We start from the raw sequence: 72,089 nt of genomic DNA, 5'->3' as shown, positions 1-72,089 counted from the left end.
GTTGCTTTTTAAGAAGGTGAGCTTGGAGCTTGTTTATGGCTGTTACTGGGCACTTAACAGTTTCTTCTGAGGCACCCATCTCTCCTCCCAGCAACCCTGCAGGAGAACCATTAAACACATTGAAGGTGCACTGATTGATTTTAGGGATAAATCCTCCTAGGCCCAAGAGGGAACCCCATTTTTTTCTAAGGAGGCCGAGATGATGGATTAGAATGAGGTAAGTTCTTTTGAAAGAAAAAGAATTTTAATTGAACTATAGTTGTTTACAATGTTGAGTTAGTTTCAGATGTACAGCAAAGTGATTCAGCTACATATATAAAGTTTGTGTGTATATATATATATATAGTTTTTCAGATTCTTTTCCATTATAGGTTATTACAAGATATTTAATATAGTTTTCTGTGCTATACAGTAGGTTCTTGTTGTTAATTTTATATATAGTAGTTTGTGTCTGTAAATCTCAAGCTTGTAATATATCCCTCCCCTGCTTTCCCCTTTGGTAATCATAAGATTGTTTTCTATGTGAGTCTATTTCAGTTTTGTAAATAAATTCATTTGTATCATTTTCTTTAGGTTCCACAAATAAGTGATATCATATATTTATCTTTATCTGTTTGACTTACTTCACTTAGTTTGATCATCCTTAGTTCCATCCATGTTGCAGCAAATGGCATTACTTCATTCTTTTTAATGGCTGAGTAATATTCCACTGTGTGTATCTGTATGTGTGTGTGTGTGTGTGTGTGTGTGTGTGTATTACAACTTCTTTATCCATTCCTCCATCAATGGACACTTAGGTTGTTTCCGTGTCTTGGCTGCTGTAATTAATGCTGCTATGAACATTGGGGTGCATGTATCTTTTCTAATTAGAGTTTTCATCTTTTCTGGATATATGCCCAGGAGTAGTATTGCTGATCATATGGTAAGCTTATTTTTAGTTTTTTAAGGAACCTCCATACTGTTCTCTAAAGTGGCTGCACCAAATTACATTCCCTCTAACATTGTAGGAGGGTTCCCTTTTCTCCACACCTCTTCATCAATGCCATGCCAGAGACATGATGGTGATGAGGCTGGGGTGGAGGCAGACTACTTCCCAGTACAGGGATTTTTCATGATACCCCTTTTATTTTGGATGAAAAGTTTGTAAGTCAGAAACAACAGAGAACATAACAAACACCCCCCACCTACCAGCCAGATGGAACATACGTATACAGTTTATCATTTGTAATAGAATCTTTAGAGAAAGCCAAAGTCCTTTCTGTTCCCCTTACCAATCCCTCCTTCCTTAGATGTCAGTTGCCACCACCATGAATTTAGTGTCTCTTTTCTTTCCCTATATAACATAATATTATATTTTCAGAACATTTGCAGAGACGGAAGCATGTTATATTCATCATCCTATGACTTTCCTTGTTCACTTTATGTTATGTTTTTAAGCTGTTACCATGTTGATTTATGTAAATCCAGTTCATTCATTTCATTTTCTGCGTAATGTCCCAGAGTGTGAATATACTGCAAAATCTATTAATTCCCCTATGTTGGCGATCATACAGAATGTTCTAGCCAAACTTCTTATGCAAAGCTCCTTCTGCACATAAGGGGCATTTCTTCTAGGGGTATTCACTGAGAACGGTACAGCTGCATCACAGGCTGTGTGAACTTCCTGTGCTACCAAATGTTCTCCAATGTCTGAATTGAATTCCACTCCTCCCAGCCATGTATGAGAATTCTCATTCCCCCCACATCTTTGATAACGTTTAATATTGTCAAACTTTCCAAATTTTGTAAATCTGATGGCTGGGAAATGGTTAAGCCTTAATTTACTGGTGATATTTTATTTTGACAAGCATTAAGGCTCACTGGAATGGCCTGTGCCCACAGCACCACAAGTCTCCGCCTCCAGAAGTTGCAACACGCCATCCACCCTCTATCCTCACCTGAGTGTGGGAAGCAGAGAAGAAGTGGGCGGGCCAGGGTGTGGCCAGCGGTGTGTGTGTAGGAGATGTGTCATGTTCTGAGGCTGATGACTGCCTCTGTTCCCACTTCCTGTTAGTCTGCGGGACTGCAAGTCAATAATAAATATTGACCCCAATTTTCTTAAGTGTAGGTTTCTCTCTGTTTATTGGTTGGGGACATTAAGAGCTGATGAGCTTGCGGAGTAGAAAATGCCTCTGGCCAGAGGCCCCTGGCAGAATATGTCCTGCTTCAGGATGAGCAATGTTTCTTAAGAAACTATGCCAAGTAGACACAATGGTAATAACTTGTTGGTTAAGATGCTCCCCTGGCCTCTAACCCTGAACTCTTCAGGTCCACCTGAGCATTAGACCTAGTGCAGGGTTAAGGAAACTGGGATTTGGAGTCCATGTGAGCTGATCTCAGCTCTACCTCTTAACAAATAGATAATTTTGGGAAAGTGACCTCTAAGCCACATTTTTCTCATCTGCCAAATGGTGAACTTAACACCTACCCTATAGGATTGTTAAGATGGGATGAGGTAACGCCAGTACACAGTAAGGGCTCATTAGATGCCAGTTGTTTGTGGTAATAACTATCTGATTTAGGTCTGAGCTTACAGGTCACAGTACATGATAGGAGAGTCCCAGGATATGCATTGGTCTCCAGGTTCAATGCACCGCAGGATATACTGTGCCATTTGCATTTTTACCTTGTGTAGAGATTGCAGACTGATGGCCCGTGGGAATGTATTTTAGCTGACGTGCAAAATATTATTTTTTATTTTAATTTGACTCAACTTTCAAAAACTGGGAACTCTCAAATAAATATCTTGATTTCTGGCTTCTCTTAAAAAAAATTAAATCTCTGGTAATATAAGCCAGGTGCCCATATATTTAAGATAATCCCAAGAGGCTCTCCCAGTGGGCATGCTTTCTTCTGTTTGTCACAGTCCCCCGGCCCACACACTGGGTGTCCGTATTTACGTCTTCTGCCTGGCCCTGGTAGGAATCTGAATCTGCAGCTCCTGCTTCTGTGGTTGCCGGTTTTCACAGCTCCTTCACGATGATTAAGCTATCATTCTCTCAGCAGGCCCTTATAATCTCTGTGTACAGCTTTCAAGGACAGAGGAGGAAGGAGGGGAGGTAAATGTTTGGTGACCGGCCAGTTCTGCACCAGAAATTTGTGCTCTCGACTTTACATCCCCGGTATCATTTAATCTTCACAGTAGCTGTGAGGTAAATACTATTATCCTCAAATACAAATTACAAAACATATGACAAATGGTGAAGCAAGCTTGCAAAGTTGAATAACTCGCTCCAGGTCACACCGCTACAAAAAGGCAGCGCTGGGATGCCATGCTGGCGCCGGAGAACGCCTAACCCACTTCTGCTCGCTGTGCGGCGCCGAAGGATGGAAAATTGGTTTATCAGAGATTTTTGGCTCTCATCACTGTTAAGGCTCCCCACGTAAATGTTGTGGTGGTTGTTTTTGGTTTATAGGTCTGTTCTTGGGGAGAGGTGGGTGGATGTGCTCATGTGTGAACCCGGGGGCATTATTTACTGTGCTCTGATTGGAGCCGCCTCCTCCTTCCGCAGTCCATCTCCCTCCAGCATCAAGGGACCTTCCCAGGTGAGGTGTGTGTCTGTCTTCAGAGAAGGCTTTAAGTTCGGCTGTGCCCCAACATGCTGTGAGGCAGGGATAACTTGACAAGTCAAGCCTCCTCTTTACCTGTCTGCCTGAGGCTTCCCAGCCCTGCTCTGGAAAGTCAGAAAATGTCAGTTTGAGCTGGTGGAAACCGGATGTGTGCCTTACTGAAGGTAATTACTGGGCCCAAGTAGTAAATGGTAATGAAGCAGTTGAAGTCACACAACAGAGATGCCTCTGATTGGCTGAGGAATGTTTCTTTTTAGTGGATAAATATTTTGCAGCAATTACCTGGGTGAAAACCAGCTTCTGGTAAAGGGTTGATTAAAACAAAACAAACCAAAACAAATACTCTTGGGAGCTGAGTGCTCTGTAATTATTTCCCAACTAATGATACCATCTCGACTTTATGTAAAGTCAAGTTCAAAAACGATCCTCATTGTCCAAGGACTCTTCCCAAAGGTCTATTGCTCCACAGCCTCAGAGAAGAGAACCACTTGTTCCCTTGTTTTTCAAACAGAATCCACAGTTACAGGAACCTCCTTAAATTAAACAAACAAACAAAAAAGCCATTTAATGTAACATTCACAATTTAGCAGAAAGTCCGGTGTGTGGCCTTACAGGCTGGAAGATCTAACACTGAGATTCCTGGTCAGGGAACTTAAAATTTCTTTAAGCCTGTGTTTTCATCTACATAAATGAGCTAATCATACGTCCATTTCTACTCGGTGTTGTGAAGTTTAAGTGAGATTATGTTCAACTTAGGCAATAAACATTTACTGAGTGTCGGTTATGGGCAAGGCACTATGCCAGATGCTGGGAACAAAAGATGAAAGGGTCCTTGAGCCTCAAGCGCTCCCAGTTTTGAGGGACAGACCCTTAAGGAGTGACCTGTCCCACGCAGTTGCACAAGTCTGTTCTGTGCGACAGGAGCCCGAGGAAGGCCATGGTCCCACTCTGAGATGACAATGAGTGGGAGGTGGCACCACACTGGGTCTTAAAGGTGTGTGGGGTCCCCCAGATACAGAGGGGGATGACAAGGAGGGAAATAGCACCTGCAAGGCCTCTGGTGTCCCTCAGAGTTACATGGGACACTGGACAAGGGTGGGGGCAGGGAGAGAAAGCTGGGGAGGTGGGCGTGTAGAGCCAGGCAGAGTCAGACCCCCGCTGCCGGTCAGTGGCTTGGGCTTCCTGCTGGAGGCGAAGGGCCAGCACTGGCGGAAGAGATACTGGCAAATGTTAGCAGGGAGAGGAAAGGGACAATAGAGGTTGTCACAGTTTGTCATCATCAGGTACTGTGGAGCCAGTCACTGTCTACCCAGCCAACTGTGTAGAGCAAACCTCCTCTGGACCTTGATCACCCTGAAGTCTGCTCTTTTATACAGTCAAGTATCTATTTTAAGTGGTTTCTTGCCACCGTCCATCTGTCCTTCACCTCACCTGTCCTCGCCCAGCCATGGACTTGTCCTCAGCCAGGATCCCTGCACGTGCTGGACGTCACGGTCCTCATTTCCAGGGTGCCGTGTGCAAGTTTCCCTCCGCCTCATTCCCGGAGAGTTTCCGGGCTCCAGCTAAGCCCTGCCCCTTGAATCCCAGGACCCAGCTGTCTTTGTCCCTGCAATTCTGGGACCTCCCAATCAGATGCTTGCCTGGTCTGCCTCTTCGGCACGACCGTGAGAGGAGAGGTCTTTGGTCTCCTTAAGGGGCTGGGAGCCAAGCTTCCCCAGCAACAAACTGCGGAAAGAGCCTACTGGTCCTGCTTTCTTTCCTTCAGGGCTAATACCGCATCACCATGTCCACCGCCTCGCCCCCTTGGACATCTGGACTGCTCAGGCAGGAGCGAGAGTTCCGGTGGAGAACCAGGCTCACACACTCGTGTACTGGAAACTCATCAATGGGCTAGTAAACTGCTCGATGAAATACATTAGGTTTGTCTACCAGGCGAAACAGCAGTAAAATTTAAAAATATGTGTAAGGGATATAGTTTTTACTTGACTAACAGTTGACAAAATATTAAAGAAGATTAAATTTAATTGTCATTGTACATGTCTGGATGATCTTTTCATGAGCTGACAATGAATAAATAATAAAGGCCTGAATAATAATAAATTATTATAGTAATTATTACATACATTTTATTTCTCTTGTCTTAATTACTAGTAATGTTATAATCAAGATTTCCACATCATCATTTATGCTGACTTGATAATAAGGATATCATGGATTAAAATTACATAGTAATTACTTGAAGGTAACAAAGTATAAATGTATTTTTATTTATAAAGTGAATTAAATGTGAATATTTATAATTATTTTATATACATTTCCAAATAGTTATTTTGCTCCTAAAATAGTCAAAATTACCTTTTAAACAGACAAATTACAGGTTAAATTAATAAATATAAAGCTTTTAAATCAAAATGATTTAGAGCTGCATTTTTAATTTTTTGAATATTTGTATATCATTAAATATTCTATAAAAATAAATCTGTTTGTATTTCTAGCATTAAATGTCTCTCTAGTTGCCAACATAATTGTGTGTCACGTGTATTAATATGAGTCATTGAATGTTGCAAAATGCTTCTGTGTCACCAGGGTTGTGATGCCTGGCTGTGAGGAAGTACCTCCAGAACCATGCACTGGGCCACAGATTAGTTATCCGGCACTACTGTGAAGCAATGTTTAATTTTGCAAGAGTCTACGTCCTCCATGCTATCTGAAAGGAAGGTCTTGGCAAGTTAATTAATTTGTCTTTTACTTTCATGCTTCTGTCACTCAAAAAATGGCCAGCACTTTAGTAGCAGTGTTTGCCTCTGACCCTGGCAATGGCCCAACCCACAAACCTTCACAGCATTTGAATGCAGTTGCCTATTGTTTCAAGGAGAGGAGACCAAGAGGAGTGGACAAGTGATTCCCTGGGGCCTGAATGGCGTTCGCTATGAGAATGGTTCAGTTATCAGAGAGAATGTTTATGGTTACAGGTTACACTGTGCCCCCAATGAACACCACGTCTGCTTAACTAGTGGCAGAGATGCCTGTGTGCTTCTTTACTCACACTGTTTTTCTTTGTTTGTGTTAAATGCTTTTATTATGTTACGTAAGGCCCTCCAAAGCCTGGGACAAATAAAATATAGGACCCACAAGTAAATTTGATTTCAGATAAACAAGTACACATACACCAGACTGCATACCATTGCCCAGACCCTTTCACTCAAATGCCACCTCCACTGTGAATATTTCCTTCATTTCATCAAATTCCCACACTCCTCTCAACGCACTTACTAGACACCTGAATCTGTCAGGAGAGGTGGATAACAATCACTCCCTAAATCTTACAAATCTAGAACAACAACGACAATGTATTTTTAGTTGATGCAAAGCTTGCTGTGGGCTTGGGGGGCCTCTCTTGGCTGGCTGACTTCACATGTTTGCTTGGAGTTGCCCTTAATGTCAACTCATATTTCCACAATCACCAAGATATGAGATGAAAACTCTGTCGAGTCTCCCACCGGCAGTTAAATACCTGGCACATAGCAGGTGCTGAATAAATGGTTTTTTCAACAAATATTATGGTCTCCATGGAAAGCTCAATTGTGTGGCTCAGAGAAACCGAGAGTGCTGTATTTTTGCCTTTTATTTTCTTTCTAGTAAAAAGCAGCCCAAATCCTCAAGTTTCCATTTGTTATCCTGTAAGTTGAAGGATGATCAGCTGCATTTCTCCCAACTTGGCTGAGTCAAATCATAAGGGACTTTTCTCACAACTTGGCTGGGTCAAATCATGTGGTTTACGATTTAAAAAAAATTATGGAAAAGGACCGTTAGTTTCTTTCTGTGGCTGGAATATTTACAACAGTATGATTTTTGCTCATACCTGCTCTCCAGGGAAGGAACACGATTTGGTTACAGGCATTACCTAATGCAGTCGGGTCTGGGGAGGGGAATGGAGATACAATAACCTCCGTTGTCTGCGATACAAGTCAGCAAGTTCCGGTGGTTTACTCAAGTACATGTGGGAGCCTGTAGACCTTGATTTCCTGACTTCAGTTCAGGCATCTCTCCCTTCCCTCTATTCTGTCTTAATTTTTCAAGTCCAAAAAGATGTATGAAGGTGGCCAGTTTTAATTGGCCTCTTTTAAGGGACTATTTTTCTTCTCCAGTGTCTTTTTCATGTTCAAAACAACTTAGGTTATAATCATTAATGTAGTAACAGATCCACCAAAATAGCAAACAATATTGTTCTGAAGCCAAGGTCACTTCTCAGGTTGGGCTGGAGGAACTCAGAGCATGAAAATTAAATGAGCTCACAAGCCCCATCCTCTTCTAAGATTCCATGACTCCACAGTTGAGAACATCTCCAAATGAAATCTCTCCTGATTTAAACAAATATGTCCAGCCCGCTTTCCAACAGCTGTCTCAGGCTGTTTGCCCAGCGCTCTAATGACCTTGGGTGGTCATTCAGCCACTCTGGCTCCTACTCTTTCGGGAAAAAGTGATTCAGAGGTTAAAAAAAAAAACCCATCATATAATGTTGTGAGTCATCTGGCTTTTATGGCTTTTTCCTTCCACTTCATTTGTTGGTTCATTCATTCATTTCTTCAATCACTTATCAAGCATGTACTGAGTACCTGCTCTGTGCTGGACACTGGGCTTACTGTAGGGCATGGAAAAGCACCCGGCCTCTGCTCTCTAGGATCTCATCATCCAGTGGATGTATGGATAATTGCGATCTAGATGGTAAATGCAATAACATGCACAAAATATTTTAAGAGCCCTGAAAAGAATCACCTCATCCAGCCTGGGGGTGGCTAGGGAAGAGATCAGGAGGACTTCCTGTAAGAGGTGTTGGCTCAAGGCCAGTGTTCAGGTATGAAGCATGCATCCAGGAGAACGAGAGAGTGAATGGAGGGGAATGTGATAGGATTGTGGGGGTAGATGGTGGTGGTGGGAGACTAGTCTGTCTATCACAGGAGAAATGTTAGACACTAGCAGTCATCTAAGCGCTAATATCTTCAAAGAGTGGGGACAGGCCCTGGATGTGTAGGTGACACCCGCCAGGAGCTCTGGTCTGCGAGTATGTGCGTCAGAGTCCCTGGCGGTTTGGAAGAAGAGGTTGGAGGAGGAAGTGAGGAGCCTGGCCTCGGGGCTACTGTAGGGGGAGGTGAGGGAGAGGGCGGCAGAGAGTCAACTTTCTTCCAGTGGAGCAGGTAGTGAGGGCCGGAGGGTGACAAGGACTCTCAGAGAAGAGGTTTAGGAGATTTCAGTGTTTCTTTCCACCATAAGATCAGAGGACACGAGGAAGGATACGGTAGGTTAGGGAGAGGGTGAGATCCAGTTGGCGTAGCGGGAGGCAGAGCTGTTCAGGGGACAGGCACGGTCGGGGGAGGCTTGGTTCCTCTTGGTGACTGAAGTAAACAGAGACACGAGGCATCTTAATTAGTACTCGAACCCCTCCCCCCACCCCACCATCTGCCAGAAGCCTTTCCCAAGGTTGCACTAATCTCATTCCTCTCAATTTCTTCACTGAAGCTATCATTTGGCTTTCTACTTAATTTTTCTTTGTCTGTCCTATTAGACAAGTGCATGGTTTGTCTCTGCAATTTGACTGTAGCCTCTTCTTGGGCAGGGGCCGCCTCTGATACCCCCAATAATGCCCGGGACCTTCCCAGGCAAGTAGTGCAATAAATAATTGATTAAGTTCCCTTTGCATTTTATTTTTAGAAGAGAGAATAGGCAGGGTGCCGCCACCACCTTCCACGCCTCCATTTTCTTTCTTGAATCTACCATTTACCGACTTTCCAGTGACTGGAGAATTTTGCTTGAAGTGTCAAGTGATCTTGTTTCCTTACAGATCCAGAATGACGGCTGACCCCGCCTGAGCACTTTCTTTTTTGGGCTGCTGTGCTCCAAGCATTATTTCATTGGATTTAATCCCCCAGCCGCCCAGTGAGGGAGATACGTTTACTCTCTTGCTTTCACAGAGGAGGAAACTATGGTCTGGGAGGTGAAGCAACTTCTCCTGCAGCCACACAGCAGGAAGGTGGTGGAGCCAGGAATCCAACTCAGCTCCATGTGAACCCAGGGCCAATTCTTTCTCACACTTTGATGGGCAGCCTTCCTTTCTTCTTCAACCGTGAAACAGCACATAGTGCTAAGAAAAGCGTTACTTGCACAAGTAACCGCTTTTAGACTTTACTGTAAAGCTTCATTTTTGTCGTGCAAAATTTAAACCTCCAGAGTCCGTGTTCTTACTATGACTTTAAGATGAGTGTGTGGCCAACGGGCTTCTGGAAGTGTGGAAGTGAAGTCGAGAGCAGGTCTTCTCTGATTTGCCAGGAGCTCCAGCATCCTTTCTTGTTTATAGAACTGTTTCCTGTGTTTTGTGAACATGTCAGTGAGGCTGAGAAATGCTTTTCCGGAGGACTTGAGCCCTGTGGCCAGTTTCTGCTCTGCGGGTCTTTCCAACTGCAGGAAGGATGGCCCATGTTTTCTAAGGGCTTCATTTAAAACCGTAGTTTAGTAAACCTTCTTTTCAAAGCAAAAAAAAAAAAATTTTTTTTTTATCAGTTTGCTCTTTGTGTTGGGGGTGGTAGGGGGAAGATTAACCTGGGAGCAGAAATTCTGTCGAGGTCCCAAGTGTTTTCTGCCTTCGTGGTCTTTCTCCACATTTTCTGTTTCTTTATGCTTGTGTCTGGAGAAGTTGCATTTCAGTTGTATCCAGTGCTCTAGATGGAGAAAATATTCTCAGCCGTTCCAGGAAGCAGCCTGATTCTCTCTGAAGATCATAGAATTTCAAGTCACATAGGGTGCAGCCAAATTCATGCTTTAAACTACTCCAGAGAGAGGGCTGTCCGAATTCCACAAGCCTCCAGGGAAGGAATGCCATGCAGCCCGTTTTGCAGTGGATTTCAATGTCTCACGGCCCCGCGGTTGCTGATTACGACCCAGACATCATCTCTGAGCCCGTCTGCGTGCATAGCACGCCAACACGGGAGCAGATGCAGATTCTAAGAGCCTGTCTGTGCATGGGTTCGCGGTTGTAATTAAGCAGTGGAGAAATCTCCTTAGCACACTCGTGAAAGGTCAGGCATTGATCTGATTTTGATTGGCCCCGGCAGGCGGACACCTAAGACCTGTGGGCTCTGGTTGTTCCACAGCAAGTGGATGTGATTCTCCAACACTGGTGCGTTAGGGAAGAAGAAAGAGCCTCCAACTCTTTGAAATAGGCGGAGGCTTGAACCTCTGCACTTTGAGAACCACTGTTGGAAGCACAACACTAATTATTACACATCTTCCAACCTAGTTGCCTGTTGATGAGATGCTCTGCTTGTAAATGAAGCCGTATTTGTTGTGGGTGACCTTTTACAAAATTGTTTCTCATCACACCTGGAAGGGAAGAACTAGAAGATACCGACGTTGCTCTCTTCTTACCGAGAGGTCAGGAGAAAACCTGCATCGCTGATAAGGAAGCTTACTGAGAAGCCGCTTGCGGCCAGGATGCTAAAGTGCTTTACATGAACGCTTCCAGGATGAAGAAGCGAGAGCTTTAGGCACCAGTCAGAGGACTGCTCTTCACTTTATTTGGTTTCTGTTCTTACTGCCGGTCAACACACCTGAGGGCAGAATCCTCATCGAATACTTAAAGAAATTCTAAATGATATTGCAGAAAAAAGCTACGTCATTTATAGAAGGGAAAAATAGAAGAGTTAAGTCAATGGTTCTGAATGAAGGGGAACTGAGTGAACTTTTGAGTTTAAAAATTGACTAATTGGTACTTGTGCATGAAGTTTTGCTAAAGGACCAGTTTCTCAAAGAAATGGGCAACAGTCTGGCCGTTAAGGTAACTGAACCTTGTAAGGGAGCCCTTTAGTCAGTCGAATGTCCCCAACAGCTAATCCTCATCCACACTGAGGGGGCTGAGCCCTGTCAGCCCTGCTGGGATTTGCACATTTGAACCTGGGTTTCTCAGAGTGTAGAGGGGTTTCCATGCTGCTACTTGGCTCAAAGATACCCTCACTGCCTCTCTTATTCCCATGACAGGTCCCAGCAGGCTGGTATGGGAATTAAAAAAACAAAATGAAACATCAGAACCATGGGGGAAACTGCTACTAAATGTTCCAAGAGACTAACTCTTTTGGAAAATTTCTCCAGGGACCCCGTCACTCCTGGCATTCCTGGGGACTGCATGTGTGTATTTTTAAAAAGGCCTGGGCTTAGCGCTCTGCAAAGAAAGTGACATCCATCCTTAATAAAGGCAAATGTTGGCTTCCTGTTAGAGCCTCAAGGACACACTATGAGGTTCTACAAGGCTCTTTTCAGGCCCCACTGTCAAAGCCAGGACTGACGGGGCCTTGTAACACAGAGGACCTATGTCTGCCCGGCCGCATTTTCTAAATTCAAATTTACAACCCAGGCAAATATTTGTTTGTGGGGCAACTGCATGGAATATTTGAAATCAGGACGGCTGTTAAAAACTGCAGGGCTAGAAATATTTCGTCCAGTTCCAGTGCTGGGGTTCAACCACCATGTTCTCAAACACAAGGCAAGTAGAGAAAAATTGTCTTGGACATAATTTTCTCTCCAGCCCTGTTCCACTTGGAAAGGATTTTGAGGGGCTTATTCAAGGTTTTATTTGCTGTATTTGCTAATGTTTAGACTTTAAACCTATAAATTAAATGTGAAAGGGAATGCCTTTTTTATTCTTCCTAAGATGCCCTGCTTTCTTTGCATTTAGAAGAGAATACATTTTCTGGATTACAAAAATAAATGTTTGTTTTGGTTTAAATTGTTAGAAATGCTGAAATGGGAAAAGTCTCTTGCCATTTCTTGCTTCTGTTTTTTGCTTTCGCACTGTCAGTTTCCCACGGTCAGCTCTACAGAGCCATGGACCTTGGATGAAGTCCCTTCAGCTTAGGTGCAGAGGCAGCCAGGGGCACGGTGTTTCCAGCAGGCCGCTGGGCTGTGTGTGTCTGGTTGTCACACAGTCCACCTGATTTGGCCCCAGATCTAAGCTCCCAGTCCTCCCCCGCTGCAGAGACACTGATGTGGGCTCAGTCTCCCTCCTGTCGTCGGACAAAGACGCCCACCCCCACCCCCGTGGAGAGGCTCACCGGGGTCCAGGCTGGAGATGTGATGGGTCAGGACACTCAGAACCCTGGGTGGAAGGAGGCAAGAAGGAAGAGAGCGTTTGTTGAATTCCTGCTCTGGGCCGTCTGTTTTATGTTCACACTTCCTTAACACTTCTTCAAACTACTTTGTGAGAGACAAAATGTTATCCCATTTAATGGATGAGAAAACTGAGGAACTAGGAGTCCAGCTCTGCAGAGTTGCAGGAAGCCCCCAGAAACCTGAGCATATCTCTCCCCTGCTGCTACCTCCACCCGGGACAGCGTGGTGGGGAGAATTTTCCCCAGAGAGGACAGTGTGCTGAGTGCCAGCTAGTCTCCTGGTGGCAAATGCCCCTGACAGAGGGAGGGGCTGTGAGGGACAGCCTCTGAATTTGAGAGGATGAGCTTCACTGAAAAAACGCTTTTCCCTTCTACCAGATCGGGTGAATTCGAATCTCCCAATTCTGGCATGAGGCAGGGGAGATGCTGTAGAATTTGAATGAGGCAGACTTGACCTCAAGTCTTGGCTTAGCCATTTAACTGGCTGCGAGACCTTAGACAAACGATTCAATAGTCAAGGCCTCAGTTTACCCATTCCCCTGCAGTTGTAAGCTGACAGGGTTGAGGTCCTCAGAGAAGGAGAACCAGGCATGGCTTTCTTAACATAAGAGAAGCCATTTTGTGATCTAAGCCTGGCCACAAGTCTTGCCCTTGAACAGATCTCAGTGATCAGTGATCTTAAGGGAAGTGAGGGAATGCAGGGCCAGAGGAAATGCAGTCAAGAAACAGTAGTTCAGCAATGACACAGTCCTAGTCCCTCCTCGAAGGATATATATACAAATCAATCTGATACTAACTGATATACATAAAATGGATAAACAACAAGTTCATACTGTAGAGCACAGGGAACTGCATTCCATATCGTATAGTAACTTATGGTGAAAAAGAATATGGAAACAAATATGTGTATGTTCATGTATGACTGAACTATTATGCTGTACACCAGAAATTGACACAACATTGTACACTGACTATACTTCAATAAAGAAAATATAGGTATAAAAAAACCCAAATCAATCTGACACTCATCTTGGAGTTCTGCAGGAACGCAGGCCCCCACCCGGGTAGAGGATGGAATGATCTGCCCTTTCCTGACCCTCGCGACTTCATTCATCTGAAGCTTGGACTCTGTCGACTTTGGCCCCAATTCTATGCTGAATTCTCTGCTCAAGCCCCCTCATGAATATGCATATTCCCTTAGCTTAAAACTTCTCCAGTTTTGCTGTTGCAGAAACACTGCTTTGGGAAAGATCCCCTGTATTCTCCTCACTTGCTGCAAATAATACATCCTTCCTTCTTTCAGTCTTTGGCTTGGTTGTGTCTTTTGGCTGGACAACCACCAAGAGGCGAATCCAGTTTTCAAGTAACACAGTGAGGTTGCCAGAGGAGGGCACGGACGGAGGTAACAGAGGCACGATGGCATCTCCTCCCTCGACGAGGCCACTTGATGAGACCCCAGCCTTGTTAAGGATGTTGGGGAAGACTCCAAAAGATTTCCCTTTAAGGCACTATCTTTCACCTGAGGATTTTAAGACTTCTGTTTCAGACTTCCTCTACACCCTGGTGGTGGAAAAGTGATGGAACCACTCTGAACTTCGGTTTCTTTTTCTGACAAACAGGCAAAATAATAACATCTACCTCAAAGATCTGTTTGACAGGGTTCTGTGAGATAATGATGCTCTGGGAAGCATTGAAAAGACAGTAAAGAACTGTTCCCATGCATCTTTCTAATGTGATAATATTTTAATGCTAAAACAAACGAGATGTTCTTTACGATAAGGGAGCTTCCTCTCTATCGCCTCTTTTGAGTGTGTCTACCTCTTTGTAGGTAGCTTTTTGTTTCTTCAGTTCTTCAGAGTGAAAACTGTACTTTTCATATCCTGCTGGGTCTCCTTTTGCCTTCCCCTTGGTGGCAAGAAAGGGGCTGTGCTGCCAGGGAATAAACAATTAGAGGCGAGTGCCCAGGGCTCATGCCTATGGAACTTCAAAAGGAATTTGAAGGGTGTCAGGGGAAGGATGCTGCCTTAAGAGATTTTTTTTAAACAGGATTTTTTGGGGTCACATACACTCCTGAGTTCCTTGTGGGATTGGCCAGGGTTTTGCTGTGCCTGTGTTGGTTTTGCTTGCTTCTCTCGGGCCAATTCTATCCCCTCCCCTTGTTCTTCATAGTCGCTGATCCCTAATAAGCATCCTGTATGCCAAACTCCACCTCGGAGTCTGCTTCTAGCAAACCTAGAATCACTACAACCTGCAACAGTTGATGCCAGGAGTGGTCCAAGAAAGCAGGCAATAAGATGGGATGCTGAAGCTTTATTGCCTGCCATCTGTCTGGCAAAGAGGACTCCATCATTAGTGGGAGGTGGCGTATAGAGAGCTCCTGACAGAATGTGGGGGTCCAGCTGCTTAAACTCTCATCCATGGTGAATTGGGGGAGTCTATCTGATGCAGGAAAATGGATGTGGGGCGTGAAGGAGGGCCGTGTCCCAGGTCTTAGTGGAGCCACTGGGAGCTGCCCTGCCAGGTGTGGGTCCTTGGCTTCGCGCAGGAAAGAATTCAAGTGCGAGCCACAGTTGAGTAAAGGTAGATTTATTTAGAGAGATGCATACTGCATAGAGTGTAAGGCAAGAGAAAGGCAAGGGAAGAGGTGGGGAATTGGGTGCTCAGGTTAAAGTAAAAGTAGGTACACACTCCAAAGACAGAAGTGCGGGCTGTCTCTGAAGAGGAGGGAGCGAAAAAGGGCAGCCAGGTGTTGTGTTGCCAGTGGGACTGTCATGGTGCCTGCAGGCATGTTATTGATCATGCTAATATGTTACAATGAGCATAAAATGAAGCTCAGGGTCTACTAGAAGTCAAACCTCCCACCATCTTAATCCTCAAAGGGGTTGAATCTTCCACCATTTTGGTGTTAATTGCTGTCATTCCTTGAATGGCTGTGCCCTGCCCTCTTCCCTCCTGTCTCATATTGGCTGAAGAAAATGCAACAACCAGGGCAATTATCAGCCTTTTGAGAAGAATGGAGGAAGCAAAATGACTTCGAGCAAAAATCCTCAGCATAATAGTTCAGAGGTATCTATCTCAAGTTAGAAATCATAATACAATCTTTACTGTCAAGTTCAAAAAAAATTCTTGGAGGCTAGAAGAACTTTGATCTGCCAGGAAAATGTCACTGTCATTGAAATGATGCAATGGAAAGTCAAGAACTTCAGTATCCAGGACTCTTCTGGACACCCAAGAAATATAAATTGAGTCACTTTGAATAAGGAATTGCAAAATTGGTGCTAGGGATCAAATTTTTAACTCCTGCAATGACTAGTCGACGCTTGGCTTATTCAAATTTAATTTTCATTGGTGGAGATGACCCATCCTCTCTTTGGTAAATACCAATGCTTGGGTATTAATAAGAGGCTTCATGCAGAAACCCTGATTCCTCATCACTGTCCTCCGTGCTTTGAGCTGGACAGACAACTGCCTTGTGAGGCCTGCATGCACCCACCTCCCCCAACCCAGGCTGGGTGGAGTGTTTTATGAGATGCAGACTATTTGGATCCCTTGATGCTAAAGAGCTTGCTATAGAAAATCCTGCCCATCTGCCTCAGTTTGAAGGCATTCCAGCTTAGATTTCAAGATGCATTCTGTCATCAGCTGCTTGCAAACAGTTCTGCGAAGCTTCAGCTTCGTGAATTGGCAGCTGTGTTTGATGTGGGCTGAGTTTTAGTGCAAAGAACCGAGAGGAGCCCTGAGTAAGCTTGTGTGTGCACATATTTACAGAGATAATGATGCAGCCAGGCAGGTAGGGTTCTGTTGCATGTATTGGAATCCCCAAGGAACACATCTCAGTTCTGACTCATTGCTCTTTACCCGTAAACATAGTCCTGCCAAGAGCCCTGAGTGTGAAGGCTGAGAGGTAGATACTGGGCAGCTGTTTTGTTTTTTGACTTGTGTCTGTTTTATAATAAACACTGTTTTATCTTCTTGATTTCATGTAGCATTTTATGCTTTCCAGATCTCCTCTGTTATCTCATTTCACCCTCTTAAATAGCTCTACAAAATAAACAATAATCATCTCTGTTTGATAAATGAAGAAATAAACCTCAAGTTCATTTAATGAACTTAAATGAACTTCATCGCACAATGAATATCTTTTTTCAAAATTGAAGTATAGTCTGTTTACAATGTTGTGTTAATTTCTGGTGTACGGCATAGTGATTTATTTATACGTGTGTGTGTGTGTGTGTGTATATATATATATATATATATATATTCCTTTTCATATTTTTTTCATTATAGGCTATTACAAGGTATTAAATATAGTTCCCTGTGCTGTACACTAGGACCTTGTTTTTTATTTTATATGCAGTAGTGTCTACATATCCTGAAATCCCAATTTATCTCTCCACCTTTTCTTCACCCCTGGTAACCATAAGTTTGTTTTCTATGTCTGTGAGACTGTTTCTGTTTTGTATATAAGTTCATTTGTGTCCTTTTTTTTTTTTAGATTCCACATATCAATGATATCATATGGTATTTTTCTTTTTCTGTCTGACTTTCTTCACTAAATATGATAACCTCCAGGTCCATCCATGTTGCTGCAAATGGCATTATTTCATTCTTTTTCACAGCTGAGCAGTATTCCATTGTATATATATGCCACATATTCTTTATCCATTCATCTGTCATGTAATGAATGTCTTTAAATAAAAAGATCTCATAGACTCTAAGTGTTAACAAATTATTTTTCTATAGAGCTACATAAAAATGTACAAATATTCTGTGTGTTTCTACATTACACAACCACTAAAAATCTAGTTAAATGTAAACAAGACAAAACTATTAATAGCTTTCAAGTCAATAATATTTGTTTCATATGTTAGGTGATTTGCTGAAACTAAACTGCTAATATTGGGCTTAATTGTAGACCCATGTATCCATATTTTTCATACTTGGCTTGTCAACATGATTCTTTTCATTAGTTTGAATCATTTGTATTTGAGTCATTGTATTTATCACAGTCACTATCCTCCCATTTTAACCTGACCTTATTTTAAACCCTGGATCCATGATTGTGAAGGACTAAACAATTGAAAGGTGGAAACGAAAATGCCACACTCAAAGTTTAAAGAGTCAGTATTTAATGAGAAAGTCCTCATTGCATATTTGCTGTAATATGTTGATGAACCATTGGAGAGAGGTACAAACGGAAACAGAATCCACTGAAAACATTTACTCACAAAGTGATGTTACTCTGAACTGTGTTTCTGGGATGAGGCCTCTGCTTTCCCACCGTATTTCTCCATTTCAGTTACCCTCTGTTCTAACACTCTTCACTGTATATTAAAATCTGTCCAATTCACAGGGCCAATTCAGATGCTTCCTCTTCCACTCAGCTAGCACCTCCTCTCCCCATGATTGCACAGTTTATCTCTCTGCTCTCACGCTGCCTTGGGTTACAGTTAGCCGTTGCATGTCTGGTTTCCACACTGGGTGGAAAACTTTTCAGCCAGGTACATTTTCATAATCATCATGGTCCCCAATAGGAATGAAATGGCCTAACCTAGGTGGAAACCAAAGTGAGGGACCTTCAGAGGATGTCAAGTTGAGCTCCAATGAGAAGCAGAACTCTCTCTAAATCGCTTGCTTTCTGACATAATGGAAACCTCTTCAGCATAGATTGGTTGACACTAAACTTGAAACATTCAAAACCTGAGCAGATTTAGGACTCATCTAACCCAATTTATCTCCTCCAAATCTCTTGCTTTATAGAAGGGGAAACCCAATCTTAGAGAAATTAAATGACTTGCCCAAGGAGAGCTAAATAATTGCAAAGCCAGTAATTAACTCCAGGCTCAATGTGCTCAGACAGCTCCCCTGTCTTCAACTCTTCACTGATCCCCAAGAAAGCCATTCAAAGCAGTCTGACCTCAAAGAAGGGGCTTGGTCCCCTTACTCAAAAGAAGTTCTTGAAAATTGATTTATACAGCCTGCTACTTTCCAGCTTTTTATTTTCTTAACCAATTCTACCTACATCACCAAAATAATGAAGTCATAAGTCATATTTAACAGAGACAAAGCTAATTAAGGGCAGACCCATCATGTATCCAGCATACGGTAAGCACCCCAAAATGTTCTATGTTAGAATGAATGAATCAACTCTCCACGACATTTATCCCATTGACATTATAAATCCAGACACTGATGAAATAAACATACGCACTTGCAAACACAAATTGCAGATGGCGAGAGTACAGAGCTGACAGTGAGGAGATCTTAAAATGTTACTATTCACACACTAGATCAGGAGTTGGCAAACTCTGGCCTTTGGGCCAAATCTAGTACTTCTTTTTACTAATAAAGTTTTATTGAAACATGGTCATGCCCATTTGTTTAAAAATTGTCTACAGCTGCTTTGGTGCTGGTAGAGTTTAATAGTTGTGACAAGGACCATATGCCCCACAAAGCCTAAAATCTTTACTATCTGGCATTTTACAAAAGACAGATTCTAGACCCTTAAACTCAATGTATTTCTTCGTCTGGGCTTTGTGACTCCAATAAGATCCCTTAGACATATTTCCGGAATTCTACCAGGGCTTTTAAATGTCGTGTTTCATGTCATGATAATCTGGAATTAGAAACGGACATAAGCACACTCTGTGTCTTCTGTCTGGCTTCTCTAGAACCTGGCCATAGTGCCTTGTGCTTTAGTGCCTGCATTTAGATTTGGGTTTATGGTTGTTAGAAACACGAGAAGGTGGAAAGACCTCACAGTAGGCTGGACAAAGTCCTTTTTGAAAACATCCAGGGCTGTGCTAACCACTTTGTCTGTGACTTAGTGGCATCTGCCCACAAGTCAGGTAAACTCCGAACTAGAGTAAAATACACAAGATTTCTCTACCCACAACAGACTCATCCTGGCATAGCCAACACGCTTCCCCTGCTCCAAGGGAAAAGGAGGGTGGCTACTTTTGCCATAGGGTTGAGTAAGCAGGGGTCTATGCTAAGCTTTGCATGGGATGCATTTTCTTAGTCACTTTAGCAGTTAATGTCCCAGGTGTTCATGTAGTGGTTGGGGGGTCTCCAAGGACTTGAGCTTCTGCCAGGGGAAACCAGAGTTACTCATCTGGATAGAGTGATTGTACCATTTTGCTCCCAGACTGGAAATGTGCCTCTTGCAGGAAGTATAAAGTTGGGCTTGATCATTCAATTAAAATGGTGTTCTTGAGTCGTTTACACATCCTTGGGGGTCTACGTCAATCCATCAGATTCATGATGAGAGACAGGGAGATGAAAGCAGACAGGCTTTTAAAAGTCCATAGCCTATGAAAGGTAAGACTGACTGGTCTGAGGGGGAGCTTTCAAAGCAAGAAAGCAAAACTTGGCTTTATAAAGCTTGAAACCCATGGCAAAGCAATCAAAATACTGATTTCCCTAAAGTAAAAGATTTTTGTGGTATTTCAAGCCAAGCAACTGTTTAGAGGAACTCAATTTCAGTCTTGACTTGTTAGGATAAAGTTTTCAATTGCAAATGGGAACACTCCTTTGGGAAAGAGTTGTACAGTAGGAGACAGAAAGATAATGCAAACTTCTAGACCAGTAATTCTACACCTAGGAAATTGTTTGAAGGACATAGTGCACAGAAACCAAAACTATATAAGCAAAAAGGTTCACTGTTACATCATGTTTAATATAAGAAATAAAGACAAATTTATGTAAAAAGTATCAATGCTACAAGAATTTTTAGTCAATATCAAGATTGTAAAACTATTAAAATGAATAATTATAAAGAACATGTAGAAATATGAAGGAATGTGCTAAGATTTAAGTAAAAATTAACAGTAGACAAAGTAGAATGTTCTCTGTAGTTTTGGCTATGCAAATAATACATGCAAGAGATAACAGCATGTAATAGTTTAATTAGGTAATGTGACAGTGAGGGTGACATTTACAATAGTTTGTTCAATGATGCTGTGTTTTTTTCAAAAAAGAGTGAGGACAGTGACCGGTTAAGAAGCCAAAAGCTCAGGTAAGGACGAACATGATAGAAACACCATATTTTAGTTTTGACATAGATTTGATACATCAGGAGAAAATGAGATCACTTTATTCAAAACATCATATGAATCCTGAAAAGAATCTAGGAGCTAGAAGTCCTGTGACTGTCTTGTGGGAGCTAAGGGAAACTGAGCACTTACGTGTAGGAATGCCCTTTAGTCCTCAAATAGCCTTTGTGGCCAGCGCTGTTACTATTCCCACTTTTCAGATGAGGTGGTGGGTGTAAAGAAGTGATTTGCCCGAGATCACACTCAGTGGCAGAGCTGGGATTTAACCCAAGTCCAAGTCCAGGGCCCCTGCAGCTGTTGAGGTGGAAACTCTCCCAGACTCTACACCCAGACAGCCTCTCAGACTAGAAAACTCTTGGAATGAGTACATGCTTGATCATCAGACAGCCCTGAGTTTGGATTCCACTTTTTGCATCCGCAGGGATGCTTTTGATGAAAGGGAGATAGACGCTGACTCATGCTGGTGAAGACACTTAGGAAATTTATTATCTCATGTAACGTGGAGTCCAGAGGTTGCGCTGGCTGTGGGGTTGGTGGGGTTGGCAGCTCCGTGCCGCCATCCAGGACCCCTGCTGTCTTCCCGCCTGGCCCCTCTGTCATCCTTGGGGTGATCTTTGCTGGGAAAAGGATGTATCATAGTCTTGTCAGAAAAAGAAGAGAGAGCTCCCCTATCTGGGATGCTGTCTCAGGAGAGGGAAGCTTTCCTCAGAAGAATTCCAGCTGAAGAGAGCCCCAGGATCATTCCAGAACTCGCTCCAGGCTGGGAATGGTGTTGCCTGATTGGTTTAGGCTAGTGCAGTGGCATGGACGTCACGGAGTCAACCCCGAGATTCATCGCACTCTTCTCTTGGTTACCTAACTTGTTTGCATGTCCATTTCTCTGCAAGAGGGCAGAGCTGAGGATTCAGTGGGATGAGGGTTGGATATGCCTGGTCAATGGGGCACTTGGAGTTGAGTTTGTTAGTTTGGGGAGGGAGGGGGGCTGTACTGGTTGTATAAGCTTGAGCTCCTGGAGATGGAGTCTTGGTGAGTGAGCTTAATTCTTTCTCTTTACCATCCTTCACTCCATCAATGGTAGAGTGATGGTCTGGTAAAGAATGAGGTGCTAACAGCCCTAAACGTTAACAAATTTTCATTTTTCCTTTTTTTTTTTAAAGTAGCTTTATTGAGACATCATTGACATGAAATTTAAGGCAATGTTTTGATATATATCATATACAATGGACAGTGATCACTACAATCAAGACAGTTAACATCTATCGCCTGTACATAGTTAACTGTGTGCGTGCGTGTGTGTGTGTGTACGCATGTGTTGAGAAGACTTAATTTAAAATGTATCCTCTTAGCAAATTTCAAGTATACGATACAGTACTGTAAGCTGTCACCACGTGCCGTAAATTAGGACTCCAGAACTTACTCGTCCTGCATAACTGAATTTTCTCCTCTCTTCTTGCTCTGAGCCTTCACCCCACTTTTTAATTGAATTTCTATGATTGATAAGAAACATGCACAAACCCAGAGTTTTAAGATGTTACGAAGTTCTGTTATTTAAAAAGTGGAAATTATATTTCATACAAAATTCACAATTTTCAAGATCCAAGCCAAACTGTATTTTCTGCTGTTCCCCACCCCTGTTGGTCCTTGTTATTAATGTTTCTCTTAGGCTGTTTCACTTTATCTCTTAACAACAGAATTTCTTTCTCTGCGTTATTACTCAGTTTTTATTTATACTAAATAAAAAGACGGTGAGTTTTACAAATTACAAAATTTATAGACCAAAACATTTGTGGCTCTTCCCTTCCTGATTCCCTCCTGCAAAAACAGAGCATCCATTTTCTCGGTTAAATGTTCCTTGATACCTGAATCCCCTGGAGGAACCATGGCCCTCGTTCTGACTGTCTCACATGTTAATGCACAGGCCAAGCTGCTCTCACCTGCCTTATCTGCTCCCCTAACTCTGGGGACATGCATGTGACAGATAGAATGATACCAGGGGGTCAACACAGAAGTCATAAAAAACAAAAAAAAGAGAACTGGTTTTCAAGGCTTGTTAGCGTGAATACATAATGATTCCTCTCCTTTTTCTGTCCTTCCTTCCTCCCTTCCTTCCTCCTTCTGTCTCAGTGTCACGTGGATTGAGTGTCCCTGGATGTAACTTGCAGTTCCTGTCAAATCCATCAGTGGGTTTCAGGAATCAGAGGCATGTTTCTCTATTTGAGTGTCTGAGTGTCAGCTCCGCTTTGAAGCCCAAGTCCTGGTATAGTTTAACAGTGTATGTGGATTGAAAGACAAACTGATTTTGGCATCTCTAGTTGAACGCCATCAGAAGTATGATATGGTTAGTTCTGTAGTCAGTTTCTGCTTAATCCTCTAGATCTTACCAATTTATTGCAATCCAAAAGCCCTGCAAACATATCAGCAATGATAAAATCAGTGGGCTGGGCTGAAGGCCACTGAGTTCAACCTACAAGAATGTGACTGTCGGGTCATAAATCATTTGTGTGAACTTTGTGTATCATAAAAGGATGTTACAGCACTCAATACATATTTTAGAAGGAAAATATTACTTAGAACTCTGCCACCCAAACACTACTGTCTTCATTTTGTATTTCTAGGTAGTGTTAGCCATATGTTTATATTTTCATGAAGTTGTAATCATAATGCACATGTAACATCATATATAATACATATGTTATATATATGTGATATAATCATATATTGTGAATAATAGTAGACCATTGGCATTCTTGAATTTGACATTCTCATTTTCAGTTATTTGCCTGGGATGTCAAAGATTCCAATAATTTGTGGTTTTGCCAGGGTTTGACTTTGAAATGGCTGGGTTTCAAAGCTGGTGCACAAGACAAAAAGCATCTGCAGTCGGTGAACAAGTCCGCCCACCACTCCTGGGAGTAGCATTTCAATACGGTTTTGTGCTTGCCTAGGGAGCTTGCAAGGAATCCTCATAAAGAGATAAAGATGTTGTTTCTTTGCAATTTAGGTAAATTTGGGTAAGTACACTAACAATGTGATATAATGCAATCTAGAATTTATTTTATGGGCAGAATTTATTTTTATAGCTTTATAAGCAAATCCTGAGCTCATAGATTCATTAAGAGTCTCATGGGGTGACTTAACGTTTTTAATGACTGCATTTAAAGGGGGTACTTGTGTGCTACAGTGGTTTTCACTTATCTGGGAATTTGCAAATAAATTAGGCTCTATTCCTCATGAAAGTCAATAGTGTAGTGTATTCTACCTTTCCACGTGACAGTGTACTTACTATAAATATTTCCCATGGTGTTATGTAATCCTCATAAAGATAACGGTAAATGACTATACAATATTCCACTGAGTTGTTTGTTGCATGACTGTTTACCGAATCATCGTCCTGTCAATCCACATTTGGTTTGTTCTCAGTTTCGCACTGTCAAAGATAATGTTGCAATGATAAACTTTGACTCTATTTTTGAAATATTTTCTTTGGATAAATTATTCCATTGTTTCCCAAAGATCTATATAAACTTACAATATGATTATCTGTGTGTCACTGAGTCCAAGCTTGTACTGCTCGTGGTACAACTGGCCAGTAAATTGAGAGACGAATTGTTGGGGCAAGGAATAGTGACTTTATTGGGAGTGCCAGCAGACCGAGAAAGATGGTGGGCTATTGTCCCAAAGAACCAACTCACACAAGTTAGAATTCAGGCTTTTCAGAAAGAGAAAGAAAAATACCATATGATATCACTTATATGTGGAATCTGAAAAAAAGACAAACGAATGTATTTACAAAACAGAAACAGACCCACAGACATAGAAAATAAACTTATGGTTATGAGGAGGAAGAGGGTGGGAAAGGATAAATTGGGAGTTCGAGATCTGCAGATACTAACTAATATATTAAAATAAACAAGTTCATACTGTAGAGCACAGGGAACTATATTCAATCTCTTGTAGTAGCTTATGGTGAAAAAGAATATGCAAATGAATATATGTATGTTCATGTATGACTGAAGCATTATGCTGTACACCAGAAATTGACACAGCGTTGTAAACTGACTATACTTCAATTAAAAATACATATATTTTAATATATATATTTAATATACATAATATATATGTGTATATATACACCAAAAAAAAAATAGAATTCAGGCTTTTTTTAATACAAAAGGGGAAGGGGATGTGGCTGGTTGTTGAAAACTTCTTGATGCTGGAATCCTTTCTTGTTGCATTTGTCCAAGTAAGTCTGGTCACAATGTTTCTATAATCCTCCAATGAGACAAATGTTATTCTCTGTTCTGCAATTTTTATCTCTATATGAAGGGAAAAGTGTTATACATTTATAAAGGTCAGAGCCTTAAGATTGACTATAGGCAACGTTCCTGTATATTTCAGGCTATAGGCAACGTTCTTTTACAAAAGGTGCAGAGCTAGCATGACTAAGCACAGGAAACAGAGCACAGGGTTAGAGCTAAAGGACTAGATTCAGTATGAGTCAGGTTTGTTCTTTGTTGTAATGTGCTAATGTCTGTTAAGTGATGCAAAATAGATGGCATTGGGCATGACAATAAATGTTTTCTACTAGTTAAATGGGTACAAAATGGCTTGATATTATTGTTTACCTTTCTGATGCTTTGATTTGCATCCAGGTTGAACATTGTAAGTATGTTTAGAATTCAAAGTTTCCTTTTAAGTGATATATTTGTTCATATCCTTTGTTGGGGATCCCTTTGGGCTTTGGAGTTAAGAGATGTGGAGAGAGAATGTCAATTCCAACCTGGTCACTTACTAGCTGTGTGATCTTGGGTAAGTTACGAAACCTCCCTGATCTTTGTTTCTTCATCTGTAAGGTGAGCACATCACTGTGTCTCTCACAGAGTTGTTAAGAGGATGACCATGTGAAGAAGTACTGAGCACACACATTAAAATCATTTCGTGAATTTTCAGTCACATGATAACGGTTTTGGTTTGCTGGTTGGTTTTTATCCCAGCTTGAGTCCACAGTGGCTTCTCATTGCTGTCCACATGAGCCTTCCTGGGGTTCGCAGTCCCCTGAGTGTCCCTCTCATTGCTGTGTTCCTCTTCCCAATTCTTTCACCGGAAGTGTCTGGAATTTGTCTTCCTGTTTTGCAATTCTACCCATGCCTCCCTACAAGCAGTTCCTCCCCTCGTGCCCTCACCAATCTTCTTCATCTAGCAAATTTCCCATCATCCTTCAAAACAGCCCCAGAAGTTTCTCTGACCCCCCAGTCTAACTTGCCTCCTCTCCCACCCACAGACCCCCTTTGCCTGTCTCCACTACAACATTTATCAACCTATTCTATGTTGCCAATTTACCTGTAATTTTTCTCCATTAGACTCTAAGCCCCATGTGAATAAAAATCAGTTTTATTTGATTTTACAGCCTCACTTGTAGTCTAACACTTGGCGTGTGGAAAGCACTCAACAAATATTTGTTGAATGAATGAATCAATACTTTCCATTGCTCATCAGGTGTGGATTCAAATGTCTCAAAAAGGAAAGGAAATCACTTTCACAGGACAAATATTTGCCATCACTGGGATTGGTTAAATTTAGAGCAGCCTTGTGGGAGAAAGGGTTTCTTCTTCCAAGGGACTGCTTTACATGTGTAAATTATGGAATTACAAACTGTATATGTACTCTCACTAAGCTGCCATCAGTCAGCCGTCATGGTTCTGAATGGTCCCTAAAACTTCAAAAGACAGAGAACTGCTGTAGGCTATTGTGTTCAGTAGTGTATGATACACATTCTAAAGGCAAACCCCAAAAAGGGATCCCCAAATTATGACGGGTGATGGCTGTATTGGGGGAAGTGATTAATCTCCCAAAATGAGTACTTTGAAAGTGACAACATCTATTTGGTTGATTAAGTTTGGATCTAATTGTCTAAAAAATAAAAAATAGGTACCTGCTTTGGCACATCAAACAGGTTTTTAAGTGCTAAAAAGAATACACACATAAGGAATTTAGGTAGAGTCTATTAGGAACCTGCGGAATAAGAAAAACTTGAGCTAGGTCATGAAAAATGGAGAAGTGGGCTGGAAGCTCTCTTAGCAGGGAAAAGAACAGAAGTGAGACGTGCGGTGTGGAGATGGTGAGGTCGCGGTAGCTGTGGATGGAACAGAGGAAGTTAAGGAAGGGGGATGGAACAAGTGGCTCACAGGGAGCTGGAAGGCGACCCCTAGAATCCCTTGCTGGTGCATCAGTCTTTGTTGATGCATCTGTGCAGCCACGTGAGGGAAAACCAGAGGCTTACTTCACATGTGGGGTTCCCTAGAAGCAAAGCCCAAGACAGAGATTTGGATGCCAGTGACTGACTGAAGAGGTGTTCTCAGGAAAAATACCCCAGAGAGTAAGGAAGCAAGATAGGAGAAGGAGCGAACCTAGCAGAGGTTAGTCTCAGCCTGACCCTCCGGGGCATGAGGGGAGAATTTCCCCCATGTCCAGGTGCGGGTAGGGGGTGGAGAGGAGGAGAGCTGGCCATTTGTGTCCCTGTATCTGTCAGTCACTGGCTGTCAGCCAGGCTGAGAGGCAGGGTGTGGCCAGCTCTCTGGTGGGATGCTCTGGTGGGCCAAAGGCAAACCTCAGAGAAGGGGAGCAGGTGGGAGCCGTGGACAACCAAAGCCCCAGCGGCCCCACCCGCCAAGGGGATCTGGGCGAGACCCCAACCCCTCTGGTACATCCGCAGTTGCAGCCTGTGAATTCACTCCCTCCCCAACTCCATGTACCTGAATCCTTCCCTCTTTGTAAGACATAGCTTAACGCCAGTCCTCCACAAAGCCTTGGTCCCTTGGATGTGGGAGAGTAATCTCTCTCATCACACGTCCTGAGGTATTATACTGACCAGCACGGTGGCTGACACATGGGGTTCACAGCAAATACGTGTAAAACAAGTGTCCAGGGGACGCTGCCATTGCCCAAATGGGGAAAGAATTTTGGCTGTGAATTTTTTTTTTCTGGGTTGGCCGCTAAATGCTTTTGGTTTATCATCAGACCATATTTCTGAGAAGTCCTTTATAATCTCACCTCCTCCCTTGAACATTAATATAATCTTTTTAATCTCCTTTTGCCTGTGCACCATGAGCGTGACCAGCATAGTAATGAGATTATAGTAACTTTGGAACTGCAACCTTGGGTGCTTTAGGCGATGCTGTCAGAGACATCTTTTGAGCTACCCAGCATCCAATTTCACAGACACAAGTCAGGCCTATGGACTGACTGTGGAAGAGCTGTATTTGACATGCCTATGAATACAAACGTCTGCCAACCTGCGGCTTGAAGCCAGGCTGCAATTTTTTTTTTAAATTCTATTTTTTAATAGATATAGGACTATTCAGATTATCTTTTTAAAAAAATTCTTTTTATTAAAGTATAGTTGGTTGACAATGTGTTAATTTCTGGTATATGGCATAGTGATTCAGTTGTACACACACACACATATATATATATATATATTTTTTTTTCATTATAGGCTATTACAAGATTCTAAGCTTCCCTTCAGATTTTCTTTCGAGAAGTCCCTATAGGAAGTTCTGCTAACTGCTTGCCAGCAGAACCGAGTAGTGCGATGCTGTGGAAGTTGCCCCATGGAACCCTCTCACCTTCATCCTTCAAAGCCCGTGGGTGTTTGATCTGCACCCGCACTGCAGAGGAACACAGGAGAGCTGGTGTGGGGCGTCCCAAGGCCGCCCAGAGGCCAGTCACAGCTGTCTGCACGCTTCAGCTAGTGGGGCATTTGGACTGAGGGTGGAGAGCACTGAGGGCTGGACAGGAGTCCTTATTCCAGCAGAAGGGCAGCATTTTCTGTGCACATTCTTTTGGAAGAACATCCAGGAAGGTATGTGTTTCATAACACTGTGCAACCAGATACATCCTGGGCAGGCTGGATTCATGACTTACCATGTGTTTTTTAATCAAGCCCAATCTCCTTAAAAATGTTATTGGCAGAGATGGGAAACAGGTCTTCCCTAGAGTCTTTGCTGCCAAGTGTGGTAGCGCTGAACTTTTTATAACCTGCACCAGCCGAAGACCAAACATGTTACACAATTTAAGGGAAATGAAATAATCCAGAGGGGGGAAAACCCCAGCAAATTCTGATTTGTTTTCTAGACTTGGGGACCTGCATGCAGTCAGATTCTTTGTTTGAGCAAAACTACTCACCAGCCAGAGAGATTATTAGCCATAAGCAGCCAGGGTGCCCATTTGGGATGGGTGCTGTTTGTGGTCATGGGGATAATTAACTCTGGAAATGCTGACCAGGTCACGGGTAAGGCCAATAATTCTAAATCATCAGGGCCAGGCTCTTCCCAAGCACCAGGCCCTGTGCCTCCCAGACCTCTCATTCCAGCTACTGCAGGATGCAATCAACCAGTGGCCAGAGGAGCCCAGCTGACACCACCTGGAAGTGATGAAAGCAGACAGCACCCCAGAGGGTGACACCTTCTTGTCCTTCTAAGGGGCCACCACTCCTTTCTATCTTCAGTCTGGCTAAACTAAGAACATTTTTAAATGACTCAATTTTTGAGATTCAAAGTGTCAGTTCTGTCTATGTTTCTTGATAGGCACTTGTTAATTTTGCTACCTTGGCTCCCTTGGACTTCCCTAGACTTGTGATCCCGATGAATAAAACAGTCAAGGGCCAAACGTTTTAGTGTGACAGCTTGATGTGAACATTACTAGGGAGTGTAATGTACCGATCAGATCCTGGAGCTGCATCTCTCCCAGAAGAAGACCCAGAAACAGCTGTGGTGTAGTGGATGGCATGCCCCACCTGGAGTCTGAAGACTTCCTTCACGTACTGAGTCTGCCGCTGACAAGATACCCGATCAGAAAACTGCTTCAGCTCGGTTTCTTTGTGAAAAGATGTGATACACAGAAGCAGTGTTCATAATGTTGCTGTCCCTCTCTGGCGGAGGATTTTGCACCCTAGTCCCACGGTGCCAGGCGTGGCCATGCGATTTTAGGCACCCATCCATCCTATGGAAGATTATGCATCCACGCCCTATTGACGTCAGGCTTGGCTATGGGGTTTGCTTTGGCGGGTAAAAGTCAGCATAAGCAATTGTGTCATTGTTGTGTAGACATGCCTTAAGGACCATCGTGTGGTCTGCCATCCATCTTTCTCTCTGTCATTGGGGCCTAGAATGAAGAAGACATGGAGGCGGGCTATAGCTGACTCCTAGTGTATGTGTGATTGTGACATGGGTGAGAATTAAATCTGTGCCGCAGTAAACACTGAGATTTTTCAGGTTGTATGTTATTGCAGCAGAACTTAGCTTAAGCTGATCAATGATTGAGAATAATATGATCTATCTGATGGGCTCCTTGTGAGAATTAACTCAAGAATATATGTGCACTTACAAGGTACCAGGTACTGTGTTCTAGATAGAAGAGTAACAAAATTGTGTATGGCATGGAGCCTATTCTCCAAAGAGCTAATAGCACAAGGGACAGAGATTTATAAAAAGCATGTTAATAGCAGTGTATAGTAGTAGGCTTATGAGATCTGTAAGGGATTCAGCCTGGGCTGTCACAAATTCCCCAGTTCAAGAAAACCTCTTAACATACGATTTTCCTCTGAAAATATTCGCAGAACAGTGCACTGAGACCAGCAAAACTGCATCACAATGTGGGTGCTGGGCAGTTTTAAGAGATCACTAACAAGTAACTCATTTTTTTGCACCAAAGCCTTAGAGATCAAAGTACTTTATTCAAACCCAAATCTCATGAAAATATTTTATTTCAGCTGCACGCGGTTGCTTGTAAGCCGTCAGAACCATAAAAGTCAATTATCTAAGGACCAAGTGTACACGGTACGTAACATGGCCATACTGGATACCCAACATGGTTTCTCACGTGGCAAATGGCTGATCTAAAGTTAGAGAAGGGGGCTACCTGATAACATCCACAATGGGTTTGTTATAATGAGGGGTGGTTGTCAGAAAGGGAAACCTGCTCAAGCCAGTTCAGTGAAGGAGGGAGATTGGGAGGACGCAGGGGAATCTCATGGGCTCCAGAAGGCCTTCGGGCAGTACCCTCTCCATCCTTCATCTTGATTCTGCTGAGAACATCCACTTTCTTCTCTTGCAACCCTGGTTTCATCATTTGGTCTTGCCTGGGTTCTGGCTCCTCTCTGTGTGATGGTGATGGTTAATTCTATGACTTAAAAAAATGGTTTAATTTTATGAATAATGTTTGACCGAATATCTGGGCACCCTGTAGCCCAACTTGACTGGAGCCCAGATATTTGGTCAAATATTTTTCTAGGTGTTTTTGTTAGGAGGTTTTGGGAGGAGATTAACATTTAAATTGGTAGATTGAGTAAAACAGATCCCTTTCCCCAGTGTGGGTGGGCCTCATCTAATCAGTTGAAGGCCTGAATGGAACCAAAACCCTGACCTTCCTCTGAGGAAGAGAGAATTCCTCCTGCCTGACAGCCCTTGGATTGGGACATTGGCTCTTCCTGGGTCTTGAGACAGCCAGATTCAGTCTGGGTCTAAACCATCAACTCTCTTGTGTCTCTAGTTTGCCTACTCACCCTGCAGATCTTGGACTTGTTGGCCTCTGTAGAGTCAATTCCCTATAATAAATCTTGTTCTGTATCTGTGTACATCCCATTGGTTCTGCTTCCCTGGAGAACCCTGACTAATACAGTGATGGTACAGCTGCAGGCTCACAGATGCTTTAAATGTCCATTCTAGGTGTCAACTCCAGTCCTTTGGGAGGGCATTTCTGACTTACTCTTGGCGGTGACTCTCCCTGGTCCAATCAGCTCTGGATGAGGAGTGTGTGGGCTGTGGAACCACCCCATTCAGAGTAGGGACCTGGCAGGTTCTTGGTTGTGTTATTCTTGAATGCATAACATTTCTCTTACAGTCTTCCTCTGCAGTGAATGCAACTACCCTAACCTCTGTACACCCAAGAGGTTTTTAATACTATTGTGAGGCCATCAGGGGGTTGACATTTCTGAGTATTCCACTTCCGAGAAGGCTGGCATGCTAAATGGTACCCCTCTTACCCTCTCTTGTTTTCCAATACAAAAAAAAAAAAAAAAAGGCATAGCAACGCTTTGAACCTGTGACTACAAATGTACTTTTTTCATTTTGGGGACAAGGCTATTGTCCATCATGGCCCTTCTCGAGCATTGGACCAGGAGCTGCTGGATGCAGATTTATGACAGGCTTAGCTGTGTGACATTAGGCAAGCCATCTCCCCTCATGGGGCCTCAGTTTACTCCTCTGTAAAATGGGGTTAACACCAATTGCTGGAGATACAATGAGGAGCCGTTGTGCCAGACCTCTTAACAACTGCATTCTGATGCACAATGTTAAGGCTGTTTGAGAATTCCAGGGAACCCTTGCTAGAAGGTACCATAAAGAACACTTCATGCAGACCCTTAATTGGAAAGAGCATAAAACTGAGGCGTGAAGAGATGTCATTGTTGCTGAGAACATAAATAAGGACCCTCACAATTCTATGGCTTGTTCTGGTCTGACCCTCCATGAGACATCTGTTTCCTTAGCTGGAGGGGTCGGGATCCCCAGTTTGCCTCCCCTTCTTCCCCTTTTAAGGACTTTTTGTATGTCCTCTGGGGCCACTTGTTGGACACCCCTCATGAGGTAAGGCGTGTGACCTTATTCCCTAATCAGGAAGCCTGGGCAGGCCAGCTGTGCATCTGGGGGCTGACTTGCCAAGGGCGGGCATCCAACTCCTATGGCCAGAAGAGTCAAAAGCTAGAGATCTGAGTGAGGATTAAGTCACATGGCAGGGGGGAAAAAAAGCACAGCACACGGGCTCTCAGGCCCTGTGGCTGGGTTTCCAGCAACGGGGTTGTGCAGTTTGGCAGAGCCCAGCCTGGGGTGCCCAGCAAACAGCTTTTGATCTAACGCCATAGTGGTTTTTGAACTCAGGGTGCAACGCCTTTAATCGCTCTTGGCTCTGATTTCCCAGGTTAATTTCCTGACATCTAAGGAGCTTTGTTTAGTGTATGTAACTTCCTGCCTTTTATGTCAGAGCCTGTGAACTGACGGAATCAGGGAATGAGCCAAGATAACCTGGGGGTGGGGGCCAGCATTTGAGACTCCTTTCCTAGCTTTATTTTCCTTTAGTCACACACTCACCCTTAGTCACTTTTTCCCCTGATATTAGCACAATAGGAGTCTCTTATGTAAGATGGTAGAGGTTGGGGGAGAGGTGCAGGAGGGAGTGTGGAAGGAGGCTGTCATTGTCACAGTGCAGAGCTGGAGAGGTTTTACCCCAACTTTGTGACTTTACACTAATGTCCCGGAGCCCTTGGGGAGCTGTCATCCAGGGCCCTTGCACAGGGTCGCCATTTCAGTTCTCTCAAATCTCCTTTCCCCATCATTCAAAAGACCCTGGCGACCCTGGGCCAGTGAGATACAGCTAGTGACTCCCCCATCCTGTTCCGTGGCCTGTAAGCCCCTCTCCCCTCCATCTCCACCTCCACCAGTTCTGCGTTTGCTTTCCCTTTGTCAGTCTGACAGCATCGTTCTATTAGAGTTTGCTTTGTTTTTTGTTTGCCTTTTCTTTTTTGTTTGGAAAGCTCTAGGGTTTCTAGAAGCTTCTGGGTGGGCAGCGGGGCTGTGCCTCTTTGACTTAGAGCATAGCCTGCCCAGAGCAGACAGGTGCCTAATGAGTGTTTACGAGTGTGGTAGACGTTGCCCCACTCGCCTCTCCCCAGGGGTTGCGGTGAGGCTCTGTGCCCGTTTCGGACGCCCCCACTGCAAGCGCCAAGTGGTTCAGTCTGGGAGCCCAAACATAAACAAACAAGCAAACAAAACATGATTCTTTTGTTTTAGTAGGGGCTGAATTCATTAGCTCAGGAGCTATAAGGAAGCCCTCTTGCCACTAAGAAACTATTTAGAGACCGTTGGGTGGGAATTGGCCCTGGAGAGCATGTCCTATAAACCCACGGAAGCCTGGCTCCTCCTGGGGTGTTTGCTTTTTGTTTCTATAACCCAAGGCAGTCCTTGGCATCTAGAAGGAGTTCAGGAAGTAAGTGATTGTTGAATCAATGACAGCAACTGCTCACCCTTCTGTTTGCATCTGTTTCGCACACACGTACACACACACTCATGCACTTTAGTTCGCCTTTCCTTCAGTTTTCATCACCAGTAACCATGTACACTCTGTCTGGTGGCATAGATAAATCCTGGGTGCATGGAGACGGGACCAGTGTTAACATTATACTGACTTGGACTCCAAAGGACCGATTTGGAATTGTCCAGAGCCTCACGGGGAGGTGCCAAGGAAGGGCAGAGGAGCCACTGGGGTCCCCCATGGGATGAGGCAGCTGGTGCAGAGGGGACGATGGTGTCATTGGCTCAGAGCCTGGGAATGGTCATCACAGCTAGCCAGTCACAGGAGAACCACTCCTGATGCCCGTAGTGACTGCTGCTCCCACGCAGGGCCCTTCGGTGAACTCCCTGGGGTTCTGGAGCCAGGCCAGCCCGGGCTGCAAACTCCAGCCTTGGCCCAAGTTCGAGGTAGGATCAAAATAGCAGGAGAATGAGGACAAGAAAAGGGAGAGAGCGGGAGGTTTCCATGGCCATGCTCATGGAGAAATGCCAGTGACAGGAGCCCAATTCTAGAGCCTTCTTAAAGCAGGATTAACATCCTGAAGTCAGGGTTTCCTCCACTGGGAGAAGAAAGATTGTTTATAGCACTGAGGCTAGGTAATGCCCTGATTTCTAATTTAACAGGTTTTTTTTTTCTTTTTAATTCCTTCCTATGTCCTCTGCCACCTAGCTACCTCCCTAGGGCGTTCATAGGAATAACGAACACACGTGTAATTGCTCTGAGCTCCTTAAAAGGAAAGGGCTATCGACACACAGAGTATTTTTATGTGTGCATATGAAATATATCTTCTCTGGCTAGAAGTTTCTTATTCATGGAGCTAAATGAAACAGGTTTATTTGGAATAGCAGCAATCCCAGAGGAGCTGAGTAGGGCAAAAAGCTCACGTTTGGGGAAAAAGTAGTCAATATGAGAAACTGTGTTTAGCATTCACTTCTCCCCCTCATCTGTGCAGTCTTAGTTTCTACCTTATTCTTTTTGTTTTACCTTAATGAGGCTCCGGACCCTTACTCACACACAGGCTCTTCTGTATAGATCATAACATGGTTTCAGGGAGCGATGTGCTGCTGAATTTTGTACAACTGATCCTTTAAGGGAGGAGGTAGGCCTAATTTGTGGTCCTGGGGAGGTAAATTTTCACAAGGTCAATACTCCTCCCCTTGGCGGATTTCAGCTGTCAACATGGCGGATGTTGACAGGAGTCGGGGACGGATGCACCTGGGACAACTGTATATGACTTTCCCACTGTGCAGATGAAGTAGGTGTAAATCACCTCCAAAGCACAGGTAATAGTAACTGTAATGAAGTAAACAGGAGGTAGAGAGCTTGGAGAATTTACTGCAGTTGTTTTTAAGATCACTTACTTGTAAGTTTTTATGATTCAATTTTTAGTGAAGACTAGTTTGCAAAATTTCACCACTGGTTTGCAAAATTTCAGAAAATTTAGCCGTTGCCTCTCCCACAGTGGGAGGAGTTGGCCTGGCACCCCACTGTGCTAGGATGCTGAGGTGCTGGGCTTGGTGTGGTTTTGACTCTGAAGCCCCCGAAGCCTCTGGCTCACGATACCAAACATCTGTTGGGTGTTTCCACCTGGATGTCGCACCATCAGGGTGAAGTAAAGGACTCTGGAAATAAATTCCTAGTTACCCCCACTGGGCATCCCTTTCTGACTTTATCCAAGTTAAAAATCTCAAGGTCACCTTCTTTCCCCTTCTGGCTCAGTCTTTACATTTGCCTGCCAGTTGTTATCAGTTCTTCCTGTGCAATATCTCTTGTAACAGTGGTTCTCAAACTTGGCTGCACAGTGGACTCACCTGGGAAGCTGTAAACAAATACTGATGGCTGGGTTCCACTCTTGGGGGTCCTGATTCAACGGGTCAGGGTGCAGCCTGGGCATCAGGAGTCTGGAGAGCAGCCTGGGTGAATCGAATGCTCAGCCAGCTGGCCAGCTGAGAACCCCTGTTTTCCAGTCTCATCAGTGCCTCCACTAAGACAGTGTTGGGCGTGGAAATCCAACAGACTGGGGTGTGAACCTTGGCTTTGTCACCTGCCAGGGCAAGTTTCTTAAACCTCTGAGCTTCACTGTTGCCAAACTATAGAGTAGGAATAGGAACTCTGATCACATATAGTTATGTTAAAGTGTTTGTAGCTCAATGCTGGACTTAATGGAAGTCAGACTCCTACTTGGTATTTCAGTGGTCTCCTAACTGATCATCTCCCTTTCCTCCTCATCCTGTGTATCTCAGGCAATACTGCTAAAGTGATCACTCCCCGAAGTCACCCCTGTGTCCAAAAATCTTGACTGGCTCCCCATTGGCTACTCTGCTCCTTACTCAGGACCCTCAAGAATCTCACTCCCTTGTACCTTTCCAGCCTCACCTTCCATCAGGAGGGTGGACCGTCTCCCAGGTCTGCGAATCCACCTTGTGCTTTCACTGTTGGGGTGCCCTCCCTGCTCCTCACTAATCACCAGCTCACAGCTTTCAGGATGCCTGTCTTTTCAGGAAGCCTCTGATGGATGTCTCCCTCTCTCAGCCTCCCTTCGTCCTTGCCCTCCTCACTCTGGTATGAAATGTTTGCGCCCCACCATCATTGAATTTAGACATTTACATTTCATGTCCTTAGACTGAAGCCTCCTGGATGACAGGGACTTCTCTCTACCCACAGCCAAGGCTGTCCCTGGGATGTGCTCAGCGAGGGTGGCTAGTGATAGAGGGTGACAATCAGCCTTATAGCTCAGAGCTGCTGTCTTCCTGAGCTGCTCAGGTTGGAGGGAGAAGGAAGTGGCTGAGTAATGCTGATGTCCCCTGGCCACCACTTCCCCACTTCTGCCCTCCCCAACTGCGCTGCTGCAAATACTGCACTTAATTTGCAACTCAGTTCCTCCTGGGCATTCAGGGTGATGATGCCAGGCCTCAGTTCTCATCTTGGCAGCTCTCTCCAGGTCCTTGCATGCCCCAGGACTCAGCCAAGTATGGAAATGGTGAGGAAGACGAAGGTCTTTCCTGCTCAGCCTGCGGTCTTCACTATCAGCCGCCCCTGAGAGGACCACATAGGACAGGGAATAGTGTGGCATTTTTATCTCCCTAAAGAAGATGTGTCCAGTACCGCCCACATTAAAGGAGACGTTAATTATAGAGCAATTGATTGAAAAATTGTGTCTAAATGAAAGCAACCATCTTTACCTAGGCTGTTGGCTATCCTGTTACTGGATAGTAAACATCTTGGATGAGCAGGACCTAGTTTCTTGTCTCTTGTGTTTTGGCCTCTTGCTTTCAATTTCCCAGCTCAGTTATCACCATCATGGACTCAATTGTCCAAGTTGGAAACCTCAGGATCCCCTTTGACTCCCTTCCTGCCTCACCCCCCAAATCTAATTAGCCACCAAGTGCTGTTGACGCCACTTTCTGAAGGCCACACCCCTGGCTGCCCTCTCCATTTCCACCACCATTAACTTACTTCAGATTTTCATTTTCTCTTTGTTGGTCTACGGTGTGAGCCTCTGACCTTCCCTCTCATGTTTTACTTTACTTGCCGCCTCGTCTGTCTTTCTAACATCTGATCGGTCAGACCTATGCTTAAAATCCTCTCTCATTTTACCCAAAGAATTAAGTCCAGACCTTTCAGTGTGGCACGTAGACCTTCACATTTGACCCCAACCCTCCAAGCCAGCCTCACACCCTCCCTACCCACTCCTCCCACTTAATCTGTGTCCCAGACACGCCACACTTCCAGGGGGCTTTCATGCCTCTGTACTTCCGTGTCTGCTGTTCCCTCTGCCTGGAATGCCTTTCTCCTCCTTTCTCACCTGGCCATTCCAACTCACCTGTTAAAGTACCAGCTCAGAGGTCACTGTCTACACAACCTTCTTAACTCCCTCTGACAAAATTAATTACTCCTTCTTTGTGTTCCCACGGCCTTTGGTACAAAGCTTATTCAGCACTTGGCTGCATTATTTTAATGGTTTGTTTTCCTGTCTGCCCTCATTTGACTGCGACTTCGTCACCGTGGTATTCCCCAGTGGCCGCACACAGAGGGAGGAGCTCTGCAGATGTTTGTGAAATTAACAAGCGCATTTCCTGTCTCATGTTACACATGCTCTCTCTGGTCTTTCTTCTCCAGAGATAAGCCAAGAGACGAGGTGGAGAGATCTTAGATGAGACAACAGTACTCACAAGCATCTCAAAAGCTTTGTCGATGCCCGGAAAAAGCTGCCTCCCAGAACCCACGTGGCAAAACACATTGAACCGAGCTGCAGCAGACGGGCGAGAAGTCCACCCTTCGCCCTCAGAGAGGCTGTGCTTGGAAAACCCGTGTTGATTTTAACTTGAGTATTAGTCACCCATAAAACGCTGCCAGAAATCTCTCTGAGGCTGGCCCCAATCGCAAATCGTGTGCGGATTGTTTTCTAAGCTGTGCTTTGTTAAAATAGCAATTCCCAGTTTGCCTCAGGTGTAGAGTTTAGGTTCATGGTTCACTGGGTATTTTAGGAAAATATGAGCAAACATTCCAATCTCTTCATTCCCCGCCTGACACTATGTGAGGCTTAGGTTGTTTGTTCACATGGCTGAGATTTTTCAGAGAACAGATTGCTGATAATAGCCGTTCCGTCTCCTGACCCCCACCCCCCAACAAGAAGCCTATTTAAGCTCTCGGTGGATTTGAGTGTCCACAGAACATCACTCTCCAGGGTGTAAGCCTGGGGGTGGTGTCGGGGGACTCTGGAGTCCCTGATGGAACCAGAGCCTGAGCCCACATTAGAGATGAGGCCACACTTGGGCTTTTCCTGTAAGATCTAGCCAGATTGAAAGAATGAATAAATGAATAAACAAAGGAATCCTTCCTCACAACTTGAAAAGAAGATTTGAAAACCCAACTCTGCATTTAGTGCTATTTTCCCCTCTCATCAACCTTCCCCCGACTCCTAAGGTGCACCCCTTGCTTTTGAACACTGACTCAGTGACATGACTCACTAATCTTTGCCGAATTAGCCTCCAGTGTCAGACAGTAGAAAAGAACTTCAGTGACCATGTGCAGGACTGGAGGCTGGGTGACTCTCTAAGGAATTCTGGCCAAAACAGAAGGCTTTTTTTCTGGTTTTTTTGTTTTTTTGTTTTTTGGTTTTTTTTGGTTTTGTTTAACAAACCATTTTTTAATCTTTATCCTTTTTTTTTAAATTTTTTGGTTTGTTTGTTTTGAGGGGAGTGGAGTTAGGTTGATTTATTTATTTCAATGGAGGTACTAGGGATTGAATCCAGGATCTCATGCTTGCTAAGCATGAGCCCTACCACTGAGCTATACTCTCCCCTCCTCCAAAACAGTAGGTTTTTGAAAAAAAAGTCAGAGGAAAAGATCAAGGAATGATGGTAGAGTATAAAATGCCTTCAGTCCCTGCACTCAAGAAAGTGACATCTAGGTCGGCTGTCACTCTTCATCAGACAGGCGTGTGCACCGGAGGTGGTGTTGACAGAATGGAACTGGGTGCTGGGGAGACGCTGGTGAAGCGGGGAGGTGGTGAAAGGGGGAAGTGCTTGGCAGAGTTCCGGAGGATTCTGCTTAGAGCTCCTGCAAAGGTGAAGGAAATAAATCACAGCCATGGGAATTTGCTGCTCCAACTCCATGTCATCAAGAAGATGGCCAAGGGAGCCTCTGAGGTTGAAGGCAACGCCGTCTCATGTTTGCCTGTGCAGGTATCGGTGACATCCACTTGTCAGACTCTTCAGGAATGAAAGAGTGTTTGTTAAACTAAAACGGATGTTCTTAGAAATGTAAATTCAATGAAGTTACATAAATCAATGATCAGTTACTATACGGAATAGCAGAAAATGTAGCAATGAAGAGCTGTGGTTGGAGGTGTGCTGACCCACAGAGGGAGCCCAGCTCCCGCCTGTCAGCTCAGTCAGTCACTGAAGTCAAGCTTTTTTCACTGCTTCTTGAGGAGCTTTGGAGTGCATGCCACCTTGGAAGGTCTGTCAGCCTGATCCCAAGATAGGAGCAGGCAAGTTCTCTTTACTGGCTATACCCTGGGATGGAGGTGGAGGTTCTCAGAAAGCACAACTGTATTATGGGGCCAAATCAAGTGCCCATATAATCGAGTACAGGGAGTCACATCCCACATCTCACTTGATCCTCACTGGGTCCTCCTGAGGGTAGACAGGGCATTGCTCATTCATTTATTCATCCATTCATTCATTCAACATTTACTGAGCAACAAATGCGAAGCTCTGTTGGGGATTAAGAATGTAGTAAGACAGACCCTGGCTTTAAGATGTTTAGAGCGAGATAGACAAGAATATTAGCCATGATATCATAGTGTGAAAACACTGGACTAGAGGTATGCACAGGACACCATGAGAACACATCGGAGAGGTACTGGGTTCAGCCTTGGAGAGACGTTCAGGCAGGCTTGAGTTGATTTTGAAAGATGAATAGGAGTGAGTTAAATTACTAGGTGGCAGGGGGTGGGGTTTAGATTCCAGGAAGTGGGAACAGCATTTATAAAGACATAGAGACGTGAAAAAAAGACACTGACCAGGAAGCAGCAGGTATTCAGGATGACTAGAGCAAAATCAGTGGGATTGCAGCAGGAACTAAAGTTGGAGAAGTAGAAAAGGGTCATATCATCAAACACTTTGTGTATAATACTAATGTTTTTTTACTTTACTCTGTAGTAATGAGCAATTGAATTCTTTTTCTTTTTAAATCATCTCTACTAAGGTATATTTAAAATACAATAAAGTATAGCCATTTCATTTTTTCCAGTTTTATTGAGATGTAATTGACATACCGCACTGTATAAGCTTAAGGTGTATAGCTCGGTGATTTGACTCACATACCTCGTAAAATGATGATCATAATACACTTAGTGAACATATATCATCTCATATCATTATAAAATTAAAGAAATAGTAAAAATTTTTCCTGTGATGAGTACTCTTAGGATTTATTCTGTTAACAATTTTCATATATAAATACAGCAGTGTATGAAAAGCAGATATATGAAATTATCACATTGTACATTACATCCCTTGTAGTTATTTATCTTATAACTGGAAGTTTGTGCCTTTTGACTGCCTTCATCCAATTCTCCTCCCAACCCACCTCTGGTAGCCATAAGTCTGATCTCTTTTTCTATGAGTTCGTTTGTATGTTTGTTTGATTTGAAGTATAACTGACCTACCACACTGTGTTAGTTCCTGTTAAACAACATAGTGATTTGATATTTCTATACATTTTCAAAATGATCACCACAATAAGTCTATTATACATACATACAAACAAAGATAACTACATAGTTACGGACTATTTTCCCCACACTGTACATTTTATACCTATGGCTCATTTGTTTCTCAACTAGAAGTTTGCACCTCTTAATCTCTCTCACCTTTTCTTTTCTTCCCCCAACCCTTTCCCCTCTGGCAACCATCTGTTTGTTCTCTGTGTCCATAACTCTGGTCATTCTGTTTGTTCATTTGCTTTGTTTTTCAGCTTACACATATAAGTGAAATCATACAGTATTTATCTTTCTCTGACTTATTTTACTTGGCATAATACCTTCTAGGTCTATCCTGTGTTGTCACAAATGGCAATATTTCATTTTTTATGGCTGAGTAATATTCCACTTTATCTACCTACCTACCTACCTACCTCACATCTTCTTCATCTATTCATCTATTGATAGGCACTTGGCCTACTATGTGATCTATTCTGGAGAACATTCCATGTATATTTGAAAAGAATGTGTATTTTGCTGGTTTTGGATGGAATGTTCTATATCTATTAAGCTGTTTTGTTTTAATGTGTCATTTAAGGCCCATGTCATTAACTTTCTGTGTGTTTGTTTATTAATTTTCTGTCTGGATGATCTGTCCATTGATGTAAGTAGGGTGTTAAAATTCCCTACTATTATTGCATGACTGTCAATTTCTTCCTTTATGTCTGTTAATATCTGCTTTATATATTTAGGTGCTTCTAGTTGGGTTCATGTATATTTACCATTGCTATACCTTCTTTTTGGATTGACCCCTTCATCATTATGTAAAATGTCCTTTTCTCTTTTTTGAGGAGGAGGGGGTAATTAGGTTTATTTATTTCTTGTTGGAGATACTGGGGATTGAACCCAGGACATCATGCATGCTAAGCAGGCACTTTACCTCTGAGCTATACCCTCCCTCTCTGTAATGTCCTTTTCTGTCTCTTGTTACAGTCCTTGTTTTAAAGTCTATTTTGTCTGACATAAGTATTGCTATCCCAGCTTTCTTTTGATTTCTATTTACATGAAATGCCTTTTTTTATCCCCTCACTTTCAGGCTGTGTGTCTTTAGATCTGAAGGAAGTCTCTTGTAGGCAGCATGTGTATGGGTCTTGTTTGTGTATCCATTCAGCCACTCTATGTCTTATGATTGGAGCATATAATCCATTTATGTTTAAAGTAATTATTGACATTTTGTTAATTGTTTTGGAGTTGTTTTTCTTTTTTTGTTCTCTTCCCTTGTGATTTGAAGACTATCTTTAGTGTTATGTTTAGATTCCTTTCTTTTTCCTGTGTGTATTTCTATTATAGATGTTTGGTTTGTGGTTACTGAAAGGTTTATATATAGCCATATATATAGCTGTGTGTGTGTATATATATATATATATATGATTATTTAAGTTGCTGATCTCTTAAGTTCAGATGCATTTTGATAACACTGCCTCCTTCTTACTCCTCCCATTTAATGTTTTTAACATCGTATTTTCCATCTGTTTGTTCTGTGTCTCCCTTAACTACTTATTGTGGATAACGATGATTTTATTACTTTTGTCTTTTAACATTCCTATGAGATTTATACGTGGCTGATTCAGTACATTTACTGTATATTTGCCTTTACCAATGAGCTTTTTCTTTTTGTAATTTTCACATTTCTAGTTGTGGCCTTTTCTTTTTCGCTTAGAGAATTCCCTTTAGCATTTCTTGTAAAGTGGTGGTGCTGAACTCTTTTAGCTTTTGTTTGTCTATAAAGCTTTTGATTTCTCCATCAAATCTAATGAAAGCCTTGCGGGTAGAGTAGTCTTGGTCGGAGGTTTTTCCCTTTCTAAAATACATCCATTTTAAGTGTGCACTTTGATGACTTTTGATAGACATATATACCTGTGAAAGAACTGCCCCAGTAAAGATACAGGACATTTTTCCATCTAGCCCGAAAGTTCCTTGTGCTCTTTTGCAGTCCTCTCCTCCATTCCCACCTCCAAGTAACTACTGATCTCTCTTCTCAGTCACAATAGAGTGATTCTGCCTATGTTAGACTTTCATACTGGTAGAATTATACAGTATATTCTCTTTTATATCTGGCTTCTTTTACTCAGTAGGTCTTTGAGAGTCATCCGTATTCTTGGGTGTATCAGAAGTTCATTCCTTTTTACTGCAGGGTAGTATTCCATCGTATGAGTATGCCACAATTTGTTCATCCATTCATCTGTTGATGGATATCTAGGTTTCCAGTTTTTGACTATTGTAAAGTTGCTATAATCATTTAAGTACAAGTCTTTTTGAAGACAAGAATTTTTATTTCTCCTGCATAAGTAACTACACAAATATGTGATGAGCACATAAAAAAGATGTTTACTGTAATTAATCAGCAAGAGATGTAAATCAAAACCACAACAAGATACCACTGAACACCTATTAGCATGACTAAAATTAAAAAAACTGACCATAACAAGTGCTGGCAAGGACGTGGAGGAACTGGAACTCTCAGACAATGCTGATGTGAAAGTAAACTGGTACAGCCACTTTGAGAAACAGCTTGGCAGTTTATCATATACATAAACATCAACTAAGCAATCCCATTCTTGAGTTTTTGTCCACTGAATAATTTTAAGCAGGGTAGCAATAGGAACAGATTTTATTTTTTAAAAAATATTCTAGTGGCACTAAGGATGAGAGATTCTATGTGGTTAGATAGTCTTCATATATGTTAATTTTTATTGATGAAAAGCCATCTATCATGTTTTAATACTATACATGGGTAATTCTATCCTTAGTGTGAATAGTTAGGTAACATTAAATATTTCATCATAGACTATAAATCCTCATAAACTTCTTCATATACATAAGTGTTGTTTCTGCTGAATTTGTTCCTTAAAATTGAGCTGCTAGGATCACTGCATCAATATTCTTAAAAATCTTTATGCTTTTTGCTGCCAAGTGACATTCTGACTGACACAGGATTATACTGGTCAGCAACAGGATATATATTATCAGTTATTTTTCATAGGTCAGGAAAGAGAAACTCAGATAGATCACGTGAATTAGCTAACACAGGTGGGAAAGGGTACAGCAGTGTTTTGAGGCCATGTCCTTGATCCCTTCCTAGTCTAGGGGTCTCTTATTCTTCTGTTCACACTTGTGCTAACTCAGAACTTTATCCGGAGAACCTCTACTCTGTACTGTAGACGCTTCTAGTGTTAGAGTTACAATAATGAAAATGCATAGTTTCTGTTTTCACAGAGCTCATGGGCTAGTGGCCTTCCCAGATTCCCCCCTGTTTATCTGGAGGAAACCTCAAGTGAAAAGACTGAACTACAAAAGGAAGGAGAGAAAAAGTGTTAAAACCATACAATGGGCCACAGGTTGGATACTAATTTTTGACCCAGCTTCCAAGACCTTGCCGAGAGACACGAGGAAATTGCATCTTCTGTTGCGTCCTTACTTGGTTGGATCAGTCACGTGGGTGGAGGTCTGGAATTAAGAAACAAATCTCAGCGGGGGATAACGACTGAGATTCAGTATGAGCTTAAGAAGGAGAGTATACAGAGGAGCTCGGCGAGGAGAATGACAGGTTGGAGCAATAACGGAGGAGTCTGATGGAGGCATCAGAATTGAGTGCATTTCATTATGAGTGACTCACATTTCTTGAGTTCTTTCTGTGGTTGGCATTGTTCTAGGTGCTGGAAGAAAGAAGATGTAAAACGCTTTGGGGGCTGGAGATCAAGACGTTCTAGAAACATCTGGCACATAGCAACGCAGGTGAGGTAGGAGGCGGAGTGTGGAGGTGGTGGCGTTTCCTTTGAGTGTGCTCCAGTTCTCCCTCCCTCCCTCCCTCCCCCTGAGTGCCCCTTTTCTATATCTTCTCCCCAGCTGCACCCCCTGGGCCCCCAAACACCAAGTTAGCACTGTTATATTATCCCAGGCCCTTTCAGAGGCACCTTGCCCAGGCCTTTGGAATCAAACCACAAATGCCTGCAGATGTCACCAGGTCAGCCCAGTGAATAAAGAAAGCTGTCATGGGGAGCCAGTGGTAGGGGCTGCAGAGGACTGGACAGCTTCTTGTCCATCTCGACAGCTGCTGCTACTCTGGGTGACTGATGCTAGTGATACTAATGAGATGGCCCAAGGCTCCAGAAGAACAGGAAAAGCAGTTTTCATCTGAAATTTGATTATGTTTACATATTGGAAATCCAGTTAATTTAAACATTTTTGCTACAGTTTACATTGGCCAAAATAAAATAAGAGTTTGGATTAAATTCCACTGGGGCCTCTCATTTGTGCTTCTGTCCTAGGCAATGCTACTTTCCTTTTTCTTTCTCTCTTTAAGCCTCTCAGTCCTGGGAGAAGACTGCTCAACTAATTAATTTCCAAGGATGATAATGGCTTGATAGCGATCAATTTACCTTTGTCTTTTACAGGCATGACCTGGAGGCACTGGAACTGGTGGGAGGTGCAAGGGATCACTGGGTAGGCTTGTCCTTTTTGTCCTAGTTCTCATCAAACCATTTGGGCGGCCTGTGGGCTCTGACCATGTCTACAGTCAGCTCTCTCTTCAAGGATTCTGGGGACACTTAATGATTATTCATGAATAGGTTCACTTGGGTCTGGGGCTTGGAATGGAGAAGGATGGCTCTGGGGCACTGTACCTATGGAAGAATAAGGGTGACTCACCCAGAAGCCCTCTCCGTGTAGCTCAGGTTTAGCACTAAGACCCCATCTGCATTGTCCAATATGATAGCCACTAGTCACAGATAGCTATTTAAATTTAAATTAATTAAAATTAAGTTAAATTTTAAAAAATCTAGGTCTTCAGTTGCGCTAGCCGCATTTCACTATGCTCAATAGCTACTTTAGCTGATTACCATATTAGACACTGAGGATATGGAACATTTTCATCATCACAGAAAGCTCTACAGGACAGTGCTGCCGGACCAGCAACCTCAAGAGTAAACAGGCATGGGAGTCAGAACTGAATTTTATCACAACCTCAAAAAGATTCCCTAGGTGCACGTAAGGCGGGGAAGACAAGCAGGAAGGAAGGACTAGGATGCAGTTGCTGCTGCAGGAGTTGTGTAGAGCATGGTCTGTTCCAGGTGGCCAGAGAGTGGGGTTCAGGGATGAGCATATACCTGGGAACAGTGAACAAAGGAGAACCTGAGGGGTCAGGCAGGTCTGGCTAACAATGGACACATTGATAATGCTGGAAAGCAACATGGGACCAGATCCAGTGCTTGGCATGTGAAAGGTGCTCGAGAAATACTTGCTAAATGAATGAATAAGTGAATGAGTGAATGAATGAATGAATCACACAGAGGGTAAAGGCCAACAAGCAGCTTCTGGTGACCCTAGCTTCTGTGATGACTTCCCCAACAGCATAAAGCCTTGAGTTAATGGAAGAGGGAGAGCCATGCAGGATGGGATTAGCTTGCAAATAAGATGCAATAAACACAGGGAAGGATAGCAGCTCTATTTACTGGCCATCTGCTACGTATGCTCCACATGGTTTCCGCATGGTTATCTCTACTCCTTACAAATACTCTGCAAGAGTCATGTCTTCATTTCCATTTTACAGAAGAGTGAGTTGCCCAGAGTCACCTGGCTTTGTGCAACCATCAGTTACAGATCCAAAATTCAGACTTGAAGTCCACTTCTTTCCTGCGATGCAAAGCTACTTTTCAATAGGCAGCATGTTCTCTCTGAGGAGACCTGTGTTGCCTGAGCTTTAATGCAAGAAGTTGCAATGATCTCTAATCTTCAGGTGGACTTCTGACTTGGCTAACCCTCTTTGGTTTAGCTTGGTTGTTAGGCTAGTACATACCATTCATACAAGGATTTCACAGTCCTTTACCATCCACGCCTTGAACACACAACAGCAATGAAGTTGTTTTGCTCAGTTGAAAATGGAGAAACTATAGCACAAGGAATTTACATGACTTGTTAGAGAGTGTAAGGGAGGAAGTCATGGATGGAGTGTATATGAAATGAGGACATTTTGGGGAACTGAGATGGATCTATGACATATAATAGTATGTATCTATTGCGAAGGTATGGAATTGTTTAATGTTTTTCGCTTCTTCAACTTCAGTGCTTATAATTGTGTATTCCAGAATGCAACAAAATGACGCCAAGAGATTGCGGACCACATGGAACACAGGTGTCAGTCGCAGGCCATTCTGCCTGGAGACTGGTTTGTCTTATGTGAAGGGAATGTCCAGTCACCAGACCCAATTTCTTATCCGTGTTTCTACTAACACGTTTGCGGACCTTCTGCTTACAAGAGTTTCTGCATGGTTGAGGGTATGTGGAGGAGTGAACGGTCAGAAAGATGGAGGGGGAGCCTTCCCTACCAAGGTCCTTCCCAGACTTTTCCTTTTACACTTACCACCTAGATGGTGTCTTTCACTTGTGGAGTTCGCCACATTCCCTCATATTCCAGTGAGGACTGACTGGGGGTCTAGTGGTCCTGGGCACGGTCTTCTGGGAATGAGATGCCCAGCTCTGTCCTGGGAGCTGTTGGAAGACATCCTAGAAGAAAGAGAAGAGAAGGACAATGGAAATCTATCAGGGCAACTGATGGCTGCCCTGGGGCAGTGTCCTTCAAAGTGTGTTGCACGAAAGCCCGGTTCCATGAGCTGCTCCGTGATAAAAGGATTCTGGTCCAAAGCTTTCAGGGATGTTGTATATTGTGTCAGCCCATGTGGAGGAGCTTCACAGTGCAAAGTGAAATATTTAAAGCTCACAAAAAGCCCTACGGAAAAGAAACCCATTTCTTTCTGTTTAATGCAGTTTTTCTCAAATGTACTGGATTGTGGAACTCCATTTCTCCACTCCCGTGCCCATCACATCTTTTAATATCCCAGGAAAACACTTAGCATTGAAGGAAGATGAAGATGCAGGAGCAGAGTGAAGCTACTGCCTAAAAGAAAGTGGGGGCCCTCTTTCCATTGTCTGTTGCTCTAATTACTAAATCCCAAACTCCGTTTTGTAAACCTTCAAGGCACCAGGAAGGTCACAAAACATTATTTAAAGCCTAGAAAGGTGTACTCACTTTGACTGGAAAAGCCCGCGCTGCCATGTGCTATGTTCAGCAGGAAGAATGGGGTCACAGGAATAGCCTCCCTGAGTTCTGCTCGCTGAGTCACTGCCTCAGAGGACTCCTTCCGAGCACTCGTCTCTTTTACAATTCGGCCTTCACTAGCATTGGTTTATGGTTTCCACTGGCCTGAAAGCAACAAGAGAATGGGGATTGGCATATAATTGGTGTTCAATAAATTTTACATCAAAAATGTTTATTAAACTCATTAGAAGTCATAATAGATCACATCCTTTGAAACTCATTAAACCAGACACTCCTTTATCCTCTAGGCAAAAATCCGGATTAGTTTCCCGGGGGCTACCATAACAAATGACCACAAACTTGGTGGCTTAAAATAACAGAAACTCTCACAGTTCTGGAAGCTAAAATTCTGAAATCCAGGCAAGGTTGGTTCCCCCACAGGCTCAGAGGGAGAATCTATTCCACATCCCTCTCCTGGCTCCTGGTGGCTCCTGGAAATCCTTGGGGTTCCTTGACTTGCACATGCATCACTCCAATCTTTACCCTCATCGTCACATGAACTTTTTATCTCTGCATCTGATCAGAGATGCCTGTATGAAACTGGAATCCCTTAAACATAACAAAAGCCTAAATAAAACCTATAGTTGCACCACCCTGTCTCACTTTCCTGCTAACAACTATACACTCACATCCTCCTGGTTTCCTCACAGACCTTCAGTGTTTTTTAAAAATTGGGGGCTTCCACATCTTACCATCATTAATTTTGTCAACAGGTATTTGTTGGAGATCCTTGAAGGGGGGTAAGATTCCCCCAGGCGGAGAAGACAGAGAGGCATTTCAGGTGGCGAAACCAAAAGGAATAAAAGTTCAGTCCAGGTGAGGAACAGAGAATTTTCCCTCTCGCTTTCTGTTTTGTGTTTTTCACCTTCCTTGTACCAACAACCCACAGAACTCACAAACTGCCCATTCATACACCTTGTGCTCAGCTACAGAAGTGCCAGGGTGTTCTGGCAGGAGCTGTAGACAAGAGACTTGCTGTAGAAAAGGTAGCTAGTAGCCTCTTGAATGAGCTATATGAGGACCATGAAATCTTGGATAGCTGCTGTCCTTGGAAGAAGTAAGGCTGAATGTAAACCTGATCATTGGGAACTTTGGTTCTGCACTAGATCTTGCTTCCTCTGGGGGTAAGATGAGAGCAGACCTTCTTACTGGGCCAACTGCTACTTTGTACAGAACCTGAGGTCCTTGTAAGGGGACCAGATGCCTCAGTGGTCTCTGATCTCCAGAAAGTGGGCCTAGAAAAATGTCCTGCACCTTTTAGCAAACTGTAGGGCTCACGGCTTACTTTATGAATTAACATTTTAGGTGAATGTACTGACGAAGGTTGGGATGTGTTCTAGCTCTGAGTGATGAAGCAGAGAACTATTTAGAGCCACGGTCACCTGTTGGGCTAGAATTCCCCATGAAGGCCCACCTCTTTGTGACTCCCTTGTCTATATATACCTTGATCTTTCCCTCTCAAAACCCAAAATAGACACAGTTATAAAGCAACACCATCCGGCAGACATACCCGGTATGTATTCTTATTATCAAATGACTAGAGGTGAGGAATTGAAGGCATAAGGACCTTCCCATCAATATATCAAGAAGGAAAATGAGGGAAGAGGCAGAGTTTGGCCCCTTCCTGGTTATAAAGGAGAGAGGCGGTATGTCTGAAATAATTATTTTTTTCCTATCTACTGACTTTACCAAAAGCAATATAGTAGCCCATAGATAAGGCAGAGCTTTATCTTGATGAATGACAAAAACACACTCCACCTGAAAAAGAAATATTTCCAAGAATTTTGTGGGGAAAGAGGAAGGAGCAATGCAGTGATGTCAATATCTATGTCTGTGGAGGTAGGAAATGTTTTTCTGAAAATTAAATTTCAGACAGATAGTGATGGTATTGATATTGAGACTCCTTGAACAGAAGAAATTCTGGAGAAGTTTAAAATTTTTGTTTTCTGATGTTCATCTCATTTTCTGTTAGGAAACAAAATTCATGAACCTCAGAATTAAATTCAAAGGATATAGTACTTGGTATGCTGGAAATATTCGCTACCAAATATGTCAGACCCTAATAAAGATGGGTCTGACATATTTCCATGGGAAAGACACCTTGTCTTTTTTATTCTTTCAAATCAGGCATATGAAATGCATTTCATTAACCTTGATGCATTAGGGGGCCCTCAGCTCACATATTTTATTTAGCAAAAGGGCACAATATACCTTTCTCTTCTAATGTCTATTTGCTTTGAGAAATCTTTTTGCCCTTCACGCACACCTAAGAAGCACATCTCCAAGGTACATAAATTTCCAAGCTATGCTCTCAACCAGGTGAATTGCAAAAGGGATCACTCAATCCTTCCAACCAAGAAGAGAAACTGTCATTCGAAAGTTCCATTCCCAAGACTGGGACGTGGAGTAGAGGGCTGGGGAAGGAGAGTGGGCTTTTGCTGGGACGAGTGATGGAAGCTCTGGGACCCTTCCGCTCTGTGGTTGATGAAATGCTTTCATCTGAGAGAATACTCTTTTGGCCAGGTGTGCTGAATTCTGGGACTGCGCAGTGTGAGTGCTAATGGACGTCAAGTCAAAGAAAGCAGCCAAGGAGAGACAAGAGAGGAGAGGGGGGCTATTTCCAGATGAGATTTGAAATGAGATCATGAGTTGATGAGGCGAAGACAGACAGGATGGCTGTTCCAGGTGACAGGAGCTGCAGAAGATGTCACTGCTTGTTTGTCTTTAGGAAGAGAGAAAAGCTTAAGGGGGCAGGAACCCCAAATATTAAAAGTGCTACATGCAGCACAAAACATTGTTTTGAGATCTGAAAATGTTACAAGAATATAAATTTTATTTTAAAGAGCTTTGCTGAACATGATTTTCAGGCTGGGTCCCTGCTAACCATATGTCTCCTTTGCCAGTTAGTGATGCTACAGGGAGGTCAGGTGTTACAAGGAGGGGAGAAGGACTTACCCTTTCTGTCTGCTCGCTTCTAGGGTCTGAGGACCCTCCTCCTCTCTGTGTTCTTAGCTGCTTCCTACAGTCAGTAGCTTTCGTTACCGGAGGGCCCTCTGTTTGCCTTTTCAATTTCACAATACCTGTTTCACCAATTCTCCACACTTAATTCTCTCTGTTAAGAGTTTTGGTTTTCTGACTGTACCTGGGGGATACAGCACCCTGTGTGGGTTTCTTGGTTTGCTATGTGTGTATAGGAAATGGTTGGTTGAGCCGAATGAGCACTGAATTGAATCCAGAAGGACTTGGTTTTGTATCTTGGCTCTTTTACTTTCTCACTGAGAAATCTTGGCCAAAACACTTGGCTTCTTTGTGAGTCCGATTTTCTTATTTGTGAAGTGGGATTAATCATGTTTATCTTATAGGGTTATGTGTCGTTGAATGAGATAACGTCTAAAAAGTGCTTGGCACCCAACAGATATTCAAGAGATGTTACCTATCATTTACGTGTGTTAGAAATATATCTTTGTCTCTGTAGGTATCTTACGGGTTCCTTTGCTTTTTACTGTTGAGCATATGAGCTCCTCTGGGCAAGTCTCAGCTTCTTTCTTGGTTCATTTTGGGCATTTGCTTTAGATAAGAAGACTGCAGTTCTGTTGTGTTCATTAGCATGACCCCAGCTGATTAAAGACTGAGGAAGGGATAGTAGTGAGTGCAAAAGGAGATGGCTGTAAATTGCATAACAAATTAGGATGAGAAACAACCCCCCATCTCCCCTCTCCCTCAGCTGTTGGGAAGCACCACTGGGATGCTTTTGACAGCCCGGTGCTCACCATGGTCCCTCAGCACGCTTTCTCACGTGGATGTGCTCATGACTTTTAGAGGCACATCCAGTAAGAGACTGTGACATCCCTCGGGGTGGTGGAATGTGAATTAAAAACTAAATGAATACAATCTGACTGGGACTGTTTGCCAGAGACTTAGTCAAAACTCTTTTAAAGCCACTCCCATGTTGAAAGACTATTTCAAAGTCAAAGAACACGGAGAGTCACCAAACGTTCCCAACATATTCCAAACATTGGTGAGGTAGCGTTCTGCAGGAGCAAATGAAAACTGGGATTTTAGCTGGTTTGGGATTTCCAGTATAATGAAGAGACCAAGCTGACAGGTCCAAACACAAATACAGTATTTTCATATGTGATTCCAGTACATTCTAGAGTTTTCTGGAGCTCCCAGGAAAATTCCTGAAGTGGCAGGTGCAGGGCCTGGGACATAGGTGCCACCATTAAAAGGCATTCTGCAGAGTCTAGTGGGAGTTATTGGTCTCATTCTCTCTACACACCCACCCCCAGCTGACCTGGTGCCCGGATACTGCAGCTAGTTCTCATCACCTCAACTCACAGAAGGCTCCATCCATCCACTGGGCTCCCAGTTAATTCCCCTTCTCACCAGCAGTGTATCATCCCTACTCTCTTAGGACCCTGCTTTCTTTATATGCAACCTTCAGTCAGTCAGCTGTATGAACCACGTACAGCACCAGACATTGGGCCAGGCCTGTGGACACGCCTGTGGACACAAAGGTACGTGAAGCACAGAGCCTCAAGGAGTTCGCAGACTCAGTAGGAGGGACAGGTGAACAAAGCGCATATTAACTGCACACTGATTTGGGGTTCTAGGATAATGAAACACAAAGAGGGCGTGGGCCTTCTAACAAAGACGTGGTGAGACAAAGTTTCATAGAGACTTCAAAGCGGGTAGGAGTGCAACACTACTAATTGGGGGGAATATGAATTTGGGGAGTGAGGAAAAGGCGACTGCAGGCACTGTGGCAGGACAGAGGACCGGCAAACACGATAGTGACGTCTCCAAATACAGGTGCATGGTAGGTCCTAACGTCAGGACTGAGAGGAAAGAAGCCAGGCTGGTGGTGAAGGGGTTGGCTTGGCAGGGAATGAAGGAAAAAGGGTTCTTGCTTTAGCGACGTTTGTTTCATACCTCACAACTGGGTCCCTGATATTTCAGTCAGACATTTGCACTGCCTCCTCCGTTGTCTGTTTACCATAGGCTTATCAACTGTTGCTTCGTGATCCAGTGCCACATAGAGAGAGGGCTCAGAAGAAGCAACAACCCAGTCTCATACTTCTCTTACCAGCGGGGATTCAGATGAAAAGTCTACTCTCTTCTTCCCTGCCTTCCATGCCAGGAAACAAGTCCTGGAAACATTTGTTGGACATCTATTGCAACCTGGTTTCATACCAGTCACAATGGGGAGGGGCGTGCCTACTGCTTTTAAAAAAATATTTTCTATTTCCCAAGCACCACTAGCTACTTTGGAGGCAGGAAAAATAGGGCACAGTCCGTCCCATTAAGAGCTTGCAAAAAAAGGTAGACTTACACATGCATTTTCATATAATATAGTCATGGCCAACGGGGAAGTATGCAGAGGATGCTTTAGGGTTACAGAGGAACAGCACTGAGCCCAGTCTGGAGCTTCTGGGAAGGCTTCAAGAAGTGATGGAGGGTAGGCTGAGTGTTGAAAGGTGAGTAAAGGGTAGTTATGTCACAAAAAGATGGACCAAAATTCCAGGCTGAGGAAGGAGCATGAGCGACAGCACAGAAACTTGAAACAACAGAACACATGTTAGAGCTACAAATGCTTTGGCACAATTAGAGCATGAAGTGTGAGACAGGGAAGGGCAGAGGGGAAGCAGAAGGGTAGAGGCCAATTCATATGAGAGCCAGCAGGCCAAGCAAAGAGCTTAACTGACTTCTGTCATGTTGGGAGGCCCTAGAATGGTTTTACGTGGAGGGGGACATGCTTGGATGTCTAACTGCAGAGTGGAAGATGGATCTGGGCAGGGGTGACAAGACTGGAAGCCAGGAGTCAGTTGGGAGTCTTGTTCAATAGTCCAGGCAAGAGATGCTGAGCTCCTGAGCTAGGAAAGGGGTGGTTAGATGGGGTAGGGAGAAAGGGACAAATTTATGGGCCATTTAGGAAGCAAAAGAAGCAACTGGATTTAGTGACGGGTTGGCTAAAGGAGAGGAGGGGATAAAGGAGGAGGCAGGATGAATTAGCCTGAGGCTTGGCTGCATGAATGCATGAAGTTTTAATGAACTGATACCGGGAATACAAGCGAAACAGAATTTCGAGGAAGTGGGGGAAGGCTGTGGGTTCAGCTTTGGCGGCTTGAATATGAAGGGCTTCGAGGGTCTGAAAGAGGGAGGGAGCAGGGAGTTGGATTTCATATAATCTGAAATCTCCTGGAGTGACTTGTGAGCACCAGCATAGGGGTGGGAAATGCAACTGGGACGGTGCCTGGAATCACCTGTGAAGAGAAAAACAGGAGCTAGAGGGAAGACTAACACATTTTCCTTTCCCCGGAGGGCACCTGTAGTCTACCGGGGGAGAAAGGCTTGTACACAAGTAACTAGAATACAGGAACCCATGGAGTCATTCCTGTCATCACAGAAACCGCATTTTCCCGGCCAAAGTATGAGATCACGTGGTCTCACCAAGGCCTGACCGCAGAGTCGTGTCAGAAATCCTGGTGCCTTAGTTCTGCTAGAGGTACAAATAGAAGAGCTTTTATTTTCTTTTATTTTTGGAATTATTTATATATGCGATTTTAATGCTCAAAAATACATGATTTAAGTTAAAACACAGAAAAATATTTAACATTATTTTATATCAGATTGCTTACTGAAAGCTCTCCTTGGAAAATGATTTATGTGAAATCAATATTTAACACAGTAATAACACAAAATTTATGTGAGTAGGAATAAGAGTCAATAATAAGTTATTGTGCTAAGATCAGTGACCAAGAAATAGATTAGAGAAAGTCTTACCTAATGCTATACATAATTCCAGTAACTGTTTTTTGTTTGTTTGTGTTTTTAGATTTTGATTTAAAAAATTTTTTTTAATTTATTTATAATCTGTTATGGTGGAGGAGGTAATAGGTTTTGTCTTTTAATTGAAGTGTAGTTGATTTACAATGTTAGTTTCAAGTGTACAGCAAAGAGATTAAGTTATACGCATACATACACATATATGTTTTTCAGATTCTTTTCCATTATATGTTATTACAAGAAGTTAAGTGAAGAGTAAGAAGCCATAGGAAAGAACCCCATTTTGCCACGTGCAACAACGTGGATGGGTTTGGAGGGCATTACGCTAAGTCAGACAGAGAAAGACAAATACCAGATGATACCACGTACATGCGGAACCTAAAAAAATACAACAAACTAGTGAATATAATAAAGAGAAAGAGACTCACAAATATAGAAAACAAACTAGTGGTTACCAAGTGGGGAGGGGGGGAGGGGCATTATTGGGATAGGGGATTAAGAGGTACAAACTATTATGTATAAAATAAGCTATAAGGAAAATGATTATACATCAATAAAAAATGTTAAAAAAATAAGCTATAAGGATATATGTACTGCACAGAGAATACAGCCAATATTTTACAATAACTATACATGGAGTATAACCTCTAAAATTTGTGAATCACTGTATTGTACGCCTGAAACTTATTTAATATTGTACAGCAACTATACTTCAATAAAAAAAATAATAAAGTGCAGAGTAAGAAGAAATTTATGCAGAAAGAGGAATTTGAGTTAATCCCTGAAACTAGACTTGGAAAATCTCAGCTTTACCTATATTAAGTTGTTTTCATTGAATATTGAATCACCTTGGAGCCACAGAATAGGGTTGGCCATAGTGGGAAAAAAAACTGAGCCCTGCAGCAAGCGCAGACTAGCCACAGTCTTTACAGAAGGTATGTTTGGGGCTCCTGGTTCTCCTTTGGGCTTCTGGGTCCTAGTGATTTGTATAGTGTCATCTTTTTCCACCCTGTGTCAACCAACCTGAGACTCACCTAAATGGAGACAAGGAATGAATTCCATGATTTACCAGTGCAATGCAGTCTCAGATATGTTTGAATTGGAATCCAGAGTATGTTTATCTGCAGAATAAATGGGCTGTTGACCAGGTAGCATCCTCCCCCCCATATCTGTTTCATGAATTGCTTTGTGTGAGGTTTTTTTTTTTTTCCCTCTGCAAGGTAATGGAGGAAGTTTAGTGCCTGGGCAGTCTTAGAGAGAGACAAGAAGCGTGAGTGGTAGAGACGTGCACAATGCCTGTCTCCTCTGCTTGGTGTTATGCACCTCAGTTTTTTATTATGAAAAATTTGAAATCCTCAAAAAGTTTTGAGAATTGTGCACCACATACCCTTCACCTGGATTCACCAATATTAACATTTTTGTGACACTTGCTTCCTCTCTCTCTTTGTAGCATACACAGGGGTTTTATTTTTTGCTAAACCACCTGAGAGTTAGTTGTAGGCATCACGAGCTTCCGTCTCCAAATACTTCATCATTTATATCCTAGGAAAAGGGGTACTAGTCTTCTATGTAACTACAATACGACTTGCACATTTTGAAATTTAAAGTTTACACTACACTATTATCTAATATTCAGCTCACACTCACATTTCCTCAATGTTCCCCAAAAGGCCTTTTATCGTCTACCCCCTCCCCCTTAAAATCCTAGGACCTAATGCAGGACCATCCATTGTCTAGTTGTCATGTCTCTTTGGTCCCCTGTACTGCAGAGAACAGTTCTCCCAACCTTCTGCAGTTTTTCACAACATGGAGATTTTTCAAGGGTCCAGGCGCATTGCTTTACAAATCCTCAACAGTGGATTTTCCTGTTTCCTGATGGTTAGAGTCATGTTAGGCACTGGGGTAAGATTGTTTTTCGAGCTCCTCAGTGAGGGTCACCTGGCTTGGGCAGGGGAGCTCTTCCTGATCAGGTGCACCTCAGCCTGGCTCAGGCATCTTGAGAATGGAGCAGCCTTGATGTGGCTTCCAGTGTCTAAGCTCTGCAGTCTGGAAATGACTGGGTTCAGTGGCACAGAGCAGACATGGGGACAGTGGCTTGGAACAGCTGTCAGGGACTTACAAGAGCCTGGCAAGAGGTTTAGAAGGAGAGAGCAGAAGCACCATTGAAGAAAATGCATCCGTAAAATGCGTGAGGCTCCACTGGGTTCCAGAAGCTTGGTGTTCTTCAGAGTGGAGGTTACTGAATTGCTGATACTCCTAATTAAGCAGCGGGGTAGAAGCCCAGCTGTCAGGTGAACGCTGGGGTTTACAGTCCGCAGAGGAGGAGAAGGTACTGCTGAGCAGATGGGAAGTAAATGAATAACTGCAAGAAACTATTAAGATTTTCATTTTCCTGAGAGAAGGAGAGACCGCTGTGGAAGGCGTGGGGTGGGGTGGGGAAGGGCTGGAAATGAGTTATAGTCAGAGATCTTAGGCGAACTTATTTTTAGGAGCATTTTTACCGTGAGAGGTTCAGGACAAAACAGGAAAGGCGCACTTGTATTTCCTTCTAGAGGAGAGATTTCCTGTTCCCGAGGTTTCCATTGACGGTTTTGAGAGACGTGTGAGAGCAAAGAGCACTCCCTTCGGTGCTCGCCACCAGGTCATCTGTCTGCCCTCCTCCCTCCCAACTTTGCCCTGAATGTGTTGTGTGCGTTCACTGCTTCCTGGGTTGGGAAGGAAATAATAGTGGAGGCCACGCTCATTTGGGAGCAAGAAGGAAGGAATACTTGCTGTTTTGAGGGAGCTGGTCCCTCTAGGAGCTGCAGGGTGAGACAGATCCGGGCTTGGTTTCTGGATGGCGGAGGCTTTTGATCTCAAACCAGCCCTTTGATCCCAGACATAATTCAGGCCAGAGGGAATGTAGCTGGTGGTTTGTGTAATCATTTGCTCATTCCTAAGACCAAATCCTACCTCGCGGCCATGAATATCGTGAACAGAACGTTTCAAAGCAGGAAATTAATTTTTGTTAAGTGTATTTTTTTAAATAAAGCAACGATGCCTTCTACTTGTAAAGCATTTTACCATTTACAAAATATTTTCACGAATCACATCAGCTTCGCAAAGTAAAGTAAAAGGAGGAAGCAGCCCATCCTGGAATTTGGGACTTCTATTAGGGCTCTCAGTCCAGTGCTCAGTCCTCTGTCCTTTGCTTCCTCCTCTTAGCAGGTGGATACCATCTAAGATGTTTGCTTAGAGACCTAACTTTCACCTGGCCTCCTATGAGTTTTTTTCTTTCTTTTTTTCTTTTTTTTTTTGGCTTCCGATCTTTATTTTTATTCTTTTAAATTGAACTATAGTCAACTTACAATGTTGTGTTAATTTCTAATTTTTGGTGTAGAGCATAGTGATTTAGATATATATATATATACACATACATATTCCTTTTCATATTATTTTTCATTATAGGCTATTACAAGGTATTGAATACAGTTCTCTGTGCTATACAGTAGGACCTTGTTGTTTATCTATTTTATATATAGTAGTATCTGCAAATTCTGAACCCCCAATTTATCCCTTCCCACCCACTCCATTCCCCCCTGGTAACCACAGGTTTGTTTTCTATGTGTGAGTCTGTTTCTGTTTTGTAAATAAGTTCATTTGTGTCATTTTTTTAGATTCTGCATACAAGTGATATCATATGGTATTTGTCTTTCTCTGTCTGGCTTACTTCACTTAGTATGAGAATCCCCAGGTCCATCCATGTTGCTGCAGATGGCATTGTTTTATTCTTTTTTAAGCCTCCTACGAGTTCTTTCTTCCACCTGGTACCAGGTCTGCGTGGAGAGACAACCGCTCTGCACCAGGGGAAAAGCCAGGGCCTCCCTGAGCAGCTGTTGACCCAGAGAGAGGAGGACACCTCTGAGGTTTTCCCCTTTTGTGAAAACACACGTCCTCTGGTGGTGTGGGAGAGATGCACCCTGTCTTTTCCTGAGACCCTTGGGGAGGAATAAATATGTCCCATGAGAGTCATTTTCTTTGACCAGTAGAAAATAGATCTGTTTTAAGATAAGTGTCTACATGGCCTCTGAGTCTGCAATGATGTATTTCAGAAGGTCAGCAGAGTTCTGTGGGGTGTGTGTGTATGTGTGTGCGTGTGTACGTGTCCACTCAGGCAGCTGCTGGGGGTGGCACTCTAAATGATCCTCTGTAAGTCATAGCACTTTTCATGGGCCACTCACAGGAAAGACGTCACGATGGGATGACATATCCACCTACAATTCCAGTGAACTTTGGGGTGACTTGATGGCTTATCAGAGGGGCAGTTTCCACAGAAGCACTTGCGAAATCCCTGAGATGGGAGGCCAGTGACGGCAGAGCTACTGCTCTATGGCTGGGTCCTTCTGAAGCCACACCACACTCTTTACACAGTGGGGGGGGGGGGGAAGCCCCATGGCTGGTGGCTGAGAATGAAACTTTAGAAGCCACCCTACCTAATTCTCCTCCTCTGGGAACTGAATCAAACATCACTGTCTACGCACATGTGTACACGTTCCCGCAGGATGTTCTGGAGTCCAACCCATTACAATCTGTCATCCATGAAGCTTTGTGAACCTGCCTCCTGCTTGCAGGCAGAAAGCACATGAAATTGTACCCTGGAGGAAAAAAAGCACCAAATCTCAGAGGCTAGCTCTCCACAGGCATAAAAGGAGATTGGGAAATCTAAACAATTCAGAGGCTGAGACGGTAGAACCAAAAGAACCAGCAATGCAGTAAGGAAACAAAGCAAAGCACATCCATGTTCTCGGCAGCCCTGTTCACAGGAGCTGAAAGGTGGGAGCAACTCAAATGCCCACCTATGGATGAAAGGATAAACACAACGTGGTATATTTATATACAATGGAATATTGTTTGCCCATGAAAAGGAAGGACATTCTGACATGTACCAAAATGCGGATGAACCTTGAAGACATTATTCTAAGTGAAATAAGCCAGTCAAAAAAGGACAGATGGTATGTGAACCCGCTTACGTGAGGTACCTAGTCAGACTCATAGAGACAGAAAGAAGAACGGTGGTTGCTCGAGGCTGGGAGGAGGGGGAAATGTGAAGTTGCTGTCTAATGGGGGCAGGGTTTAAGTTTTGCAAGATGAACAACTGGAGACTGACGGCGTAACGATGCGAAGACACTTAACACTTCTGAATGGTGGACTTAAAACCTGTTTGAGATGGTTAATTGTGTTATGCATATTTTGCCACAAATAAACAATGACATAACAAACAAAAATAAGGCCAGATAAGCCAATTGTGTAGCAACAGATCTTTGTTAACTGGTTGCTTGAACTTCCTGGAGACGCAGCCACGTGTGGCTTAGCCAGGGAGTGGGGTCAGAGATGGCGATCTCAGCTGGGAGGGAAGCCACCCTGGGGAGGATCTGTTGAGGAGGGAGTTGGAACAACCTCTACCCTTTGCCTTCCTGGGAGTTTGTCCTTCCATCCGTGAATTTCGGAAGAAAACTCAGGGTGAAAGTATCCATCTCTGATTTCTGTGTTTTACTCTAAATACTGACACTGTCCTGGGCAGGGAACTGCTGTCTCACCGAGATTCCTGGAGGCTGAGCAGGGTTTGTCTTTCCTTGGACACAAAGGGTGATCAGACTGGTCGGACAGATAGGGCTATGCCGCCAGGGCTGGTGGTTGATCTAACAGGATGTTTCTCAAACTGGAATCCACAGGTCCTCTATGCAAGTTTTCTACTTTATAGAAGTTCACTTTTATGATAGAAATTTATTTAAAATTTTACAGTTAATTTAATAATCGGAGCATCCAGATGATCAATTTACCACTGGCATGCTGGTGTAATTCCAGCAGCCACATTTATGATTGTAGTCACTCCAGTGAAGGGCAAATGACATCTCAAAGCTTTGCATGAATGGAGGTGTAGCACCAAACTGAAGTGAGGAAAGCAGTGGGAGAATTGAGTCCCCCCACGGCGCAGGGTGGCACAGGCATGCCACACTGAAAAATGCCACCATCGTAACAAAGCCAGCATCGTATTCGTTTCAGCAAAACATCATTGGTGTCATTAAGGTAACGTGGTTAACTTTAATTCTGTCAACCTTTGAGGTCTTATTTCCATTTAACTTGTAAACTTTTGTTGCTTTTCAGTTATATCTGCACTATAAGCATAGAGAGTTTAAATCTATGCTTATGCTGGTATATTTTTAAGTAGCAGTATACAAAGGTTAATTGATAATAACTTAAACTCAGGGCCTAGGATGCCTTCTATTCAGATATTTTTCAGATGCTCCTTGTATGAGAAGCCCGTTACATGGAGGGTCAACAGGCTCTACCTGTATTTGATCAGACCCAGAGGAAGGTCTTTAACTCAAGACTTTACGGTCGATACAGTGACTTACTGAGAATGACCGAGCTTCTGTTTAGGAGTTCTATCCATTAGTTCCAACATCAGTACATAAACTCTACAGTATAAATTATAACTTCCGGTTTGTGTTCACTTCGACTTCCTGGCTTCTCCCAGGCTCAGGCAGCCCTCTTCTGTGTTCCACGCCTTTCTTGTCCATCCTTGTCGGAAGCCATGGTTGGCTGCTTCTTTTGTTGAGGATGTTTGTTTTATGTACAGAAACTTGTAGACTTGACACTAACAAAGGCTCAGATTTCACCTTCAACACCATTCTCATCAAGCAGTTTGGCCTCTGAACACACTCTGCAAACTGCTGCTTTCTTGTTGTGATCCTCCAGACGTGCTTTGCGTCCCGCTCGCTTTCACTCTCTCCTCGTCTCTAGCCAGACGCTCTGCCCTGCCTTTGCTCCCTCCCTGAGACACAGACCCTGCCCGACAGGGGGAGGGAGGGGTTCTCCAGACAGGAAGTCACTTCCTGAGCAGGAACCAAGGTGAAAACAGATTCCCCCTTGGGGTAAGACTTGGGCAGCCAGACACTTTCTCTGAGAAATCATTAATGTTTGTGCAGTCGACAGGAGCTAGGGGCTACTTCTGGTTAACGTTCCATGACCCGCATCATGGAGGCCTCACCCCTCCCTGCTCTCCTGCTCACTTGGCAGGTGTTTACCAGATACCTTCTGTATGACAGCCACTGTTCCAGGTTTTGTCCATGCCAAGAGGAATAAATAGCATTTGTCTTTCATGAGCTTGTGGTCTCACTGGGGATGCCATGTGCCCCTAAAAAGGTTGCAGTGCATTGTGACAAATGCCCTACCATATAATACAAATGTCATACTGGGTACCAGCCCTTCGGAGGTGAAGAAGAGGAGGCCCCTAACTACTAGGGGAGGTCAGGGGAGACACCCTGAGGGCATGACCTCTTGAAGGATGAATGGGAGTTTTTGGTGGGAAACGGGGGTGGGTAGGCATTCAAGGTAGAGAAGAGGTTGCGCAAAAGCTCAAAGGAATAAAACTTCATGGAGTTGGGGTGGAAATGTAAATTGCTTGGGGTGGCTGGGGTGCATGCTTTGGTGTGTGTACACGCACATTATGGGAGGGAGAAGGTGGTGGGTGCTCATAGTAGAAGGAGGCAGGGTGTAGATTCGGAAGAGGGTTAAACTCCAGGCCAAGAAGGGGCAACTGTACACCACTCCTCACTCTATCCCTTCCACAGTGATTCCGCTCCACACCGTGCACCACTCCTGCCCGCGGCTGCTGTTTTCCCCCTTCCTCCCTCCCTGCCCTCCTCTCTGCCTTTCCCTCCTTCCCTCCCTCCCTCTCCCATCCCTCCCTCCTTCCTTCCTTCCTTCTTTCCCTTTAACAGCTTTATACTTCACATACCATACAGTTCAGTGGTTTAAAAGCATACAACTCAGCGGTTTTTAGTATGTTCACAGAGTTGTGTAACCATCACCACAATTCATTCTAGCACATTTTCATCACTTCAGAAAGAAAACCCAGACCCTCTAGCTCTCAACCTCTTACCCCCATCCCTTCTATCTCAGCCCTAATTAATCAATAATCTACTATCTGTCTCAATGGATTTGCCTATCCTGGGCATTTCATGGAGATGGAATTATACAATATGTGACTTTTTGTGACTGGCTTTTTTCACTCAGCATGGCATATTTTCCTTAGCAGCTGCCGAATGGGTAGCAATTTGACTTCCCCTAAACCTGCAAAGGGACAGCAACTTCATGGGAGAGAAAAAGGCAAAAAAGAAAACAGTGATGGAGTATTTGGGGACTCGGAAAGGGCAGAGCTAAAAAAGGCATAAAGTTTCGTTCAAGACATTTCTTTCTGGGACCATGGCTCCTTAGTTGTAAATATTTCTCGTACAAAAGACTTCTTGTTTTGAGTGATGGGTAGTTTGTCTGGAGCCGCGTGGCTTGCAGTTTATCTCTCTGTGGACTGGTTGTAGAAGTGACCCCTCTCTTCCCCACTGCTGCGGTGCCACTGCCTCCAAGAAAACCCCACTGAACTTGGCATCCACGTCGCTTGCTCCATTAGGGGCCCTCTGCCTGATACTGGGTCGACACAAAATTACTTTTTCTCCAAGAACAAACTTGATGAACTGGTAAGAGGCATACGCTGTATCCTGTACCCAGAACTGTTTTCACAAGTGTGGTAAATTTCACATCTGCAAATTCAACAGGACGGCCCTTGTCCATTTCGTACGTCGCTGTGCAGAATTGCTGAGTTCTATAAAAGGTCTGGTTTCTTTCTCTGTGAGCCTTGCTGGCATGTTCTCAAAGACCACATCAATCCGTGAAAGCAGCCCTGGGTCCTTTCCATGCAGCTGCTGCCTCAGGGTTTTATAGATCCTGAGATGGAATCTCATAAAGCCTGGCCGCCATTCTGCGTCGCAGTTCACTGAGTCTCCCTCTTTTCCTGCATGAAGATTTGATTTTAAAATCCGTTTGGAAAATGACATGGTTACCCTGAATCATCTCAGGCTTCAATATTAAATAGAACAGAATATGTGGTAGTTGACTCATACCATTGTAGTTAAATTACTTGTCACTTAATACTACACAAATTTAAGGATTGTTTTAATCAATAGTTTTATAAGGTACATAGACTCCAGAGTGCTCCTTCCATCTTGTTCTCTTCTTTGGCAATGTGCGTCATTATTACACAAACAGGAGCCTGTTGTGTACAACTCTGCTTTCTCTTTCTGTTTCTCTCTCTCTCTCTTCCTGCCTATCTCTCTGTCTCTCCATTCATACTTATATTTACCAAATTATGATTACAAACATTCCCCTAATATTTCTGTTGGGAAGATTTGGGCATGTGGCTTGTGGTTGTCCTTGAATTATTTTTAAAGTGTGCTAAATGAGAATAAGGAATAGGAGAGGCAGGTGTGGGGCAGCAGGTGGAGGGGAACCCTTCGTGGTCCTAGACATCCACTTAGTGACTTGAAGCTTCTACCTAAGGTTAAAGACCAACTTGCGTCATCATGACCACCGTGACCCAGAATTGGATCTGGGAGTTGACGTCTTCTAAGAGCTGATTCAGCCCCATGAGCCTGGAACCCCAAGTTCAGGCATAGCAGCAGCCCCACACTTATCCTCAGATCTCAGTGAGCTCGCACCTCTGAGCAGCCTGGTGTGGTGGGAAAGCACAGGTGTTAGAGTCAGTGGACGTGGGGTAGAGTTTGAGGCTCAGCCATTTACTGGCTGTGTGACGTTCGGGCAAATTGTTCAACATCTCTGATCTTCTACTTATCTTTTTTTGTCAAGCAAATATGATCAGATCAGTAACCATGGAGGTTATTGTGAAGAAGAAAAAGCATTGAACATTACAGGTATGAGGAAGTTCAGAGTCAAGATTTGTCTCTGTCCCTTTATAGGACAGGGTGTTATAGGACCTGCTTGAGAATATCAGACCAGAGATTTAGGTGGAAACACTGCTTTATCCACTTTGTTTCATGAATCAATTCTTTCACTGATTCATTGTCTCAGTTAACCTAACTGGGGAGGGGTCCAGGAAAGCGGAGACGCCGAAGATGAAAAGGAGTTAGGTGAACCTGAGGCAAAGAACACAGAGAGACACACAGTGGGCAAAGAGATGAGGCTAACGTGGTTCCTGTGGGTATTTTGGTCTATGAGGAGTGTGGAGTGTTGAGTGTGAAGGGAAATGTAGACATAAATATGGAGATATGGAGAGAACACAAGCTTCCTGTGCCCAGGAGTTTCCTCCTTGCCTCCTGGATGGAGTCCTGTACCTCCGACATTGGTACCATCCATGCATGCTGTCATCACGAAAGGCAGGATGTTGGGCATTCCGCACACTCAGAGTTAGAATTTGAAATACAGTTTCCACAGAAGCAACATGTTAACTGATAGTTCTATGTAGGCAGGACAGTGTTATAAATAATGCCTTCAAGTGGATTTTAATTCAAGCAAATAAAATACTGGGGGAAAAGGGAGAGGACAGGTCCTGTTGCAAGGCAGGGGGGCCTTTGCAAGGCAGAACACTGGGCATCTTGCTCTGGCCATCTGAGCCCTGATGTGGTCCATAGGCTGGCTCTGCTTGGCCCACGGTATTTGGGTTTGAATGTTTGGTCCAGCGATGCTTTCTTCACAGCACTTCTGTGGTCCCATCCCTCCCTGCTGGTTCACAGCTGGCCCACTTCCTCATACTGATGTTTGGTCCCTGGGGCACTGGGCTTGGAAACCCTTTCTCTAGGTGGCAGAGATGAGAGATGGTACCAGCATCTCCATCCATGATGGGATTCATCATCAGCTGGGTGTTTGTCCACATGCAAAGTCAAGCATGATAGTACATCTGGAGGTGCCTTCTCACTTTCCACCAAAATGCTTCTTTTTCTTTTCTTCCTGTCCTCTTTCTTGGCTCCTCTCTTGCTCTGTTGGCACTTTTGTTTTTTAGCTCAATTAAATTCAATTCAGCAAAGGCATATGGGACATCGACCGCGTGCCTGCCACTTAGGCTGCAGGGGTTAACAAAGCACAGTGGTTACCCGCAAGGGGTTCACTGTCTGGAACGAGGCGGTGGAGGACAGACAAGTAAAGAGTACAGTTCTGCGTGGTGGGGGAGGTGCCTCTGGGGCAGAGTCTACAGAGCATCGAGGAGAGAACTGAGCCATCTTGGGCACGAGGAAGAGGCAGGAAGGATCAGCAGGAATTAGCTAGACAAAGGCAGGTGCATTCCAGCAGGAGAGCAGATACAGCATCGTGCACCCAGGATGATCCAGGATTGGGCCAAAGGCTGGGGCCAGGGAGGCGGAGGGAGTGGGAGGTGAGGGTGAGGAGGCAGCTCCACCCTTCCTGTCTCTCCCCAGAGGCGCCTCCAGGAAGCCCTCTGAGCTGAGATGGGCACTGCCTCCTGCCCTAGGGAAGCCTATATTTTTCAAAAGTTTCCTTAGAGAAGAGTCCCAGGGGAGTAGAGGGGCTGAGCCTGCCCTGGCAGGAGAAGTGGATTAAAAGCAGGCCAAACCCAAAATAGCTCCAGGGGGTTGACCAGAGAAATTGGATTGCTGGTCTGTGTGGGTGTAACCCTGGGGAGGCCAGTAAAAGGGTTAGAAAAGGGGAATGATCCCTTGTAGAGAGTGGGGGAGAAAATGTTTCTGCCTGGGTCTCAGCTCGGCAAATGTTACAATAGAATATAACCCAAAGAACCTTGTCTTAAAAAAAATTTCAAAATGCAAAAGGGAAGGGGGAGGGATAAATTAGGAGTTTGGGATTAGCAGATACAAACTATTATATATAAATAACAAGGTCCTATGGTATAGCACAGGGAACTATATTTATCCCATAATATCCTATAATGAAAAAGAATACGGAGATATATGTGTGTGCATGTGTGTGTGTGTGCGTATGTGACCGAATCACTGTGCTGTACGCCAGAAATTAACATTGTAAATCAACTATACGTCAATTAAAAAAACCAGACACTGTTAACTCAGCATCCACAAAATAAAAGAACCTAAAAAAAGAGTTTTGCAAAGGAGTTTTGAGTGCCGTAGGAAAAATATTATTTTATTGGTAAACAAGTACCAGTAAGATTGCTGGTCCTGATGTTTAAAACGTTACTATATGGGTATGTTTGGGGAGTAACGATCTGGAGGCAACTTTCTAATCTGCTTTCTTTCTTTCTGAACTGGGAAGAATTCAGCCATTCTCCTTAGGTTACTGTCTCGAGGCGTGTGGTGTCCTGTTTGGAAGATGTACCTGGACTTAGAAAAGGGCTGCTCTGTGACCTTGTCTGCATCTGTCTCTGGTCCTTACCTGGACCAAGGCCACCTGCTGAAGAAGACCCAGGGCCAGGGTGATGTATAAATATGTAATGTCTATGATATTTTGGTTTTCTTCTCTCATCACTGTTGTTTTGGAGGTTGGTTCAGGGAAATGATGCTGCCAGCCTTTCAGACCGCCCTGGGCTGCCCAGCATCCCGGAGGGCATCCTGAGGCAGGCATGTCTGATCTCCTCTCTCAAAGCCCCAGGATGAGCACACACCTCAGCCTTGTGAGAAAGATGGGCTTTGGGAAGGGAGATTTAGATTTAGAGTAAACAGGAGAGAGGATTTCATAAGCTTCTCAGAAACGCCTGGGCCTGATGCCTGTCATCTGCTACTAAATTTGGCCTTTTCATTTTCCTCGCACAGGATACAATGGCAACCGTGGCACAGATTCCGGGATGGATTTAGATAAACAACTTGACGGCTGAGGAGTTTTACCTGTTATGGGACCAAGAAATGCCAAAGGTTACAAGCACGACTCAGGGCAATTTCAATTAAAGTGTTAAGAATAGAAAAAATCAGCAGTCTAGCTGACCACTGTCTTTTTTTTTCCCCTACCCTTATAATTTTCATTACTCTCAATAAACTGCTGGAGGCAAAGCTGTTTTTGTCTTTCAGCTTTTATGCTGTGTGTAAGCCGATTCTTGTGTTTGGGTTAATAATATCGTGGAGAGCTTCAGTAGCACCTCCACCCTTTTCCTGAGCAGGTAGAATACATCTCCCCCACCTTGAATATTCAGAGCACCCTTGCAGGCCTCCGTTACAGCATTAGTGTGTTATTGGTTCACGAGTCTGCCTCTCCCGCTGGTTCTGGAAGCCCAGCACGGACCATCTCTCACTGATGTTTGTATTCTCAACGTGAGCACGGTGCCCGGGGATGCTAAGCTGTCATGCTGATTCAGAGAATGAGGCTTTGGGCTGCCAACTGACAAGAGAACAGAGCGAAAGGCTCATGAAAAGACAGCAAGGGAGTAGGGGAAGGAGCAAAGGAATTAAAGACAAAGATGCTTCTTCTGTTTACTGTTTCTGTCACCTTGGGCAAATCACCAACTTGACCTTTTGTTACCCAAGAAGTGATGATACTGCTTTCCCTCTAGGTTTTTGGAAGACGTTTCAATGATGTCATAGATGTGGAACTGCTTTCCCAATTGTGATGAGTTCCATGCAGGAGAAGCATCAGCATTAATGGAAAGAAGCAAGTGTACCTGGGAGCTGAGACAGCCACGTTTCTGGGAAGTTCCTCACTTTCTGAGAGATCTGGGGGCAAGTAAATCACACTGGCTGTCATGGATTCCTTGACATCAGTCAGGAAACTGTTGGTTCTATTTCCCAGGGTCCTTTTGAGGATCAAAAGAGAATACGGCGGGAGAATTATTAAGGGCTGTGAACTGGAGCCATGATATTATTAGATACGGGGGGATGTGGGCGTCCACATCTCCATCTGCTTGTGCTCCTGCTGTCCTCCTCCCTGCCCTCGTCTCCCCACTACCGACTCAGACGAATGTACGTGCATGTGTGTAGTGTTGGGGGCAGCAGGCAAGAGCCCCTCCAACTCCGAGGGCCGGCAGAGTGGCCCCCGTCCTTGCTGGGCAGTGACCCAGATCGCTGGCCTCTTGGCAGTCTACTGCGACGACAGGAGTGGGGAGGTCAGCAGAAGCTGCCTCTGCTGAAATCGCACATTTTGGGGCGATGCATTCAGGTGTGCAAACAGAAAGATATATTTCTGGTATATCTGCTCCCAAACTGGACATTGATCATGTTTGTCATCCTGTAATGAACAAGATCAGCTTTTTCTACCAGCCAAAAAATATAAGCGGTTGGTGTTCTTAACTGTGCACTGAAAATAGAGCACTGTAAGGAATGATTAGTAGAATCTTAATAACCAGGACCCTCAATTCACCAGAATTAACGTCGCTGCATTTAGTATTCATGAGGAAGATTAGCAAGCGACACACAAAGCCGGAGTGTCAGGATAATGTATTAAGATATTAATTTGCACTTTGTGCCATGATGGAAGAATGCAGTTAAATGAAACATTGTGTTTTATTCATTTTACCCCACCTTTCTCTTCTCAGAAATTAGACAGGTCTTTTAGGGTCACTTGATTGTGAATTTCCAGGGCAGAAGCAAGAGGGGAGGATTTTGGGGGTTTGTGAGTGGAAGTTGAGGGTAGGGGCAGCATCCTGAGCCTGGGGAGCTGGTGGAGATGGGCGGGTCTGCCGCTTCATGCTCCCCCGCTCCTTCTCTGTCTACACCCCAGATTAGCAATGGGACCTTGGACAGAAATGGTTGTGTCGAGCTCCCAGGAGGGCTAAAGACCAGGAAATAGGGCTCCTGGACCAACAGCAACTGGCTTCCTCTGCTCCAGCACCAGTAAGAAAGTACCAGACACTACGACTTCAAGAGAAAATGTTCACTTTTTGTATGACCCTTGTAGATCAGGAAGCCCCAGTAGGTACTGGGATTAAATTTTGGAACTATTGCTCAGCGCTGGATTGAATGAAAATAAATAAACATGATAGTTCTTGGGAAGCTGAATATGGTTACCTGGTTGGCAGAGTTTATTTAGAAATGCAATTTCCAGGGGTCTCTATGAGGTCAGTTGATATCTAGTCCAGTTTTCAGCATCTACATCTTCAGGATCATAGGGGCTTATAGAGTTGGGGGGCGGAGCAGGAGGAAGGCTGACAACCAAGCTTCAGAACTCAGAGTGGAGCGCCGTAGAGGGGAGTGTGATTCACCTGAGCCAAGGGTGGAAGTGCCTCGCATCTTTCTTCCCACCAGGAATCCCTGAAACCCCTAGAGGTCGTGATGTGGTAGACAAGGCAACCAGGTACTGGGCTAAGCATGTCACTTACGTCAACTCATTTAATCCTCGTAACAGCCTTGGGGGGTGGGTAATGTTATTAATCTCCCATTTTGTAGATAAAGAAACCGAGGTACAGAGAAGCTCACAATCACATAGCTAGTGAGGGGCAAAGCCAGGAGTGAACCATCTGGCTTCTTCTGTCAGTCGACCTTGACCAGGTGGGTTGTTGTTAGTGGGCAGAGCTCATAGGTGCTCAGGACGCTTATCCAAGCAAGACTCTAAATCATCAAGGGAAGGTCAAGTGTGCATACTCTTGATGGTTATTAAGAGATAAGATATTCTAATTTTTGTATTTTTATGTTTTAGGACAAATTTTTTACAAGTACTGAACTGAAAAGGGATTTCTGGGCAACCCTTGTTTGTTTCATTTCAGCAAAACCAAACAGTTCTCTTCCCAGCACGTTTTGGTTAATCTGGATTTTACTTCAACAAACAACTTGCAGCGACTGAGGCAATCTGAAGTGGGTGAGGGCAAATTCTTCCTGTGTTACTCTGTGCCTCTGTAACTAAACCAAATCTCATCCGGTGTGCGGGGCTCTTCTTTGGGAACGCTGAAATATGAGGAGTGCATGAGAATCTCAGGATGAAACCACCCAAACAGTATATTTGCCTCTGGCAAGAATGCTGAAATCTGGCAAAGTGTGTGGAGTAAACACAGAGTGGATGGTTTCATCTGGACCACTCCATTTAAATGAAATTTGACTAAGGACTTGGGGAGTTCCTGTGTGGATGTAAATAGAGCTTAGTATTTGTTTTTAGGTAAAAATACCCAAAAGGTCGTAACAGGTGAGGGTTTGGAGGATACAGCAACAATAGCAATTTTTAAAAATAATTTTCTATGACGTTTGGGGATTTTCCAGGTAACACTACTTTCTGGATTTGAAGATGACATTTCTCACGGCGCTCTCAACCCATGGTTGCATGGCAGATGCGTCATATAAAAACAGGTACATTCACACTCTACACAGGAGTTAATTTTATCCTCACTAAGAGAGAGTAACAGCCAAGTGACTGGAAACTTCCCGTGCTGGATGCCTTGAGACCACCCGTTCCCCACTCCCCTGCCTTCCCCCGGGGAGCTGCCACAGGGCCGTCGGCCTCAGTAACACTAGGTCTCAGCCATGAGCAAATTACTGAATGAAAGTCATCTGATAACCCTTTTATCCTTAGCACATTGCGATGACCTTTCATTTCTGATCCAGCTTTCTCTTTGGACTTGGGCTTTTGACTCTGTTGCAAAGCCAGTCCTCTGTCTGTCCATCCGTCTATCCATCTATCCATTTGTTCATCCACACCTCCATCTGTCCATTCACTCATTTATTCAAGTCTTACCCATTACCTGCCTTCTCTGTGACAGGTTTCCCTTAGTGCCCCAGATGACTGTGCTCTCTCCCAAGGGCTTGGGGGCTCCCAGTGGCCCCTTCTCCCACCATGTATGCAGTGGAGTACAGGGCACTATGAGGCTACTCTCAAGTTCACATTCCTGGACCCCTCCATGGCCAGTATGAGTCCACAGTAGTGCCAGGTTGGCTGGTCTACGGTTTCGGTCCAGCCCTGCCTGACATGGTTCTGAGCCCACAGGTCTGGGGATGGAGGAGGGGAGGTTCTGGGGGAGGGAAGCCATGGTCCCTTCTTGGCTCCTCTTCTTCCTGTGCGGTGGGAATCAGCTTCACATCACACCCTCTCTTCCTTCCTGCCTTGCTATGTGTGGCCAGCTCAGAAAGGTTTTGGTTCTTTGTATGTTAAAAATAGAAAACAAACAAAACCCACTTGAGATCCCTGGAAAAACCTCTTTTTATTAACAGTCTTACAATTCTGTTGCCTTCAGAGTGAAGTACAGTTTGCAATTCACAGCAGAAGCAATGGTGTCTTTTCTCCTGTTGGTGTAGCCCCTTCCTGGGCTGTAGGTCTCAATAGCGTGACCCTGAGGA

The 72,089-nt window shown here is 43.8% G+C and overlaps 2 long non-coding RNA genes across 2 annotated transcripts; one reads left to right on the top strand and one right to left on the bottom strand.

Annotated features, from left to right (window-relative positions):
• Positions 1 to 30,602: 30,602 nt before the first annotated feature.
• Positions 30,603 to 37,851, bottom strand: LOC116668483. Its single transcript, XR_004325588.1, has 3 exons — positions 37,764 to 37,851; positions 35,752 to 35,853; positions 30,603 to 31,003 (listed from the first exon to the last, which is right to left on the bottom strand). It is a non-coding gene; the product is annotated as an uncharacterized LOC116668483 (long non-coding RNA).
• Positions 37,852 to 61,980: 24,129 nt separating this feature from the next.
• On the top strand, positions 61,981 to 67,843 carry LOC116668482. The gene is made up of 3 exons (XR_004325587.1): positions 61,981 to 62,003; positions 67,159 to 67,318; positions 67,656 to 67,843. It is a non-coding gene; the product is annotated as an uncharacterized LOC116668482 (long non-coding RNA).
• The last annotated feature ends 4,246 nt before the right edge of the window (positions 67,844 to 72,089 follow it).

This window comes from Camelus ferus, chromosome 14 (assembly GCF_009834535.1).
Source record: "Camelus ferus isolate YT-003-E chromosome 14, BCGSAC_Cfer_1.0, whole genome shotgun sequence".
NCBI lineage: Eukaryota > Metazoa > Chordata > Mammalia > Artiodactyla > Camelidae > Camelus > Camelus ferus.
The sequence above is the reverse complement of the archived record's forward strand: the minus strand, read 5'-3'. Positions and strand labels throughout refer to the sequence as shown.